Below are 72089 nucleotides of genomic sequence, written 5' to 3'. Positions count from 1 at the left end.
CAACGGTACGCGTTTGGTGGTTAGAAAACTAATGAACAATGTATTTTACGCTACGATAATGATAGGAAAATTCAAAGGTGAGGAAGTTCTCATACCGAGAATACCGATGATACCAACCGATATGCCGTTTGAATTTAAAAGAATTCAATTTCCGATACGTCTTGCATTTGCCATGACCATCAACAAATCACAAGGCCAATCCTTAAAAGTTTGTGGTTTAAATCTAGAACATCCATGTTTTTCACATGGTCAATTATACGTGGCATGTTCACGGGTCGGAAAACCATCTGCGTTGTTTGTTTTTGCGCCTGATAATAAAACAAAAAATGTCGTGTATTACAAGGCACTTAAGTGAAGAGCAACCTATGTATTTAGTAGGTTTTTAATTTTTTTTGTAATTTTTTCCTATAAAAAAAAACAATCTGCTTATTATTGCCATTAACGCGTACCGTTGCACAGTTTTGGTTGGTTTATGTTTCGAAGGATGATTGCTACGGATCCAACCTTTAGACGTAAATAATGCGGTGGTAAACCAGGCACGTCCAAAGAGTTTAAAAATTCAATTGGATAGTTGGTGGCTTCATCTTCATTTGTGACGCAGTCAATAGATTTGAATGAATGCATTGTTCCAGTGATCTTAATTTGAATTATGTAGTTCAGGTCGTCAACTTCTTTATTCTTAGCCGCTAAAATTGCTCTCTCACTCAACCATTCCTTATTTTTGTTGTTAGAAATAATGTTTGGAAATACATTGTTGATAAGTTCCTCTTTTGATGAGACAAACTTACAAAAATTATTTGGAAATGATATTAATCCGCTCGATTCATCGACAGGTACTTGACCATTGCCGATATTCAGCAATTGCTTCGAGAAATCTTCAGCAGATGTATCATTAAGAAATGAAACATGGAAGAAAAACTTGATCGACGCCTATGTACCAAAATACAGAAACAAAAATTAATTATTAATGTAGGTTTTTGATTATTTTTGTAATTTTTTCCAAAAAAGGCAGAACAAAGTTCGCCGGGTTTGCTAGTTTAATATAAGGTCAACTGTTACATACAGAGCAGCAGCAGCAGATATACACAATTACCAAAGCAATGATAATAATGATAATGATAATGATAATCATCATAATGATCAATGTGATAAAGCTTACCTTAGGCCGAAAGCGTACGAGAAGAGAAAACAAAAGAAGACAGCGGAAGCGCACGCGCTTAGATCTATTTTTAGTAGCGCTTATCTTAGTCTAATACTGAAACTTATCAGTAAGAATGACTTATTGTAGATCATTTCTATTGAGTTTCGATATGGGTCGCAAGCGAAATTTTGTTCTCCGCAATTTTTTTGATTTCCACGCGGGAAATAATGTTTCCGAGTGCAAAATTTGCAAATTAACGTTAGTTGGCGAGTACGTGTGCAACATGAAGCGGCATATGCAAACTAAGCATAAATCGGAGTATGAAGCTGAGATAGCTAACATTCAGGAAGACGAAGCTGCCGAAAGAAAAATTAAATTTGCAATAACAATGAGCAAAAATAAAGTGAAGGATGCGTGCATCGATTTGGTGACGCTGGAAAAGCTTCCGTTTGCTATTTTTGATTCGGAGTGCTTCAAAACGCTAACGTCTCAAATATTTTCTGCACTGGATATGCCGGCTGTTTCGTCCAGAAACATAATGGGCATGGTGGAGGAAAAATATAATGACATGTTACGAACTGCTTTTGGTGGGCAGTGCCGCTAGCTCAGCGATCTCATTTGGGCCAAGTTCTCCCCAATTGCCCGCAGTCCGACAACATAAAATACTAACATCGATAACGGTCGTCTCACAACACTAACTTTCTGCGATCACTAACAAAATGAAAACAAACAAAAATTTAAATTCAAACATTAACTCAGGCGGCGGAAATTTTTGGATCTTTGAGTGGCCTTTGGTGTCCTGGCCATTGCGTACCCACCCTACCTAGGATGTTTCGTAAGCATTTATTAAAACATCGCCCATAATGGGTCAGTAAGTCACTCCAGGCAACTAATTTACTTCCATCTCCCCCCACAGAAAAAGGTCTAGCAATTCATCAGCATTATAAATTGGTCTTTAATCATTCATGTGAGTACAGATATTTAACATTTCGCATCTAATTCATTTCCTCAAAATCTATTTGTTCATCTAACCTCAGAATCGCCAATCAACCGCCGTATCAGTATATTTAGCGGTCAAAGCTAAATTTAAGAACAAGGAATGGACACTCTCCGACAAAAATGTTCTGCCACCCTTGTATCGGCAGAACTCTCTGGGTTACGCGGCTTAAATTAAGGTCACCTAATCCTGAGGAGCTCCAAGGGAAAAGAAGGGACGCCGAAAGGTATGGGAGATTTACACACTCGATTCCTTCATCCTAATTAATTGCGACCCTTTTATTTTAGCAACCGTCGATCAAGGGTGAATCTTTGGAAGGACGCACAATAGACTTAACAATATAAGGTATTTAAATTCTTAAAAACTACACATTATTTTAATTGATTTTCCTCAATTTCAGGAAGTGGTGGGTTTGGGCTCGGCCCACCAGAAAATCGCACCACCAGGAACTCGGAGGCTTATGGAATTTGGCTGGCCAACCTCGTGGTACCAACCAGTTGCGCATAAGTTGGCCACTATCGGAGGCACCCCGACGCGGAACGGACTCACCGGAGATCTGGAGTCCTAGAGGGTCGACTTGGGTTTGATGCCGTGGTTCTTCAAACGGTTCCTCCAAACGCACGTTCTCCTCAGGGAACTTCGTAGTTGTGTCTCTCCGAAAAATGTTATAATTTTGTGTTGATCGAAAAACTGTGGCCTCTCCAGAATATTTATATTTCCATATGTTATATGTATATATTTGCTCCACAAAAAAATTGTATTTCCTTCGGCGAAAAAATAACCGTCGAAAAAAATGTGACTTCTTCAAAAATGTATTCCTTGCCAAAAAAAAATCCCGGGGCCCTTTATTGGGGGACCCCGGTTTCCCTAAACAAAATAAACATTTATATTTTTTAAAAGAAAACTTGCACAAAAAAAAACTCCAACTCACTTTTTCACAAAATTTGCACAACCACTACGAGGTTAAATTCCCACGTCTATCGTGTCCGTCTTTTCTTGTACTACTACCGGTGATCCGTATAATCACGCCATGTTCCCTACCATCTTTCCCCAGGCTCTCTCGAAGATGGGTCAACGGACATTCCCAAGGCCATCTAAGAGAAATCCCAATTGGAATATTCTACATAATAGATAAGTAGAGAACTTGCCCCTGGGCCAAAAGAGGGCGCTGCTCTAACCATCACTACCTGTTCTAAACTATCGATAGCGGCCCTCCCGGAATCGACTCCAACTGCAACATCAACCAAGGATTTCGAGAGGTGCTACAACGAAGTTTGCGGAACGATAAAATGCTTGGTAGCCGTGGAGGAGGCCAGAAATCCGAGCAGTTCGTACGGCGCCCTACGCGGGGCTCACGCTTGACGGGAAGTATTTTGCAATAGCTATCGTGCGCTCGTGTACTTTGTATACCCATTATAGATTACAGCCGGATGTCCTTGGCGTGGTACACTCCCAGACTGCGACCTTGCAGATCTTCCAATAAATAGGCGTTATTGCCAACGGCTTTGACCACCCTCGCCTTCAGGAATTTGCGAGCGAACTTGGCGTTGAACGCTTTGCCGAAGTCGCTTAGGACAAAGTTCCTGCGGAAGACTTCCTGTCCAGGCTTGGCGATAAGCGTTCGGGCTCGCTTGTCGTAGCGCTGACGGCTTGCTTCATACGCGCCTTCAAGCTGCTTCTGCACCTTCGCATGGATGATCTGCAACTTATCCTTTGCCTGCATTCCGGCCATCTCATGGTCACACAAAGACCTAAGTCTTCTGGCGAGTTTGTAGCAGGCGCCATTGAGAAACATGTGATGTCCAAAAACAGTGAAAAACGGCGCCTCTCCCGTAGCCGAGTGGACAGAGTTCCGGATGGCCACTTCGATCTCTGGCAGGTGTACGTCCCACTCACGATGGTCCTCGTCCAGATAGCTCCGAATCGCGGCCAGCACGTTCCGGTTCACTCTCTCCGCTGCGTTACTTTGGGGCGAGTATACCGGAGTCCGGATGTGGCGAATGCCAAAACCATCCATCAGCTCTTCGAATGCCTTCGAGGTAAACTGTTTCCCATTGTCCGAATGGATCGTTTCTGGTACTCCGAATTTATAAAAAATTTCGTTCACCAGGAAATCGATTACATTCGGCGCTGTCGCGGTTCGCATGGCTTTGAGGAAGGTGTACTTGGAAAAATGGTCTACCACGATGAATATCCAGGCGTGACCATTTTTGGACCTCGGATACTTCCCCAGGAAGTCGATGTAGAGTTTCTGGAATGGTCTCTCCGTCTCTACCATCTGCCCGATCCCGACTTGCATCCTGAAATTCGGTGCTTTTGCCTCCTTGCAAACTTCGCACCCACGGACAAACTCGCGCACCTGGATAGTCATCCCTGGCCAATAGAACTGGCGCCGCAGAAGATCTACCGTCTTGCTCATTCCACCATGGCCTGCCTTGGGATCTGAATGGGCACGCTCTATCAAGCTGTGCGTCAAGCTTTGTGGGATCCACAGCTTCCACTCAGATCCGTCCAGTTCCTCATCCAGATTCGGGGCTTTCATGAGCTTGAAAACAAGTCCATCCGCGACCTTTAGATCAGGTAAGTTCTTTTGGTTCGTCTCCACTTCCCGTACTAACTCTACGTAATCCTCCGCAGAAAACTCCGTGGTCTCGAAACCCAACAACTCTGTAGGATCTATCCGGACTTCTTCAACGCATCGGGACAGCGTATCGGCAACCACGTTCTCACTGCCCTTGCGATGCTCAATGTTGAAATTGTAGCCCTGCAGCTGCAGAGACCATCTGGCGAGCCGTCCGGATAGATCCTTCATTGTCATCAGCCATTTCAGACTTGCGTGATCAGTGATGCACGTAAACGGCATCCCTTCCACATACGGCCTGAATTTCCGAATGGCTAGGATGGCTGCTAGGCACTCCTTTTCCGTCACCGTGTAGTTGACCTGGTGTCTGTTCATTTTGGCCGAGAAGAAAGCGATCGGCTGTTCTGCCCCGTCCTGGTTCCGCTGAAACAACACTGCGCCTACTCCGACGTGGGAGGCATCGCATTGGATGAAGAAATGTTTCTTAAAATCCGCGTGAACCAGGACCGGCGCTTTCGTCAGGGCCAACTTCAGGTCTTCAAACGCCTGCTTGGCGCTAGGACTCAAAGAAAACTTAAGGTTTCCCGACTTCTTCAAGGCTTCGGTTAGAGGAGCCGCTAGCGTCGCAAAATTGTTAACAAAGCGACGATACCACCCTGCCGTGCCAAGGAAGGCTCGCACTTCCTTCATCGACGTTGGATAAGGTATTCTTTGGATTGCGGAAACTCGTCCAGGATCCATGCGCAGCGTTCCACCTCCAACTACGAAGCCCAGGTACGTCAACGACTTGAAGCAGAATTTAGACTTTTTCAACCCAATCGTTAAACCTGCTGCTTTCAGACTCTGCGCCACCCGGTCCAAGTACTTCAGATGCGTCTGGAAGTTTGGAGCCAAAATCAACAGGTCATCTAGGTAGACGAAGACGTTGGTCCTCAGCTCCGCTGGGATCACCCTGTCCATCAGCCGCACCAGACGTTGCGCCGCATTGCACAATCCGAATGGCATCATTCGAAAATGGTACAACGGCCTGCCTGGGACTGTAAAGGCGGTGTACTCCTTACTGCTGTCGTCGAGCTCGATCTGCCAAAAAGCAAACTTCAGATCCACGCTGGAGATATAATGCGTCTGGTCTATCCGTGAGAGGATGCCATCGATGCTGGGCAGAGGGTACGCATCCTTTACCGTCAGAGCATTGAGCTTCCTGGCATCCAGACAAAAACGGTCCTTTCCTGGCTTCGAAACTACAGTCGTGCGATTACTCCAGGGGCTCTTACTCTCCTCGATGACACCCAGCTCGAGCATCTTGTCGATCTCGTCCTCGACCACCTTCTGCTTCGCTGGAGACATGGGATAGGGCCGGTCCTTGAACACTCGGGCTCCCTCAACCAATTCGATGGAGTGTCGCTCCAGGCTGGTCGTGCCAAGACCGTCTCGCTCGAAGGTAAGGAATCCCTCTTTGACCTTTTCTAAAGCCTCCTTCTCCTCCACAGAAAGGCTCCAGGACTCGGGATCCTCCTTCGTCTCGTCCTCGTCTTCCTGCTCGGCGTAATGCTCCATCTGCCTGGCATGGATTTCTTCCGCTTTCTTTCCACCGTCGGGTACGGGCACTCCTACGACTGCTGGAGCAAGACCAAACGTTCGCCAAAAATCGACTCCGAAGTACGCTTCCTGTTCCAGGTATGGGCAGAGATAAAATACTATCTTCTTACTCATCCTTTTGTACTCCACAGGCAGCTCAACTCGACCGATAATCGACCGATCTTCTCCAGCAGCCGTCGTCACCTTCGACAAATAGGGTTGGACAGTCACGCCTAATGCCGCCACCAGACCTCGGCAACCTTTGCCCAGCAAACTGACGCTGGCACCTGTGTCCAGCAAGCCGGTGATTGGCTGGCCAAAAACCTTGACGTTCGCGAAAGGTCGAGGATCCAGTGAGTCCACGCGTCTTACTGCTGCCACTACTTCGCGCCGTCGGGTTCTCCTCATCTTAAAACGTTTTCTCGCCTTCTGGACTTTGCGAGAAACCAGTCGCATGCCACACAGCTGGTGCTCTGCGAAAATTCGGTTTCGAGCCTCCAGATAGCGACGCATCCTCTCCTCAGCTGGTAAGTATCTTAAATCGGTCTTACAACTACTAGGTGGGCTAACTAATTTGTTTTTCTTAGGTACTACTTCGCAGGATTCCTCTCTGGACGATTCCCTCCTGCCTTCGGATCGCCCAGTCTGCCGTTTTCCGCGCAGTCGGGACACTTTGGCAAGACTGTGTCTGGTCGGCCACATCTGTAGCAAAACAGCTTGCGATCCACGGACTCGCACTCACGGAATCCGTGATCAGCGGCACCGCAGTTCCAGCAACCCGTCCGGAACGGATTTCGAGGTCGTCCTCGCAATTCCTCCACGTCGAAGGCGTATGCATCCTCCTGAGGCTCCGGTACGCAAGCTTCGGCCACTCGGGGTCTATCCCCTGCCGGATGACGCAATGGTGGCTGGTACGAGGTGCGTCCTCGGCGACCGAAACTGCGCTCCACCTCAATGCACTCCTGCCGCAATTCATCCACGGTGAATATCTCCATTGCGTAGACAAAGCGCGCAACGCCATCCCTCAAGCCTTTTTTAACGACTTTTACCAACTGCCGCTCCGGCATTGGTTTTTTCAGCCGCGAGGCGAGCTGCTGCATGCAGTGGATAAAATCCTCCACAGTCTCTCCCGGCTGCTGTTCCCGCTGGAGGAGCTCGTGCATCCGGTCATGCTCCGTCTGATGCCCTCTAAATCTGTCGATAAGGGCTCGGCGCAGCTGCAGCCAACTGTCGACTCGGGACTGTCGCACATGGACCCAATACCATTCCTTGGCACGACCGGTGAGGAACACGTGGAAGTGCCTCAAAACCTCTTGCCATGGACACTGGTGCTGTCGCTGCAGGAATTCGATTCGGAAAACGAAATCTTCCACCGAATTTCTCTCGTCATCCCCGCCGAACGAAACGTTCCAACGGTCCACTTTTGGATACCGACTGCTGCACCCAGTGCCCACGTTGGCATACGTCCGATGGTCGTCCAAAAACTCATCCGCCCTGTGGTCCTCGACACGCCAGGCTCGCCCATGGATATCCTGCCTCCTGCGCTGCTCGACTTCCAGCGGATAATCCGGACTGCTGCTGGTCCACTCCGACGCTGCTTCGGCTCTTCTGTGTGGCTTTGGCGGCACCAGTGGAGGCGGACGACCCGGTCTGCATCCTTTAGGGATGGCACCCTGATTCTGTTGCGCTGGCTCTTCTGCTGCTGCTGGTTGCTGCTGCCGATCCACCGGAAGAGGCAGAGGATTTCCTGGCCTGATGACATCGTTGAGGAGCTTCATCATCTCGAGGAAACCACTTCGGATTTCCTCCCTCAACGATTGGCTGACCCCGGCCTCCTGCGCCTTCCGATACGTCTCTGCCGCCTGTGCTACCGCCAAGTTCGCCGCGGACTTCTCCTCCAAACCGACGTTGGCAAAATCGAGCTGCCTTGGCTCGATGGGATTCGGGAGGTTGATGCGTTCCCGAAACCGCTCCACCGGCGTCCTCGGCAATCCTCCAGCCATCGACACGCGCTCTCCCCCTGCAGCACCCTCTACGTCCGTAGACCAAATCGAGTCTTCATCGATTCCGGGAGGACCCATCGATCTTAGCTGGTGGTCGTGCCTATCATTTGTTTCTCTTGGCATGTTTTTTTTTTATTTTATATATAAATCTTTAAAACCTAATACCACAACAACACTCTTATAAATTACGCGAACTATAATCAACAAAATTTACTAATAAATAATTGTAATAAATAAATAGATGAACTTGTATGAAATAAATATACCCTCAATAAATAAATAAGTAAATAAATATCACAATAAATAATAAGCAATGGCAAAATAAATAATGAAATAAATAGCAGAACAATCAATAACAGAATAAATGAATAAATTATGAAACAAACAAAAACATAACTCCTGTAATAAATAATAATACCCAACAAACACCACTAACTTCTAAACTCTTCGAGCCACCAGATCACTAATCTCTTTTCTCCTATATATCTTCCAGGTCTACCGTAGGGAGATGGAATTTATTGTCGCCGGTGGACTTCCGACCATTGAATACTACGCATTTCCCAAAATCCTCGAAATTTCCGCCCCTCTCGCAGCCGCTCGTCAACTGGTCTAGCTATCACCTTAAGTGATAGCCGCCAGTTAAAGACATCGACTGCTACTGGACTGCTGTTGGTCTTCCTCCTCAACTGCGGTTTCCATCGCAAATCGAGGGACTCGTGCATCGCGTGGACCTCCACGGGCCACGAGTACCAATTAAGTTGGCAAACCGACAGGAAATTGAAAACCCACAGGAGGAAGAAAACCAAGGAATCCACACCTCATTACCGACAAGCAAAACACAAATATAAATAAATAAATTAATATTACACCTGTCAGACAACAAAAAAAAATATATAAATAAATAATTTTTACAAAAAATAACGGCAAAGAAAATGACTCTATTATCTGTATATCACAGTACAAATTTTCGGAGACCGAGAGCAATTTGCCAGAATAATTCCAGCCAAGCCTCTTGGCCTCCTCAGCTAATCCTTAGTTCGCCAGTCCCCCATCACGATGCAATTGCAACTTCCTTGCAAGCCACCGTTCCGGAGGACTGGCCAACTAAGCCTCGCGTTCTCCTCAGCTTCTCCTTGGTTCGCCAGTCCCTCATCCCGATGCAATTGCAATTTCCTTGCAAGCCACCGTTCCGAAGGACTGGCCAACCAAGTCAGCTCCTCGCGAGACGTCGTCGCCTCGACCATGTATATATTTTTTTTTTTTAAATTGGGCGCCACTTTATTTTACGAACTGCTTTTGGTGGGCAGTGCCGCTAGCTCAGCGATCTCATTTGGGCCAAGTTCTCCCCAATTGCCCGCAGTCCGACAACATAAAATACTAACATCGATAACGGTCGTCTCACAACACTAACTTTCTGCGATCACTAACAAAATGAAAACAAACAAAAATTTAAATTCAAACATTAACTCAGGCGGCGGAAATTTTTGGATCTTTGAGTGGCCTTTGGTGTCCTGGCCATTGCGTACCCACCCTACCTAGGATGTTTCGTAAGCATTTATTAAAACATCGCCCATAATGGGTCAGTAAGTCACTCCAGGCAACTAATTTACTTCCATCTCCCCCACAGAAAAAGGTCTAGCAATTCATCAGCATTATAAATTGGTCTTTAATCATTCATGTGAGTACAGATATTTAACATTTCGCATCTAATTCATTTCCTCAAAATCTATTTGTTCATCTAACCTCAGAATCGCCAATCAACCGCCGTATCAGTATATTTAGCGGTCAAAGCTAAATTTAAGAACAAGGAATGGACACTCTCCGACAAAAATGTTCTGCCACCCTTGTATCGGCAGAACTCTCTGGGTTACGCGGCTTAAATTAAGGTTACCTAATCCTGAGGAGCTCCAAGGGAAAAGAAGGGACGCCGAAAGGTATGGGAGATTTACACACTCGATTCCTTCATCCTAATTAATTGCGACCCTTTTATTTTAGCAACCGTCGATCAAGGGTGAATCTTTGGAAGGACGCACAATAGACTTAACAATATAAGGTATTTAAATTCTTAAAAACTACACATTATTTTAATTGATTTTCCTCAATTTCAGGAAGTGGTGGGTTTGGGCTCGGCCCACCAGAAAATCGCACCACCAGGAACTCGGAGGCTTATGGAATTTGGCTGGCCAACCTCGTGGTACCAACCAGTTGCGCATAAGTTGGCCACTATCGGAGGCACCCCGACGCGGAACGGACTCACCGGAGATCTGGAGTCCTAGAGGGTCGACTTGGGTTTGATGCCGTGGTTCTTCAAACGGTTCCTCCAAACGCACGTTCTCCTCAGGGAACTTCGTAGTTGTGTCTCTCCGAAAAATGTTATAATTTTGTGTTGATCGAAAAACTGTGGCCTCTCCAGAATATTTATATTTCCATATGTTATATGTATATATTTGCTCCACAAAAAAATTGTATTTCCTTCGGCGAAAAAATAACCGTCGAAAAAAATGTGACTTCTTCAAAAATGTATTCCTTGCCAAAAAAAAATCCCGGGGCCCTTTATTGGGGGACCCCGGTTTCCCTAAACAAAATAAACATTTATATTTTTTAAAAGAAAACTTGCACAAAAAAAAACTCCAACTCACTTTTTCACAAAATTTGCACAACCACTACGAGGTTAAATTCCCACGTCTATCGTGTCCGTCTTTTCTTGTACTACTACCGGTGATCCGTATAATCACGCCATGTTCCCTACCATCTTTCCCCAGGCTCTCTCGAAGATGGGTCAACGGACATTCCCAAGGCCATCTAAGAGAAATCCCAATTGGAATATTCTATATAATAGATAAGTAGAGAACTTGCCCCTGGGCCAAAAGAGGGCGCTGCTCTAACCATCACTACCTGTTCTAAACTATCGATAGCGGCCCTCCCGGAATCGACTCCAACTGCAACAGACATTAAAAACAGCATAATGGCCAGTCTCAAGGACAAAATGCCTAGCTTAAAAATGGACACAGCCACCCGGTGTAATCGTGGGATCTTGTGCGTAAATGTGCAATATATTCACGACACTGGTATTGCGATAAGGACCTTGGGCCTTATTGATTTAAAGATGTCGCACACGACCAGAAACATTTGCTCTGAAATTGAGTCACTGCGGAGCAAATTCGCGATTCAGAAGCAGCAAATATACACCATAACCACGGACAATGGCCGAAATATGGTGAAAGCAGTTGAGCTGCTTAATGATACGGAGAGTGCTGACATTGACGAGGACGACGAGGATGAGGAAGAGCTAATGTTTAATACTAGCATTGGTTCCATCACCTCCGTACGTTGTGCAGCACACACCCTTCAGCTAGCTGTGAAGGACTTCCTGGAAGACTTGGAAGCAGCTGATTTTATTTGTAAAGCGCGAAAGCTTGTGAAGCTGTTAAGGACGCCAACCTACAGGTCTGTTTCATAACATTTTATTTATTACCTTTTATAAATTAAATATTTTTTTTATATATACCTATTTAGGCATTTGATAACTGGGGCAGCATTACCGCAGCCTGTAATTGATGTTGCGACTCGATGGAGCTATGGATATGTTGAGTAAACTGCTGGGCTTTGAGACCTTTTGCGAGCGCCACTTCAAAAATTCAATGAAGCTGACTCTGACTGAGTGGTTGGATTTAAAACAATTGGTGGAAGCTTTGGAGCCAGCTTACTTGACAACATTGCAATTTCAAAGCAGCCAATTATTTATGAGCGACTTCTACAAGCTTTGGATGGAACTCAAGCTCACAGTCGGGGCAAAGCAGACAACTCATAGTAAAGCGTTAAGGCTTGCTATTGAGGCGCGAGAAGAAAGCCTGTTAGCAAATAAAGTCGTCATTTGCAGCCTCTTCCTGGACCCACGCTTACGTCGCATATTGCTGCAACACCCTGAAAACGTGATGCGCGCGAAAACGGAGCTTAAACAGCTCTTACGCCAACTGTGGCAGTTGAAGGAAAAGGTTAGTAAATTCATTTTATATAAATAATAAGCAATAATTAAATCAACATACATATTAAATTTTCAGATTGATACAGATGAAGCCTGCTCAACCTCTAGCTTGACAGAGACCAATTTGCTTTCGCAAAATTCTCAGTCTTCCTCGCTCTTGACCGAGCTTTTAAGTAGCATTGAGGAAGCTGACGATGATGGGCAGCAGGAATTATGAAAAGGATATGCTGAAATTGATAGTTACAGCCCGAAGTCCATCAGCCTAGGCGCTGATATAATGCAGTACTGGAGTGAGAAGCAATTTCAGTACCCAAATTTATATCAGCTTGCTAAGGTGGTGCTTGCGGTTTCAGCTACCCAAGTTAGCGTAGACCGTGCCTTTTCTGCGCTTAAAATAATGCTAACCGACCAAATGTGCAACTTGTCGAGCGAGTCGCTGTCAAAATTGTTATTCCTAAAATTAAATAAAAATTATAAAAATACATAAATGCATAATAAATTGAAAATTAATGTACCTAATTGTTCTACTGGTTGATCATTATGATGATTATCATCTTCAATATCATTATTATCATTGTTTTGGTAATTGTGTATATCTGCTGCTGCTGCTCTGTATGTAACAGTTGACCTTATATTAAATAATTGCAACAAACATAGGTAAAATACATTTCGTTGTTGTTGTTGTCAATTGTTGCTCTAGGGTCCCTTTATAAGGACATAGGACAATATTGGCAATATCCTTAAAGGATCAAAAGTTGTTGCTTGGTGAGTTTTATTTTGAGCGAAAAAAATAAAAATCACGAATAATCATTATTTTTGAGTTTTATTTTTTTTGCTCAAGCTTAATGATTATTTGTGATTTTTATTTTTTTTGCTCAAAAATAATTATTAGTCTTGATTCAAAAAATTAAAAATCGATAAGTAATCATTACAAAGTAATTTTTAAAATATTACTTATAATGATTACTTGGAATATTGTATTTATTTAAATGAACTCAAAATGTCTTTTTTTTTTTAATTACGGTATTTAGTTATCGAACCTTCTCTCAATGATACTAACGACAAGTATTCAAATATTAGCCTAATACATATAATTAATTAATTAAAATAATTTTTTTTTTTTTTTTTTTGTATAACGGCCCTAGCTATTGTTGCTGGGTGGGGAGATCTCTTCGCCGGAGTCGTGTGTGGCTAGTGTTCCACGTTAAAGACCGCGCCAGCCTGTTTGGATGAGCCTGTAGCTTGATCGTATACTTTGCTTTTACTTTGTCGATTTCCTCTTTAACAGATCCCTCGATTAAGTCCTCGTGAATATTTTCATTTCGTATGTACCACGGTGCACCCGTTATTGTTCTTAGTATTTTTGATTGGGCTCTCTGGATCACTTCTAGGTTACTAACGCATGCGTTCCCCCATAGCTCGGAGCCATACTTCCAAATTGGTTTGAGAACTACATTGTACAGAAGTACCTTGTACTCCAATTTAAGCGGAGAGCGAGCATTTATTAGCCAGTGTAGGCTTCTTGCTTTTAATTTTAGTTGCCTAAAATTGTGCCTTCTCCAGGTTAGCCGTCTATTAAGGTGGACTCCAAGATCCGTTACTTCCGTTGTTTGTGGAATATAGATGTTGTTCAGAGATGGTGGGGGCAAGTTTGTCTATTAAGGGTAAAAGTAACGTGTTTGCACTTTTACTCGTTAACCTTTATGCGCCAGTCTGCTAGCCATTTCTCCAAAAGCCCGAGATGGGCTGATAGATTTTGCGTTGCTCTCATAGGGCACTTAGATCGACTTAGAATGGCAGTATCATCAGCGAATGTTGAAGTTATTGTAAGGCCGGTTGTCGGAAGGTCTGCTGTGTAGATTATATACAGCGTTGGTCCAAGCACGCTTCCTTGAGGTACTCCAGCTTCGATTGGATGGTAATCGGAGAGAAAAACTTTACACCGTACAGCGAAACTTCTATGCACAAGATATGACTCCAGTATTTTGTGGGTGTTCTGTGGTAGCAGATTTTGAATTTTATAAATCAAGCCGTCTAACCAAACGCGGTCGAAGGCCTGGGCGACATCCAGAAAGACTGCGGAACAGTACTCTCGACTTTCAAATGTATTTCGTATCTTTGCGGTTATTCGGTTTACTTGTTGAATGGTTCCGTGTTTCTCGCGGAAACCAAATTGGTGGCTTGGGATGGCATTTTGGGACTGCAGGTGTTCTTTTATACGATTCAGCAGAAGCTTTTCAAATATCTTTGATAGGCACGGCAGAAGACTGATTGGCCTATATGATGAGGGCTGGGACTTGTCCTTTCCAGCTTTATGGATCATAGTGATAACCAGGGCTAACAGAGTTATGTTCTTTAAAACGTAAAAATATGTATGGATTTATGGACGAAAAAATAGAGAAATATGGACGAAATATGGACGAAAAAGTTGACAAATATGGAATAAAATGGATAAATATGGATAAATATAGGTAGTATAGACGAAACAAGGGATAAATATAGGTATAAAAATGGATAAACGTAGACGATAATATCGATCATCAGGGGCGTAGCTACCGCCGTATATGCCGTATCCATTATACGGGGCCCCCGGGTCACGGGGGCCCCCAAAGTGTGGAAGAGTGAATATTTAAAATTTGATTTTTATTTGTAAAATGGGTAAATAATCTGATAAATAAATATTTCTTCTCACAATATTTTTTATACCCTTGCAGAGCAAAAGGGTATTATAATTTCAGTCAGAAGTTTGCAACGCAGTGAAGGAGACACCTCAGACCCCATAAAGTATATATATTCTTGATCAGCATCACGAGTAGAATCAGAATACGTCTGTACGTCTGTCCGTTTCCGCGCAAACTAGTCTCTCAGTTTTAAAGCTATCTTGCTGAAACTTTCCCAAAAGGTGTGTAGTTATTGCACGCAGTATATAAGTCGGAACGGACCAGATCGGCCGACTATATCGGATAGCTCCCATACGAGAGAATGAAATTAAAAATTCTCACGCCGTTGTTTTTGATCAGATCCGAGTATAGCCGTCTTTTGAACAATAGTCGAAAATATAGAAAATGAATAGAAAAATCGTCTTAGCTTCGATGTTGTTTAGCCGTTATGTATTTTTTCGACATATTTGATGACTGCAAGGGTATAAAAGCTTCGGTTTGCCGAAGCTAGCTTCCTTTCTTGTTTTCTTTTGTGAAAAATCTTTACCTCCATATAAGGGCCTCCAAAAAATTTTTTATACGGGGCCCCGACAAGGCACGCTACGCCACTGGGAGAGAGAAAGAGAAACGCTCGCGGGTGACGGTCAGATATAAGAAACATTTTTTCTGATTTTTAATGGTGTCATCAAATCGTAATTTGCATCAAAAGTTTGCCCTTGATTGGGTTTTTAGAGCAATTAGTGGAACAGACGAGTCGCGGAAATAAAGCAAAGCACCCAAAGGAAAAAATATCGGGGGAATTTGCAAAATTTTCGGGACAAAAACCAAATATGACCGGGAGGAGCCAATGGCCGGGGCATGCATCGGCACCACAACCGAGAAAAACGATGGCATCAAACGGAAAAGCCACAATTCGAGATGCAGGACCACCGCCAGCGCTCCAAATTCCATGGTGCGGAAGGGGGAAGTGGCCCCTTGCCCCTGGTGGACGTGGCCGAATACTTTGAGGCCTTCTGTTACCTCTAAAAAATATTTTTTCATTCTTAAACAATCGTTTTTAGTAAGCAAATAAAACATTTCCAGTATTAATTTTGTACAGTTCTACTCACAGAAAAAGTTGTACATTTTCCTGAGTGAGGATGTAAATATGCAATTAACCAATTTCCTATGTTAATTTTTGTATGGTGTACATTTATTTTTATATATTTTATCTCTTTCTCTTTTTTCTTCTTTCTTGCTTTTCCTATATCTCTCTCACTCCTAGAAGTTTAACTACTGTTATATGCACTATGCTACACGCACAATTTTGCTTAGACTTTTTACCAAAGTAAAAGTGTGAACCGTATATATAGTGCAAAAAAAAATAAGAACAACCCTTATGACACATTGCTTATCTGCGAAGCAATGCCGCTAGCTTGACGTCAGCTTCTCAGCATATATTTGATTTTGAAAGATATGTGTGCAAATATGAATCCTGAGTATTCTATTGGTCGCAACTTGCGACAAAGAAATAAAAAAAATTGTGTTTCCAACGACGATGCAAAACACGATTTAGAAATAAATAAAAAAAAAGGCAAAAAGAAAGGGCAACATTGTGGAAGAAGCAGCGTATATGATGAATACGGAAAAATTCGGACCAGCGGACTAGACATTTGTAAGTAGAATATATTGAAATCAACAAATAAAAAAAATAATTTTTTTGTAGGTGACTGCATGAACGATAAATGTGATGGTTGCTGGTATGAATGCCAAAATTGTGGTTCTACTAAATGCGGTCCTGAATGTCGCTCAAATCGAAAATTTTTTTATGAAGGGATAACATTGTAACGAACTGCTTTTATTTCTCCGCTCGCTACGTGAACGTGCGGCTAGCTCAGAAGAGTTTGTGTGTTCGTCCCACCAAATTTATTGATGCGTAACCCCGAGACCAAAGAATAACACAGAGTTAGGTTAGATTTAAGAATACTTGTTGGGTTTATTGTACGTAGATTTGTAGCTCGATATTGGATTTGTGGTTCTGCTATCTGATGACTCGATCTCCCTCGTTGACGCCGGTAATGGCTCCCGCGTCGACTCTACAGCGGCACGCCTGTCGTGCGTCCTCTGCCTTGCCGAGTCTTTCGGGCACCGGTCGCGTACTAGGCACGCTACGAGCCTCTCACAACCTTGGAGGATGTTAGGCAGAACCTCCCTAGCGGGGCTAAGCAGTGATGCCTGCAGTCACCACTCTTCGCTCCACCCCGGAGTTCGGTCGGGACTTCGTCGGCCTGGCCCTCAGCAGGTTCTCAATCTCTCATGAGCAACCGACGCCGGGTACCTTTCGCACAACTCCGCTGGATCTTCGTCGGCCTGGCCCTCAGCAGGTCCTCAATCTTTCATGGGGTACCGACGCTGGGTACCTTTCGCACAACATCCACTGCCAAGACTCCACCAACTTCGTCGATTTCGAGACTCGTAGACGCACCCTACAACTTACCTTGTACCCTCGGGATCTCAGCTTGGCAGTCTCAGCTTATGTAGACGTGACCGTCGTTGGGCTTCTTGACTCGGCGATCTTGATTCCGGATTATTTGGCACTTGGTGTTTTACTTGGGGTTTCACTCGCGTTGGTACGATCTCGCTGCACGACTTCACTTGACTGTCTTGGCGGGTCTTGGACACGACCGTCCTCCGAGGCGGTTCCTTTCTAACTCCTCGCGTTGATACGGTCACTTGCACGACTTTCACTTGACTGTCCAGCTTCCTGCACGCGTCCTCTTTTTATATGCCACCCGGGTCCCGTTATTTCCCTCCCTCGGTGGCGTGATCGGGTCCAAAGTGCAGGACAAGTGGCGTGATCGGGTCCAAAGGGCAGCACAAGTCCCGTTAGTTCACGGTCTCTCCTCTTTGTGCTGGTCCAAAGTCCGCCAACTTCACCGTTATAACGGGTACAAAGTCCAGAACTTCACCGTTATAACGGGTACCAAGTCCAGAACGGTACCGTTAGTTCACGGTCTCTCCTCTTTGCGCGGGTCCGAAGTCCGCAGACTCACCGTTATTGGGTCCAAAGTCTGCAGACTCACCGCAGCATCGAGTCCAAAGTCCTTTGCACCGCTATTTCCCTTTTTCCTCTGCATGCCGCGCATCCCGCTGTTGCTATGCGGCTCTCCTGCACTCAAACTTGTAAGGCGTTTTTACAAACCCTTACATCTCCCCCTTCCTTCGGAAACTTTTAAAAGCTTCGGGCTCCGGAATGTCCTGGGGAAACGTTTTCAATTTGCATCCTTCCCACGTCGACCTCCACTCCTGAGTGCGGCCAAGGGCCCTCTGGATCTCAGCCGGACAGTCTCAGCTTAGTAAGGCATCTTGACTGCGGCGTCTTGACCTCCATGGCTCCTTGCGCGCACACCGATCCTTCCTTGATCCTTGTGGCCGCTGCCACTCCCTCGTCGACCTCCTCCTGCCACGGCTGAGAGCTCCTCCAACCTCAGCACCTAAGTCTCAGCTTATGTAGACTTCCCGTCGTTGGGCTTCTTGACCAGGGCATCTTGGCTGTCGAAAACTCCCAGCGCGCGACTCCTTCCGATCCTCGTTTCAAATTTGAAAAGTCTCCCGCGCAGAATTTCCCCGCGCACAATCGATAACTCGTCTATCGATCGTGGCGTTGCCACTCCTCAGGGTGCCGTCATATTCAGTGTGACCGGCCAGCGATGTTTCCAGTATTTTTTAGCTCCCATCGATCGCACTATCGATCGACCGCCGTTATCGTGGCGACCCCATTCCCAATCCAGCTGGCCTCGTTTGTTTGTTTTGGTAAGTCAGAAAATTTTTAAATTCCCATTTTCTTCGTTTTACCATTCTCCAACTCTTTCAGCCTGTCGCGCTGCCGATGCCTCCTTAATGTTCATGCGCCGGGGCGCCAACCCTGGCCCAGCGCGTCCCGGCAGGCGTCTCTCCTGGGCAGCTGACCTCCTCTTCTCCACTTCCACCGCATGCCAGGCCGGCGACGGAGACAACGGCACCAGCGGGGACGCCAGTAGCTGGAGGACCGGCGACAAGCGCCGGAGCCCCCACTTCGCCCTTGGCTGTTCCGCTGGCCGCGGCCTTCCGCCTCGGCCTGAATTGTTGCCTCTGCTGTAGTTGTGCTGCTGCTGTTGCCGTTTGTTGTTGCTGCCGCCGATCCTCATGTCGCTGCTGCTCCTGCTGAAGTCTCCTGCTGCTGCTGCTGAACACCGGCCGTTTTTTTTTTTTTTTTTCCGGCTTGTGTATATACCCTCCTCTAACCCGCTTTCGCGCTCCAATCGTGTACCCTCCTCTGACCCGCGTCTCGCGCTCCAAACGCTCGCGCTCCAAATGTGTACGTGTGTGTGGGTGGCCATTTTCTTCGATACTCCGTATCGTCCTCTCCCTTTCTCGCGAAACACACGTACAGTGCGCCCCCAGTATGACGGTCACCTCTATTTTTCCCCCTCGGTTGTGCTCGGCTTCAGCTCGCTAATGTGAGCTCTCTTTTCCTTGCCATTCTGGCTGTGCCGTAAATTACAAATTACCGGGGAAATAAAATTAGTGATTGTGAATGGCCCGTCATATCTGGGGGCCAATTTCGCCGCGAAGCCTTCCACCGCTTTGGACAGGTGGTGCTCCTTTGCCCAGACCGTATCACCAATCCTCGGCGTCCACGGTCTCCTTCGCAGGTTGTAATGCCTTGCCTGATCTTGTGCTGCCTTCTCCATATTGCGCCTGACGAGTTCGAAAATTTCCGACAGTTTTTGTGCATTTTCCTTCGGTGTTTGTGTCGCTTTTCCGGTTCCGATTGTGTGCTCGTCGAAGAGAGCTTTCGGCAGCCTAGGTTCTCGACCCTGGGTGATGAACGCTGGCGAGTACCCGGTGGACTCCGCCACACTGGTATTCACTGCCAGCTGTAGTTCCGGCCATTTGTCGTCCCAGGTCCTCTGGTCGGCCCCCGCGAACTGGGCGATCATCGTCTTAACCGTCCTGTTTGCTCTTTCTGTCGGATTTTCCTGTGGCGTGTATGGTGCAGTGAATTGGTGTCGCACCCCCAATTCTTCAAGAAATTTTTTAAACGCCCTGCTTGTGAATTGTACCCCGTTGTCCGTGATTAACACCTTAGGGACGCCGTACCGTGAGACGATCCTCTCTCTTATTGCCTTCTGTAGAGATTCCGTGGTCGCCTTCCGCATCGGCACCAACTCGGTCCACTTCGAGAACCGGTCCACCAGCACGAGCAGCATAGCATTGCCGTGTTTTGACCGCGGCAGTGGTCCGACGAAATCGGCACACACTGTCGCCCACGGCTCCTCGGGAATCTGCGTCAACATCTTGCCTGCAGCCTGCAGCTGATTCGGCTTGTACTTCATGCAGCTCTCACAGCTGCGTACGTAGGCTCTGATGTCCCGGTGCATGCCCGGCCAGTGGTACCTCGCAGCCACTCTTGCGATCGTCTTCCTGCTGCCTAAGTGACCGGCTGTTGGTGCGTCGTGGTTTTCCGCTATTACCCTCTGCCTTGATCCTCTGGGTATGCATAGCTTCCACGCGACCACGTCCTCGTTCCCCGCCCTGTGGGGTATGTGGCGATACATCTTATCGCCTTCCAGCATATAATCCGGGTATTTCTGCGGGTTTTGCTCTACCTTACTCTTCATCTCTGCTATCCAATCTCGTCCCTGTTCCGCTGTCTTCGGGTCTGCCTTCTTTGTCTTCATGCGGCGGCATTCCGCTGGCAATGGCTGTCTCGACAGGGCATCCGCCACGACGTTAAGTTGGCCTTTCCGGTAGGATATCTCAAAATCATATTGCTGGAGTTCCAGTGCCCATCTTGCAATCCTTCCCGACGGGCTCTCTATGCTGTTGAGCCACTTCAGTGCCATATGATCCGTGATTACCTTGAAGTGGTATCCCTCCAGGTATGGTCGCAACTTTCTTATGGCCCATACAATCGCCAAGCATTCCTTTTCCGTTGCGGAGTAATTCCTTTCCGCTCCATTTAGGGAGCGACTTGAATACGAGATTACTCTCTCGCCTTGGTCCGAATGCTGCGTGAGTATGGCGCCGAGCCCGTAGTCGCTGGCGTCTGTTTGCAGGATGAACGTCTTCGTGAAGTCTGGGCATGCCAGGATTGGGTCTGCGACTAGCCTGGCCTTGACCGCCTCAAACGCTTTCTGGTGGTCCTCGGTCCACTCCCATTTCACCTTCTTTCGGAGTAGGGCATTAAGCGGCTGGACTAGTGTGGCGAAGTCGGGTACAAAACGTCGGTACCATGATGCCACTCCCAGGTATTGCCTCAGCTCCTTGACGTTGGCTGGGGGTTCCAGCAGCGCTATCGCCGCCACCTTCTCCGGATCAGTTCCAATTCCTTGGTCGGTGATGCGATGTCCCAAGTACTGCAGCTCCTTTCTGAAGAACTTGCACTTCTCCACGTTTACTTTTAGGTTCGCTGCTCTCAGTCTTCGGAACACTTCCCTCAGGTTTCTTTTATGCTCCTCCAGCGTCCGTCCGATGACGATAATATCGTCTTGATACGCAAAGGCGTGCGGCATCATCTCAGGCCCTATGACCTGATCGAGCGCCCTTTGGAACGTTGCCGACGCTGAGTGCAGCCCGAATGGCATCACCTTCCATTGGAACAGTCCTTTTCCTGGGACGGTGAACGCGGTATACTGCCTGCTCTTCTCTTCCAGCGGTATCTGCCAGTATCCATCCTTCAAGTCCAGGCTGCTGATGTATCGTGCCTCCCTTAGCTGATCCAGGATGTAATTTATCATAGGCATCGGGTACGCATCCTTTACCGACTTTGCGTTGATCTGTCGGAAATCCACGCACAGTCTCCATTTTCCCGTCTTCTTCTTTACCATGACGATTGGAGAGCTGTACGGGCTTCTTGACGGCTCGATGCATCCTTTTTCCAGCAGCTCGTCTACCTTTTCGTTTATTTCCCCTTGCATTTTGGGGTTTTTCGGGTAGTACCGCTGCTTCACTGGCTGGTCGTCCTTCATCGTGATCTTGTGGACGGCTATGTTCGATGCTCCGCTTGACTCTTCCAGGGCTTTCAGCTCCTCCTTCAGGAATTTGGCGATGTCCTCTTCCGAAAACTGTTCTGGTGTTTCTACCACTGCCACCGACAGTCTCTCTTCCAGCATTCCTAGTCTGCGCTTCCTTGCTGGTATCGCCACCTCGAGTCCTGCGCACTTTACCTCCGCTCCTATTTTTGTGAGGAAATCCCAGCCCAAAACTAGGGCGTCTATCACTCTTGGGAGGATTAATAATTGCATCAACACCTTCCTCGTCCCGAGACCAACCACTATCTCCAGCTGTGCTTGGATGCTCCCGCATCTTCCGTCTGCCATGCGCACCTGCCTTCTCGTTGGTACGACCTTACCGGCGGCCTGCAGCCTGTCCGCCAACTCTTCGCTTATAAAACTTGCCGTGGCGCCAGTGTCCACCGTGGCCTTCACTTTTTGTTTGTTTATGAGCACTGTGGCGGACAGCTGCATCTCTTCCGCCTTCAGGTCGCCCATTAATTTCGAGAGGCAGCACCTTGCGATCCCTGGCCGCCCCTCGGTGGCTGAGGTCGCTTGGCGTTTCCCGCTCGCGCGCAGCATTCGCCGTTCGTGACGCCTATTTTTCCGCATCTCCAACAGAACGCTATTCTTCGGTTGCGGCATTCTTTCGCCCAGTGGTCCTGGCTTCCGCATCTCCGGCATGCCTGTGATGGATTGTTCACATATCCGGGCCGTGCGTTACGCTCGTCTGGCTCCTCCTGACAGCGCCTGCACGTTGCTGCCGGTTCCCTCCTCATGGCCGGCACATGGTATCGGGCTTTCGGGATGTTCTCCTGCTCGAACCGCTCCCTCTGCTGGTCAAGCTCCTCAAACTCGTCCGCTAATGCCATCAGGGTGTCTAGGTTCTGGCACCTGTACGGGCGTATAAACAGCCGTAATGCTGGGGTGCTATTCTCTTTAACCCGCTCCAGGATCTCGTCCTTGTTCATACCCAGGGGTCGCATCAGTGTCTGCATGTCTACCATGTAGTCTTTGAAGCTTTCACCGTAGTTCTGCTTCCTCTGCCTGACCTGATCTGCGAGTTTGTTCATGAAACCCCTGGGCAAGAAGAATTCCTGGAAGCTCTGGCTGAATCCGCCCCAGGTCTCCCAGAACCTGTTGTTCGCGATGAACCATTTTAACGCTCTGCCCTGAAGGAGCTCCGGCATCGCCCTCGGAATTTGGTTGATGTCCAGCCCGTACGTCATGGCCGACCACTCCACTTGTTCGAGGAATTCCAGTGGCTTCTCATTCCCGTCATAACGGAAACTCCACTCCCTCACTTGTTTCGCGATTTTTGCATAATCCTGTCCGGATTTGCCGTTCTCCGCTCGTTGTTCGCGGGTGTCGCTCTTCCTTTCCCTGCTGTTCTCCCGTCGGTCGCGGCTGCTGCTCCTGCCGGCGTTCTGCATGCTGCTCACGTCCAGGCTGCGCACCAGGCCCTCGGCTCCGGTGACTTTCAGGCCGACCGACGGGTATTTGGCGTAATCCCTTTCCAGGGCCGCCAGAATTGCCAGCGCTTCATGGTCATGTTCGGAGTGGTCGATGAATTCGGCCAGTGTCCGCCTCATTTCATCTACAAGGCCCTCTAGCTCGATGCCTAGGGCGCTTGCGATCGCCGGGAAATCGTCCTTTTTAAGGTTGTACAACCAGGACTTCCCCATTCTAAATCTATTTTCTGGTTACTTTGGTCTGAGTATTACGCTTGGGCGCCAGATGTAACGAACTGCTTTTATTTCTCCGCTCGCTACGTGAACGTGCGGCTAGCTCAGAAGAGTTTGTGTGTTCTTCCCACCAAATTTATTGATGCGTAACCCCGAGACCAAAGAATAACAGCGAGTTAGGTTAGATTTAAGAATACTTGTTGGGTTTATTGTACGTAGATTTGTAGCTCGATATTGGATTTGTGGTTCTGCTATCTGATGACTCGATCTCCCTCGTTGACGCCGGTAATGGCTCCCGCGTCGACTCTACAGCGGCACGCCTGTCGTGCGTCCTCTGCCTTGCCGAGTCTTTCGGGCACCGGTCGCGTACTAGGCACGCTACGAGCCTCTCACAACCTTGGAGGATGTTAGGCAGAACCTCCCTAGCGGGGCTAAGCAGTGATGCCTGCAGTCACCACTCTTCGCTCCACCCCGGAGTTCGGTCGGGACTTCGTCGGCCTGGCCCTCAGCAGGTTCTCAATCTCTCATGAGCAACCGACGCCGGGTACCTTTCGCACAACTCCGCTGGATCTTCGTCGGCCTGGCCCTCAGCAGGTCCTCAATCTTTCATGGGGTACCGACGCTGGGTACCTTTCGCACAACATCCACTGCCAAGACTCCACCAACTTCGTCGATTTCGAGACTCGTAGACGCACCCTACAACTTACCTTGTACCCTCGGGATCTCAGCTTGGCAGTCTCAGCTTATGTAGACGTGACCGTCGTTGGGCTTCTTGACTCGGCGATCTTGATTCCGGATTATTTGGCACTTGGTGTTTTACTTGGGGTTTCACTCGCGTTGGTACGATCTCGCTGCACGACTTCACTTGACTGTCTTGGCGGGTCTTGGACACGACCGTCCTCCGAGGCGGTTCCTTTCTAACTCCTCGCGTTGATACGGTCACTTGCACGACTTTCACTTGACTGTCCAGCTTCCTGCACGCGTCCTCTTTTTATATGCCACCCGGGTCCCGTTATTTCCCTCCCTCGGTGGCGTGATCGGGTCCAAAGTGCAGGACAAGTGGCGTGATCGGGTCCAAAGGGCAGCACAAGTCCCGTTAGTTCACGGTCTCTCCTCTTTGTGCTGGTCCAAAGTCCGCCAACTTCACCGTTATAACGGGTACAAAGTCCAGAACTTCACCGTTATAACGGGTACCAAGTCCAGAACGGTACCGTTAGTTCACGGTCTCTCCTCTTTGCGCGGGTCCGAAGTCCGCAGACTCACCGTTATTGGGTCCAAAGTCTGCAGACTCACCGCAGCATCGAGTCCAAAGTCCTTTGCACCGCTATTTCCCTTTTTCCTCTGCATGCCGCGCATCCCGCTGTTGCTATGCGGCTCTCCTGCACTCAAACTTGTAAGGCGTTTTTACAAACCCTTACAACATATGACGGAAAGGACTTATCTATACATAATAAGTATATTTCCAAATAAAATATAAACTAATTGAACATTAGCACTTAAATAAAATAAGATCTCTAAATTCTTGTTCCCAAGTTGTAGCATTCTATTTATTTGAACCCGATGCTTCATTACCAAAAAAATTTGAAACTTCATGAACATGTCATACAAATGGTCAGAAAAATATTCGATTTAGAGTTCAGCAGTGTTATTAAAATTCAATTTAAATCTACGACCCATAGCTTAGGGAATAAGTACGCAAACTTCCTTTTTTTTTAATCTACATACATACGACAGGTATACAAAATTGGTAAAAAGTGTTTAGCTGTCGTTTCTTCTACGTACATATGTAGTTGTGTTTCCAAGTTATGTACACTTGTGTCTTTCCTTGTACAAGTTAACTGAAGTTAACCAGACAGAGTCGGCGACCGACCAGCAACGGCCAAATCGCTGACACAGCATTTGGATGCTCGTGCAAGTTAACTCTACTGAGGGATAACAAACAGTCGGTAGAAATCTTGGGTGATTCTTGGATCCTCAGTTCTTTTTTATAATTATTTGAATAAAGAGCACTTAGCTCCATAAACTTTACTCCGGCTATCGCCGTCATTCGCCCACTGTGCTGAAGGTCAGGGGAATATGGGGGCAGTCATCACGCATCATCAAGCACCCTACCGGTGCCACACCATCAGTGGACACCTAGGAGCAGCAGCCCGGTCGCCAATTCTCATATATCTACCTGGACAGCCGCTACTACTCAGCAAGTACGGTGCCAACTCATCATCGGCCTGATTTGGAGCAGCACCAGGGGCGTAGCTACCGCCGTATTTGCCGTATCAATTATACGGGGCCACGGGGGCCCCCAAAGTGTGTAAGAGTGAATATTTAAAATTTGATTTTTATTTTTAAAATGGGTAAATAATGTGATAAATAAATATTTCTTCTCACAATATTTTTTTCTTTTGTGAAAAATCTTTACCTCCATATAAGGGCCTCCAAAAATTTTTATACGGGGCCCCGATCGTTTTTCTCGGTTGTGGTGCCGATGCATGCCCCGGCCATTGGCTCCTCCCGGTCATATTTGGTTTTTGTCCCGAAAATTTTGCAAATTCCCCCGATATTTTTTCCTTTGGGTGCTTTGCTTTATTTCCTCGACTCGTCTGTTCCACTAATTGCTCTAAAAACCCAATCAAGGGCAAACTTTTGATGCAAATTAAGATTTGATGACACCTTTAAAAATCAGAAAAAATGTTTCTTATATCTGATCGTCACCCTCGAGCGTTTCTCTCTCTCTCCCAGTGGCGTAGCGTGCCTTGTCGGGGCCCCGTATAAAAAATTTTTTGGAGGCCCTTATATGGAGGTAAAGATTTTTCACAAAAGAAAACAAGAAAGGAAGCTAGCTTCGGCAAACCGAAGCTTTTATACCCTTGCAGTCATCAAATATGTCGAAAAAATACATAACGGCTAAACAACATCGAAGCTAAGACGATTTTTCTATTCATTTTCTATATTTTCGACTATTGTTCAAAAGACGGCTATACTCGGATCTGATCAAAAACAACGGCGTGAGAATTTTTAATTTCATTCTCTCGTATGGGAGCTATCCGATATAGTCGGCCGATCTGGTCCGTTCCGACTTATATACTGCGTGCAATAACTACACACCTTTTGGGAAAGTTTCAGCAAGATAGCTTTAAAACTGAGAGACTAGTTTGCGCGGAAACGGACAGACGTACAGACGTATTCTGATTCTACTCGTGATGCTGATCAAGAATATATATACTTTATGGGGTCTGAGGTGTCTCCTTCACTGCGTTGCAAACTTCTGACTGAAATTATAATACCCTTTTGCTCTGCAAGGGTATAAAAAATATTGTGAGAAGAAATATTTATTTATCAGATTATTTACCCATTTTACAAATAAAAATCAAATTTTAAATATTCACTCTTCCACACTTTGGGGCCCCCGGGCCACGTCTACGTCTGTCCGTTTCCGCTCAAACTAGTCTCTCAGTTTTAAAGCTATCTTGCTGAAACTTTCCCAAAAGGTGTGTAGTTATGTATTTTTTTCGACATATTTGATGACTGCAAGGGTATAAAAGCTTCGGTTTGCCGAAGCTAGCTTCCTTTCTTGTTTTCTTTTGTGAAAAATCTTTACCTCCATATAAGGGCCTCCAAAAAAATTTTTATACGGGGCCCCGACAAGGCACACTACGCCACTGGGAGAGAGAGAGAGAAACGCTCGCGGGTGACGGTCAGATATAAGAAACATTTTTTCTGATTTTTAAAGGTGTCATCAAATCGTAATTTGCATCAAAAGTTTGCCCTTGATTGGGTTTTTAGAGCAATTAGTGGAACAGACGAGTCGCGGAAATAAAGCAAAGCACCCAAAGGAAAAAATATCAGGGGAATTTGCAAAATTTTCGGGACAAAAACCAAATATGACCGGGAGGAGCCAATGGCCGGGGCATGCATCGGCACCACAACCGAGAAAAACGATGGCATCAAACGGAAAAGCCACAATTCGAGATGCAGGACCACCGCCAGCGCTCCAAATTCCATGGTGCGGAAGGGGGAAGTGGCCCCTTGCCCCTGGTGGACGTGGCCGAATACTTTGAGGCCTTCTGTTACCTCTAAAAAATATTTTTTCATTCTTAAACAATCGTTTTTAGTAAGCAAATAAAACATTTCCAGTATTAATTTTGTACAGTTCTACTCACAGAAAATGTTGTACATTTTCCTGAGTGAGGATGTAAATATGCAATTAACCAATTTCCTATGTTAATTTTTGTATGGTGTACATTTATTTTTATATATTTTATCTCTTTCTCTTTTTTCTTCTTTCTTGCTTTTCCTATATCTCTCTCACTCCTAGAAGTTTAACTACTGTTATATGCACTATGCTACACGCACAATTTTGCTTAGACTTTTTACCAAAGTAAAAGTGTGAACCGTATATATAGTGCAAAAAAAAAAAGAACAACCCTTATGACACATTGCTTATCTGCGAAGCAATGCCGCTAGCTTGACGTCAGCTTCTCAGCATATATTTGATTTTGAAAGATATGTGTGCAAATATGAATCCTGAGTATTCTATTGGTCGCAACTTGCGACAAAGAAATAAAAAAAATTGTGTTTCCAACGACGATGCAAAACACGATTTAGAAATAAATAAAAAAAAGGCAAAAAGAAAGGGCAACATTGTGGAAGAAGCAGCGTATATGATGAATACGGAAAAATTCGGACCAGCGGACTAGACATTTGTAAGTAGAATATATTGAAATCAACAAATAAAAAAAATAATTTTTTTGTAGGTGACTGCATGAACGATAAATGTGATGGTTGCTGGTATGAATGCCAAAATTGTGGTTCTACTAAATGCGGTCCTGAATGTCGCTCAAATCGAAAATTTTTTTATGAAGGGATAACATATGACGGAAAGGACTTATCTATACATAATAAGTATATTTCCAAATAAAATATAAACTAATTGAACATTAGCACTTAAATAAAATAAGATCTCTAAATTCTTGTTCCCAAGTTGTAGCATTCTATTTATTTGAACCCGATGCTTCATTACCAAAAAAATTTGAAACTTCATGAACATGTCATACAAATGGTCAGAAAAATATTCGATTTAGAGTTCAGCAGTGTTATTAAAATTCAATTTAAATCTACGACCCATAGCTTAGGGAATAAGTACGCAAACTTCCTTTTTTTTAATCTACATACATACGACAGGTATACAAAATTGGTAAAAAGTGTTTAGCTGTCGTTTCTTCTACGTACATATGTAGTTGTGTTTCCAAGTTATGTACACTTGTGTCTTTCCTTGTACAAGTTAACTGAAGTTAACCAGACAGAGTCGGCGACCGACCAGCAACGGCCAAATCGCTGACACAGCATTTGGATGCTCGTGCAAGTTAACTCTACTGAGGGATAACAAACAGTCGGTAGAAATCTTGGGTGATTCTTGGATCCTCAGTTCTTTTTATAATTATTTGAATAAAGAGCACTTAGCTCCATAAACTTTACTCCGGCTATCGCCGTCATTCGCCCACTGTGCTGAAGGTCAGGGGAATATGGGGGCAGTCATCACGCATCATCAAGCACCCTACCGGTGCCACACCATCAGTGGACACCTAGGAGCAGCAGCCCGGTCGCCAATTCTCATATATCTACCTGGACAGCCGCTACTACTCAGCAAGTACGGTGCCAACTCATCATCGGCCTGATTTGGAGCAGCACCAGGGGCGTAGCTACCGCCGTATTTGCCGTATCAATTATACGGGGCCACGGGGGCCCCCAAAGTGTGTAAGAGTGAATATTTAAAATTTGATTTTTATTTTTAAAATGGGTAAATAATGTGATAAATAAATATTTCTTCTCACAATATTTTTTTCTTTTGTGAAAAATCTTTACCTCCATATAAGGGCCTCCAAAAAATTTTTATACGGGGCCCCGATCGTTTTTCTCGGTTGTGGTGCCGATGCATGCCCCGGCCATTGGCTCCTCCCGGTCATATTTGGTTTTTGTCCCGAAAATTTTGCAAATTCCCCCGATATTTTTTCCTTTGGGTGCTTTGCTTTATTTCCTCGACTCGTCTGTTCCACTAATTGCTCTAAAAACCCAATCAAGGGCAAACTTTTGATGCAAATTAAGATTTGATGACACCTTTAAAAATCTGAAAAAATGTTTCTTATATCTGACCGTCACCCTCGAGCGTTTCTCTCTCTCCCAGTGGCGTAGCGTGCCTTGTCGGGGCCCCGTATAAAAAATTTTTTGGAGGCCCTTATATGGAGGTAAAGATTTTTCACAAAAGAAAACAAGAAAGGAAGCTAGCTTCGGCAAACCGAAGCTTTTATACCCTTGCAGTCATCAAATATGTCGAAAAAATACATAACGGCTAAACAACATCGAAGCTAAGACGATTTTTCTATTCATTTTCTATATTTTCGACTATTGTTCAAAAGACGGCTATACTCGGATCTGATCAAAAACAACGGCGTGAGAATTTTTAATTTCATTCTCTCGTATGGGAGCTATCCGATATAGTCGGCCGATCTGGTCCGTTCCGACTTATATACTGCGTGCAATAACTACACACCTTTTGGGAAAGTTTCAGCAAGATAGCTTTAAAACTGAGAGACTAGTTTGCGCGGAAACGGACAGACGTACAGACGTATTCTGATTCTACTCGTGATGCTGATCAAGAATATATATACTTTATGGGGTCTGAGGTGTCTCCTTCACTGCGTTGCAAACTTCTGACTGAAATTATAATACCCTTTTGCTCTGCAAGGGTATAAAAAATATTGTGAGAAGAAATATTTATTTATCAGATTATTTACCCATTTTACAAATAAAAATCAAATTTTAAATATTCACTCTTCCACACTTTGGGGGCCCCCGGGCCACGTCTACGTCTGTCCGTTTCCGCACAAACTAGTCTCTCAGTTTTAAAGCTATCTTGCTGAAACTTTCCCAAAAGGTGTGTAGTTATGTATTTTTTTCGACATATTTGATGACTGCAAGGGTATAAAAGCTTCGGTTTGCCGAAGCTAGCTTCCTTTCTTGTTTTCTTTTGTGAAAAATCTTTACCTCCATATAAGGGCCTCCAAAAAAATTTTTATACGGGGCCCCGACAAGGCACACTACGCCACTGGGAGAGAGAGAGAGAAACGCTCGCGGGTGACGGTCAGATATAAGAAACATTTTTTCTGATTTTTAATGGTGTCATCAAATCGTAATTTGCATCAAAAGTTTGCCCTTGATTGGGTTTTTAGAGCAATTAGTGGAACAGACGAGTCGCGGAAATAAAGCAAAGCACCCAAAGGAAAAAATATCAGGGGAATTTGCAAAATTTTCGGGACAAAAACCAAATATGACCGGGAGGAGCCAATGGCCGGGGCATGCATCGGCACCACAACCGAGAAAAACGATGGCATCAAACGGAAAAGCCACAATTCGAGATGCAGGACCACCGCCAGCGCTCCAAATTCCATGGTGCGGAAGGGGGAAGTGGCCCCTTGCCCCTGGTGGACGTGGCCGAATACTTTGAGGCCTTCTGTTACCTCTAAAAAATATTTTTTCATTCTTAAACAATCGTTTTTAGTAAGCAAATAAAACATTTCCAGTATTAATTTTGTACAGTTCTACTCACAGAAAATGTTGTACATTTTCCTGAGTGAGGATGTAAATATGCAATTAACCAATTTCCTATGTTAATTTTTGTATGGTGTACATTTATTTTTATATATTTTATCTCTTTCTCTTTTTTCTTCTTTCTTGCTTTTCCTATATCTCTCTCACTCCTAGAAGTTTAACTACTGTTATATGCACTATGCTACACGCACAATTTTGCTTAGACTTTTTACCAAAGTAAAAGTGTGAACCGTATATATAGTGCAAAAAAAATAAGAACAACCCTTATGACACATTGCTTATCTGCGAAGCAATGCCGCTAGCTTGACGTCAGCTTCTCAGCATATATTTGATTTTGAAAGATATGTGTGCAAATATGAATCCTGAGTATTCTATTGGTCGCAACTTGCGACAAAGAAATAAAAAAAATTGTGTTTCCAACGACGATGCAAAACACGATTTAGAAATAAATAAAAAAAAGGCAAAAAGAAAGGGCAACATTGTGGAAGAAGCAGCGTATATGATGAATACGGAAAAATTCGGACCAGCGGACTAGACATTTGTAAGTAGAATATATTGAAATCAACAAATAAAAAAAATAATTTTTTTGTAGGTGACTGCATGAACGATAAATGTGATGGTTGCTGGTATGAATGCCAAAATTGTGGTTCTACTAAATGCGGTCCTGAATGTCGCTCAAATCGAAAATTTTTTTATGAAGGGATAACATATGACGGAAAGGACTTATCTATACATAATAAGTATATTTCCAAATAAAATATAAACTAATTGAACATTAGCACTTAAATAAAATAAGATCTCTAAATTCTTGTTCCCAAGTTGTAGCATTCTATTTATTTGAACCCGATGCTTCATTACCAAAAAAATTTGAAACTTCATGAACATGTCATACAAATGGTCAGAAAAATATTCGATTTAGAGTTCAGCAGTGTTATTAAAATTCAATTTAAATCTACGACCCATAGCTTAGGGAATAAGTACGCAAACTTCCTTTTTTTAAATCTACATACATACGACAGGTATACAAAATTGGTAAAAAGTGTTTAGCTGTCGTTTCTTCTACGTACATATGTAGTTGTGTTTCCAAGTTATGTACACTTGTGTCTTTCCTTGTACAAGTTAACTGAAGTTAACCAGACAGAGTCGGCGACCGACCAGCAACGGCCAAATCGCTGACACAGCATTTGGATGCTCGTGCCAGTTAACTCTACTGAGGGATAACAAACAGTCGGTAGAAATCTTGGGTGATTCTTGGATCCTCAGTTCTTTTTTATAATTATTTGAATAAAGAGCACTTAGCTCCATAAACTTTACTCCGGCTATCGCCGTCATTCGCCCACTGTGCTGAAGGTCAGGGGAATATGGGGGCAGTCATCACGCATCATCAAGCACCCTACCGGTGCCACACCATCAGTGGACACCTAGGAGCAGCAGCCCGGTCGCCAATTCTCATATATCTACCTGGACAGCCGCTACTACTCAGCAAGTACGGTGCCAACTCATCATCGGCCTGATTTGGAGCAGCACCAGGGGCGTAGCTACCGCCGTATTTGCCGTATCAATTATACGGGGCCACGGGGGCCCCCAAAGTGTGTAAGAGTGAATATTTAAAACTTGATTTTTATTTTTAAAATGGGTAAATAATGTGATAAATAAATATTTCTTCTCACAATATTTTTTTCTTTTGTGAAAAATCTTTACCTCCATATAAGGGCCTCCAAAAAAATTTTTATACGGGGCCCCGATCGTTTTTCTCGGTTGTGGTGCCGATGCATGCCCCGGCCATTGGCTCCTCCCGGTCATATTTGGTTTTTGTCCCGAAAATTTTGCAAATTCCCCTGATATTTTTTCCTTTGGGTGCTTTGCTTTATTTCCGCGACTCGTCTGTTCCACTAATTGCTCTAAAAACCCAATCAAGGGCAAACTTTTGATGCAAATTACGATTTAATGACACCTTTAAAAATCAGAAAAAATGTTTCTTATATCTGACCGTCACCCGCGAGCGTTTCTCTCTCTCTCTCCCAGTGGCGTAGCGTGCCTTGTCGGGGCCCCGTATAAAAAATTTTTTGGAGGCCCTTATATGGAGGTAAAGATTTTTCACAAAAGAAAACAAGAAAGGAAGCTAGCTTCGGCAAACCGAAGCTTTTATACCCTTGCAGTCATCAAATATGTCGAAAAAATACATAACGGCTAAACAACATCGAAGCTAAGACGATTTTTCTATTCATTTTCTATATTTTCGACTATTGTTCAAAAGACGGCTATACTCGGATCTGATCAAAAACAACGGCGTGAGAATTTTTAATTTCATTCTCTCGTATGGGAGCTATCCGATATAGTCGGCCGATCTGGTCCGTTCCGACTTATATACTGCGTGCAATAACTACACACCTTTTGGGAAAGTTTCAGCAAGATAGCTTTAAAACTGAGAGACTAGTTTGCGCGGAAACGGACAGACGTACAGACGTATTCTAATTCTACTCGTGATGCTGATCAAGAATATATATACTTTATGGGGTCTGAGGTGTCTCCTTCACTGCGTTGCAAACTTCTGACTGAAATTATAATACCCTTTTGCTCTGCAAGGGTATAAAAAATATTGTGAGAAGAAATATTTATTTATCAGATTATTTACCCATTTTACAAATAAAAATCAAATTTTAAATATTCACTCTTCCACACTTTGGGGGCCCCCGGGCCACGTCTACGTCTGTCCGTTTCCGCTCAAACTAGTCTCTCAGTTTTAAAGCTATCTTGCTGAAACTTTCCCAAAAGGTGTGTAGTTATGTATTTTTTTCGACATATTTGATGACTGCAAGGGTATAAAAGCTTCGGTTTGCCGAAGCTAGCTTCCTTTCTTGTTTTCTTTTGTGAAAAATCTTTACCTCCATATAAGGGCCTCCAAAAAAATTTTTATACGGGGCCCCGACAAGGCACGCTACGCCACTGGGAGAGAGAGAGAGAAACGCTCGCGGGTGACGGTCAGATATAAGAAACATTTTTTAAAGGTGTCATCAAATCGTAATTTGCATCAAAAGTTTGCCCTTGATTGGGTTTTTAGAGCAATTAGTGGAACAGACGAGTCGCGGAAATAAAGCAAAGCACCCAAAGGAAAAAATATCAGGGGAATTTGCAAAATTTTCGGGACAAAAACCAAATATGACCGGGAGGAGCCAATGGCCGGGGCATGCATCGGCACCACAACCGAGAAAAACGATGGCATCAAACGGAAAAGCCACAATTCGAGATGCAGGACCACCGCCAGCGCTCCAAATTCCATGGTGCGGAAGGGGGAAGTGGCCCCTTGCCCCTGGTGGACGTGGCCGAATACTTTGAGGCCTTCTGTTACCTCTAAAAAATATTTTTTCATTCTTAAACAATCGGTTTTAGTAAGCAAATAAAACATTTCCAGTATTAATTTTGTACAGTTCTACTCACAGAAAATGTTGTACATTTTCCTGAGTGAGGATGTAAATATGCAATTAACCAATTTCCTATTTTAATTTTTGTATGGTGTACATTTATTTTTATATATTTTCTCTCTTTCTCTTTTTTCTTCTTTCTTGCTTTTCCTATATCTCTCTCACTCCTAGAAGTTTAACTACTGTTATATGCACTATGCTACACGCACAATTTTGCTTAGACTTGTTGCAGTTGGAGTCGATTCCAGGAGGAGCTATCGATAGATCAGATCAAATAGCGATGGTTAGGGCAGCGCCACCTTTTGGGCCTTGGGCAGATCATGTAAAATGTAAACATGTAACCTGGGCTTAGGATTTCTCTTAGATGGCCTTGGGGATGTCCGTTGACCATCTTCGAGAGAGCCTGGGTGAGATGGTAGGGCACATGGCGTGATATTACGGATCAGAGTTTAGTGGTATCGGAAAAGACAAGCGTGGTGGACGGGGATTTGTACTCGTAGTGGCATTGTGAAACTTTTGTGAAAAGTGAGTTAGTTTTTTTTTGTAATTTTCTTTAGTAAAAATAAAATGTTTATTTTTGTTTAGGGAACCCGGGGTCCCATAATAAAGGGCTCCGGGATTCTTTTTCTTGAGGAATGCATATTTTTCGTGAAGACGATATAACCTGTTTTGAAGATTGCCTTATTCTGGAGAAGCCTCATTTTTTCTTGAGCAACACGTTCTTTTTGAAGAAACCCAATAAATATTTCTGGAGAAACCACATTGTTCAAAGAACACCATATTTTTGGAGGAGCTACATATTATTGCGAGTACCACGTTCATTTTGGAGGAGCCTCAGTATAATTTATTTTGGAGGAGATCCACATTTTCCCTGGTTGGAGATAATCAATTTTGGAAGATACGCCGTTTTCGTACAAATAATTTTTTTGGAGGAAACGAAGTCGGCTTACGCAAGAGTGAGGGAATCATCAGCGACCCAGTCACCATTCTCGGACTCCAGATCTCCGGTGAGTCCGTTCCGTGTCGTGGTGCCTCCGATAGTGGCCAGTTTTCCTCGCGAGCGGTTGGTACCACGAGGTTGGCCAGCCAAACTCCATAAGCCTCCGAGTTCCTGGTGGTGCGATTTCCTGGTGGGCCGAGCCCAAACCCACCACTTCCTGAAATTGAGGAAAATCAATTAATATAATGTGTAGTTTTTAAGAATTCAAATACCTTATATTGTTAAGTCTATTGGGCGTCCTTCCAAAGATTCACCCTTGATCGACGGTTGCTAAAATAAAAGGGTCGCAATTAATTAGGATGAAGGAATCGAGTGTGTAAATCTCCCATACCTTTCGGCGTCCCTCCTTTTCCCTTGGAGCTCTTCAGGATTAGGTGACCCTAATTTTAAGCTGCGTTAACAAAAGAATTCTGCCGATATAAGGGTGGCAGAACATTTCCGGTCCTTTTCTTAACAATTAGCTTTGACCGCTAAATTTTAAGACGGCGGTCGATTAGCGATCCTGCGGCCTGTATGTGATTAAATTTTTGATTAGATAAATATTAGAAACTATGTCGATCATACTCACCTGAATAATTAAAGCCAGTTTGTAATGATGATGAATTGCTAGACCTTTTTCTGTGGGGGAGATGGAGTTAAGTTAGTCGCCTGGAGTGACTTGTTGACCATTATGGGGGATGCGGTGATAACACTTACCAGGCATCCTAGGTTGGGTGGGTACGCAGTGGCCAAGAACACCGATGGCCACCAAAGATCCAAATTTCCGCCGCCTTGTATTTGAATGTTTATGTTTTGGTTTGTTTACATTTTTGTTAGAGATCGCAGAGAGTTTAGTGTTGTGAGACGACCGTTATCGATGTTGTTTGTTTATGTTGACGGACTGCGGGCATTGGGGAGAACCTGGCCCAAAGAGATCGCTGAGCTAGCGGCACTGCCCATCCAAAAAGCAGTTCGTAACATAATGGCGCCCAATTTAAAAAAAAATAGATACATGGTCGAGGCGACGACGTCTCGCGAGGAGCTGACTTAGTTGGTCAGTCCCTCAGAACGGTGGCTTGCAGACGTATGCAATTGCATCGTGATGGGGGACTGGCGAACTAAGGAGAAGCTAAGGAAGTGGGAGGCTTTTCCAGAGTACTGGTCAATTGCTCCCTGGTCGCACAATTAAATTTTGAAAATGGTTGAGGCGACGAGCTGGCCTAGTTTCCGGTCACTCTGAACGGTGGCTTGTAGACGTATGCAATTGCATCGGGAAGGGTGACTCGGGAACTAGAGATCAGCTAAGGAGGGTGGGAGGCTTGTCCAGTAACATGCTGGCCAATAAACAGTCTCATTTTCTTTGTAATTTTTTTTTTGTAACATTAATTTATTTATTTCGTTTTTTTTTGTTGACTGTAAATGGGTTCCTGGGTTTTTCTTCCGTCTGTAGGTTTCCAATTTCCTGTCGGTTTTAACAACTTAATTGGTACTCGTGGCCCGTTGAAAGTACACGCGATGCACGAGTCCCTCGATTTGCGATGGGAACCGCAGATGAGGAAGAAAACCAACAGCAGTCCAGGAGCGGCTGGAGTCCTTAACTGGCAGCTATCACTTAAAGTGATAGCTAGACCAGTTGACGAGCGGCTGCGAGAGGGGCGGAAATTAGGAAGATTTTTGGCGATGCGTAGGTGTACTATGGTCGGAAGTCCACCGGCGACATTGATTTCATCTCCCCACAGTAGGAGCTGAAAGATTGAAAGAGATTAGTTATCTGGTGGCTCGAAGAGTTTTATAGTTAGTGGTGATTTCTAGTTATTTATTAATATTTATTTCAGGCGTTTTTTTTTTTGGCTGTTTCATAATTTATTTATTTATTCTGTTATTTATTATTCTGTTATTTATTGCATTATTTATTTTGCCATTGATTTATTTATTTATTCCATTATTTATTCCATTATTTGTTTCATTATTTGTTTCATTATTTATTCTCATTATTTATTTAGTCATACGTAATATTAATTTTTGTAGTGGCGATATTTCTTGTTATTTATATATTTTTTGTGGTATTAGGATAAGAAATATTTGTTGTAGTGAAGAATGCCGAAAGATAGGGATTTTGGGAACAGGCACGACCACCAGCTGAGGTCGATGGGTCCTCCTGGAAGAGACGAAGATGCTCCTCGGCCAACGGACGTAGAGGGTGCTGCTCGAGTAGAGCGTGAGCAACTGCTCGAGCTAGGCGACGGGAACTCGGCAAAATCACGGATCGCTTCGGAGGAGAAGTCGGCAGTGAATGTGGCGATCGCGCAGGCGGCTGAGACGTACCGAAAGGCACAGGAGGCGGGAGTGAGTCAGTCGATACGGGATGAAATCCGTGAAGGATTCCTGGAGTTGATGAAGCTCCTGAACGACGCTCTCAGGCCAGCAGATCCAAGGCCTTCTCCCGCGGCCGGAGAACAGACGGATCGGCAGCAACAGCCAGCAGCAGCGGAATCAGAGTCGTCGTCGCGTCACAGGCAGGACGCCATTCCCAAAAGAGGTAGACCGTGTCCACCACCTCCATTGGTCCCGCCGAAGCCAAAGCGTAGAGTGGACATATCGGCGGATTGGGCCAGCACCAGGCCAAGTTATCCTCCGGAGGCCGAGGGGTACAGGGGTCCGGATGGAAATGGCCAAACCTGGCGCATCGAGGACCACCGGGCTGGCGACTTTCCAAGCGAGGATCACCAGCGTCCACGGCAGAAATAGCGAGACACTTCCATCTTTTCCTCACCGGTCGAACCAAGGAGTGGTGCCACGTTCGTCAGTCCAGAGTCGCAGTCTGGTGGTGTACCACGGCACAGACATCCAGTTGTGAGCTGAAATGGGTACACAAATTAAACGAGAGCCCGAAAATCGATCGCAAAACTTCCAGGCAAGCGTGGGCCCCGCGTTAGGCGCCGTACGAACTGCCTGTATTCCTGGTCTCCTCCAAAGCTACCAAGTATTTCGTCGTTCCGCAAACTTCGTTGTAGCACCTCTCGAAATCCTTGGTTGATGTTGCAGTTGGAGTCGATTCCAGGAGGAGCTATCGATAGATTAGATCAAATAGCGATGGTTAGGGCAGCGCCACCTTTTTGGGCCTTGGGCAGATCATGTAAAATGTAAACATGTAACCTGGGCTTAGGATTTCTCTTAGATGGCCTTGGGGATGTCCGTTGACCATCTTCGAGAGAGCCTGGGTGAGATGGTAGGGCACATGGCGTGATATTACGGATCAGAGTTTAGTGGTATCGGAAAAGACAAGCGTGGTGGACGGGGATTTGTACTCGTAGTGGCATTGTGAAACTTTTGTGAAAAGTGAGTTAGTTTTTTTTGTAATTTTCTTTAGTAAAAATAAAATGTTTATTTTTGTTTAGGGAACCCGGGGTCCCATAATAAAGGGCTCCGGGATTCTTTTTCTTGAGGAATGCATATTTTTCGTGAAGACGATATAACCTGTTTTGAAGATCGCCTTATTCTGGAGAAGCCTCATTTTTTCTTGAGCAACACGTTCTTTTTGAAGAAACCCAATAAATATTTCTGGAGAAACCACATTGTTCAAAGAACACCATATTTTTGGAGGAGCTACATATTATTGCGAGTACCACGTTCATTTTGGAGGAGCCTCAGTATAATTTATTTTGGAGGAGATCCACATTTTCCCTGGTTGGAGATAATCAATTTTGGAAGATACGCCGTTTTCGTACAAATAATTTTTTTGGAGGAAACGAAGTCGGCTTACGCAAGAGTGAGGGAATCATCAGCGACCCAGTCACCATTCTCGGACTCCAGATCTCCGGTGAGTCCGTTCCGTGTCGTGGTGCCTCCGATAGTGGCCAGTTTACCTCGCGAGCGGTTGGTACCACGAGGTTGGCCAGCCAAACTCCATAAGCCTCCGAGTTCCTGGTGGTGCGATTTCCTGGTGGGCCGAGCCCAAACCCACCACTTCCTGAAATTGAGGAAAATCAATTAATATAATGTGTAGTTTTTAAGAATTCAAATACCTTATATTGTTAAGTCTATTGGGCGTCCTTCCAAAGATTCACCCTTGATCGACGGTTGCTAAAATAAAAGGGTCGCAATTAATTAGGATGAAGGAATCGAGTGTGTAAATCTCCCATACCTTTCGGCGTCCCTCCTTTTCCCTTGGAGCTCTTCAGGATTAGGTGACCCTAATTTTAAGCCGCGTTAACAAAAGAATTCTGCCGATATAAGGGTGGCAGAACATTTCCGGTCCTTTTCTTAACAATTAGCTTTGACCGCTAAATTTTAAGACGGCGGTCGATTAGCGATCCTGCGGCCTGTATGTGATTAAATTTTTGATTAGATAAATATTAGAAACTATGTCGATCATACTCACCTGAATAATTAAAGCCAGTTTGTAATGATGATGAATTGCTAGACCTTTTTCTGTGGGGGAGATGGAGTTAAGTTAGTCGCCTGGAGTGACTTGTTGACCATTATGGGGGATGCGGTGATAACACTTACCAGGCATCCTAGGTTGGGTGGGTACGCAGTGGCCAAGAACACCGATGGCCACCAAAGATCCAAATTTCCGCCGCCTTGTATTTGAATGTTTATGTGTTGGTTTGTTTACATTTTTGTTAGAGATCGCAGAGAGTTTAGTGTTGTGAGACGACCGTTATCGATGTTGTTTGTTTATGTTGACGGACTGCGGGCATTGGGGAGAACTTGGCCCAAACGAGAACGCTGAGCTAGCGGCACTGCCCACCCAATAGCAGTTCGTAACAGACTTTTTACCAAAGTAAAAGTGTGGACCGTATATATAGTGCAAAAAAAATAAGAACAACCCTTATGACACATTGCTTATCTGCGAAGCAATGCCGCTAGCTTGACGTCAGCTTCTCAGCATATATTTGATTTTGAAAGATATGTGTGCAAATATGAATCCTGAGTATTCTATTGGTCGCAACTTGCGACAAAGAAATAAAAAAAATTGTGTTTCCAACGACGATGCAAAACACGATTTAGAAATAAATAAAAAAAAGGCAAAAAGAAAGGGCAATATTGTGGAAGAAGCAGCGTATATGATGAATACGGAAATATTCGGACCAGCGGACTAGACATTTGTAAGTAGAATATATTGAAATCAACAAATAAAAAAAATAATTTTTTTGTAGGTGACTGCATGAACGATAAATGTGATGGTTGCTGGTATGAATGCCAAAATTGTGGTTCTACTAAATGCGGTCCTCAATGTCGCTCAAATCGAAAATTTTTTTATGAAGGGATAACATATGACGGAAAGGACTTATCTATACATAATAAGAATATTTCCAAATAAAATATAAACTAATTGAACATTAGCACTTAAATAAAATAAGATCTCTAAATTCTTGTTCCCAAGTTGTAGCATTCTATTTATTTGAACCCGATGCTTCATTACCAAAAAAATTTGAAACTTCATGAACATGTCATACAAATGGTCAGAAAAATATTCGATTTAGAGTTCAGCAGTGTTATTAAAATTCAATTTAAATCTACGACCCATAGCTTAGGGAATAAGTACGCAAACTTCCTTTTTTTTAAATCTACATACATACGACAGGTATACAAAATTGGTAAAAAGTGTTTAGCTGTCGTTTCTTCTACTTACATATGTAGTTGTGTTTCCAAGTTATGTACACTTGTGTTTTTCCTTGTACAAGTTAACTGAAGTTAACCAGACAGAGTCGGCGACCGACCAGCAACGGCCAAATCGCTGACACAGCATTTGGATGCTCGTGCAAGTTAACTCTACTGAGGGATAACAAACAGTCGGTAGAAATCTTGGGTGATTCTTGGATCCTCAGTTCTTTTTTATAATTATTTGAATAAAGAGCACTTAGCTCCATAAACTTTACTCCGGCTATCGCCGTCATTCGCCCACTGTGCTGAAGGTCAGGGGAATATGGGGGCAGTCATCACGCATCATCAAGCACCCTACCGGTGCCACACCATCAGTGGACACCTAGGAGCAGCAGCCCGGTCGCCAATTCTCATATATCTACCTGGACAGCCACTACTACTCAGCAAGTACGGTGCCAACTCATCATCGGCCTGATTTGGAGCAGCACCAGGGGCGTAGCTACCGCCGTATTTGCCGTATCAATTATACGGGGCCACGGGGGCCCCCAAAGTGTGTAAGAGTGAATATTTAAAATTTGATTTTTATTTTTAAAATGGGTAAATAATGTGATAAATAAATATTTCTTCTCACAATATTTTTTTCTTTTGTGAAAAATCTTTACCTCCATATAAGGGCCTCCAAAAAAATTTTTATACGGGGCCCCGACAAGGCACGCTACGCCACTGTCGATCATATTAACTTTTTATGACAATGAACAATTAGAAATCGCTACAAACAAAAGTGCGCCGTTTGTCTCAAAGATCATTGCAGAACAATATGACATGCTGTGTCAGATTAGTAAAAACAAAACTTCGGCGTTTGTCACTCAATATGTGTTTATATGATGAAAATGAATGCTCAACATCGCAAGATGTAACAGGAGCATTTGCATATGCATTCAGTTCAGCAGGTGATAAATTTAGGATGAGATCGTCACCTTCTGTAGAACTATCAATGAGATTTCCTGCTAACATTCGCGATATGTCCTGAAGAATTCGCAGATTCATAATTGTTACATTCGATGATACATATTTTGATTGATTAACGACGCAACGATGTTTTGTTTACATTATTTATTATCGAGTATAAGGCAAACGACAGAAATTTCATAATATTTGAGCCAAACATATCTTTCTATAGGTTTTCAGACACTTTAATGCTCAAAATATGGATTTATTCAAGTCATTGCGTAAAATATGGATTTATAGGAAAAAAAGGCGAAAATATGGAAATAAATATTTTTTCATTTAAAAACATAACTCTGTTAGCCCTGGTGATAACGGAATTTTTCCATTGTTGTGGATAATAGCCTCATTTCATCATGCTGTTGAATATCGTGGTGAGAAGATTTACTGCACAGCTCGTCAATTCCATAATCATTTTTGGGGAGATTAGATCGTGTCCTGGCGCTTTCTTTTTTTCCTGAGCCTCTATCACTCTTGTCACTTCTCTTGATTCGAATGCGATAGGCAGGGTAGCCTCTGGAGTGTTGATTGTTGGGAGCACAAAGCTGTTTGTTGATGGAAGCGGTTTGAAGACGTTTTCGAGATGCGCAGCAAATACATTCGCCCCTAATCTTTCGATTGGTGGACATATACCGGATTTTGCTTTCCACAATGGATATCGTCTGCTGTTAGGGGAGAGATTCTGCAAATAGAATAATTGAGATCGATTACTTTCATTTTCTAGGGCTGTGCGTAGAAGATAGTTGGCTGTTTTAAGCCTCTCCTTCGAAGCAGGCTATCTGTGGGCTTGCCACTCCCTCCGAAGCCTTCTCTTATTGCGTAGCAATTCGTTGATATGCCCAGTAGCTCGACTGTTGCTAAAATTAGAATTAAAATGACAAGCCGATATCGTAGGTGTGGAGTGTTGAGCAGCTAGTGACATAACAGACACTAGTGCTTCAACTGAGCTGTCAATCTCTTCTTTTTGGTGCATGTTTGGGAAGCCATCAATAAGTTTTACTGGAAGTTAGAGGATGTGTTTGTTTAGAAAGCTGTGGATGGTCATAGAGAAGAATTAAAATGGGCGAGTGATCCGATGAAAGATCTGATAAGTGTTCCACATGAACATGACCTCTAGGCACTCTTCTTGTGACGGCAAAATCCATCAGGTCAGGCTTCTTGTTAGGATCGGTTGGCCAATATGTAGGCTTACCTGGAGAGATAAGATCAAGCTTGTTTCTTGGTGTTATTATAGCGTTGTACAGCTGTCTTCCTTTCGGATTGGTGAGTCGAGAGCCCCAATGGGGGTGTTTCGCATTGTAATCACCAGCCGCTATAAAACGGTCACCTAATAGGTTAAAGAAATGTACAATTGGAGAAGCGTGGTGGGCAGTATACAGCGGATAGGTTTAAGAAACCGCTTTGGGTATCGATGTGTATTGATGTAGCTTGTAAAAAGGTTGTTGCGAATGATGGAAACTCATAATGCCTGATGCGTTTCTTGATCAGTATGCCAGTGCCGCCATGAGCCTTGCCATCAGGATGGTTTGTTTTATAAAATGAGTAGCCATTTAGGTGAAAGTAGTTTTTGTTAGTTAGGTGAGTCTCTCATACAAGCATGGCGTCAATGTCATACTGATCTAAGAACTGCAAGAGCTCATATTTGTACTGAGAAATGTCATTCGCATTCCAGAAACATATTTTTAGGGTAACCATCTAAACCGATTTTTGTTTAATTAATAGCTCCAAAAGGAGATTTTGAGAGCGCATAAGTTCCTGCAGCGTTTGCTGTATTGCTACCATCTTGTTGGTTATAGTTACCAACATTGCTTCTACGCCACTAGGCAATTGTGTATTTGCATTCGCATGTTGGCCAGTAGTTTCTGGAGTCTGGTTCAATAATTGTTGCCGCACTGGATCAGCAGTGGTTTGCTGAACTGTCACCTTAGATACTGTGGCGTTCGCCACGTTGTTGTTAGTTAAAGCCTGTGCAAAAGAGACTCCCGGGATCGTGGTCGTTGATATATTATAAATGAAGAACTCTTCCGGGTTACAGGATTTCGAGCTGCAGTTATGTGTTGGCCTAGTCGACTTTTCAACTCTTTATAGACAGGACAACCTCTGTAATTTGCAGTGTGGTTTCCCCCACAATTACTACATATTATTGCAGAATGGTTATCCTTATTTATTGGGCAGGACTCAGTTGAGTGTGCATCTCCGCAGCCAACGCAGACTGCACGTAGAGTGCAGTAAGTCTTCGTATGACGGTATTCCTGCCAATTCATACATTGCACGGGCCCATTCCGCGGGCTCATCAACGGTGATCCTACGGTGCAGCAGATATTGAAGCTTATAAATTGGGTGGACTTTATTATTTTTTAGTTTCAAAGTTTCCGGCTCCAACTCTACCTTGAACATTGGCTGCGGAACTTTGTTTTTATTTAATATGTTCATAGCCTGTTTGACATTAAAGCCCTTTTCTTTAAGTCCAGCTATGATCTCAGAAATAGGGACTGTTGCTTCGATGCCTTTTATTACTACTTGTAGTCCTTTGCAACTTTTAAGTTGGTAGGTGTAATAATTTATTTTTCCATTGTCAAGGTGTTTGGCAACAGATCGATAGTCTTGTTCGTTGTTCACTTGTATTTTTGTTTCATTTATGTTACCCCTTTTTAAGGATTTAACATAGAAATCCCATTTGACCAATTCAGAACAATTTGCCCGACGTACAAAGATTGGTGGTTGCCTTGGTTGCTTGGTCTGAGGTTTTTGAGCGGTATCATCTTCTTTTGGGTCACTCAAAATAGAAATTCTATTTCTTGATAGCGCATTGTTCTTCGTACCGATCGATTCCGGTTTGAATTAACGATCCATTAACATTTTTGATATTTTTGGGTTGGGTATTGGCTAGCTTGTCAGTAAGGGCTGACGAAACCGAAACTGCAGTTGATGTGGTTGTTGTAGTGGTTGTCGCCGCTAGTGTCGAGTCACCGTCTTAAACGATGGCATTGTGCTGGTCGTTGTTGTTATCAGCAGATCGTTGGTAATGTTGTAGGGGTCGGGGGACGGGCATTTGGCACTCCACGGCTGTTTTTGTGATACGCCGCATGGACATAATAAGGCGGGAGAGAGCGAGCTTGCTCTCTCCGTACTCACTTTTAGTGTTGCAGTTGTTGTCGGTTCTAACTCTTCCGCTCTTATGGAGAAGTAAGTGTTGTTTCTAATTGACGAGAGCCGACGTTCGTCTTGTTGTTGTTGCCGAGCCTTGCTCATTATCGCTCTTCGTTACAGAGCTGGTGCTCTTAAACGTTGGCTTTGTTTATGATCAGCTGTATTATTGTTTATTTTCGAAATTTGAACACAACTTAAAATAATTCCATAGGCAACACGACTACATGTACCCATGCGTTACTTCAGCGTCTTTTCGCGAAATAGAATTCGGCTATTTACAATGTATTTTTAATTACACGGCGGAGCGATATAAAGACACGTCTGTTCTCATTGACAGTAGCAGGAGAAACTCAAAATGTCTGACAAAGAAAAGGAAGTATCGTCGAAGCCTAATTCTAAACTAATATTGGCTATGCAAAAACACAACAGGGTCATGAGTGATATTCAACGTATGAGAACGTCATTTGAGGAAAAAACTATTTCATTCGATAGGTTTCAAATGGAATACCGAATGCAACTTCTCAAAGCATATTGCGAAAAATTGATGGATATCCAAGGAGACATCGATGTGCTAAGTCCAATGAATGATTTAAGAGAGTCAGTTGAGGAGATGTGCATAATTACAAAAGCGTTATATTGGTCTGCAATGAGAGAAGTCGAGCCTCAGAGACTTAGTCAAGGTGATATAAGTGGTAATCGTCATTCGTCTCAGTTACCAAAAATGAATTTACCCAAATTTAGTGAAAAACATTCCGACTAGAAAAATCTCATAAGTCTTTTTGAGAGTTTAGTTCATAACGACCCATCTTTAACGAACATAGATAAATTTAACCATTTGCTAACATGTCTAACAGATGATGCATTAGGAACTGTGAAAGCTTTTTAAATTTCGGATCTAAATTATGAGAAGGCATTGGCTAGTCTAAAAAACGTGTACGATAATAAATGTTTGATCTTTTTTGACACGATTTCTCAGCTGTTTGACCTGCTAACATGACCTCCCGCAAGTATCGAAACCCTCTGCATTAGGCTTGAGGTCTCTTATAGATGAAATATCGGCCCTTTATGCATCGTTGCAGTCCTTGGGTAGTGAAAAGGAAATAAATAACGCAATTTTTATTCACATAGCAATGTCCAAAGTAGATCACACAACAAAATCCCGATTTGAGGAACAGCTAGATTATAATACGTTGCCAACATGGTCTGATTGTGCGACTCAGTTGAATCGGCGATATCAACATTTAGCTGCTGAGGAGTCAACTAAAAGTAAAGGGAAGCCTAACCAAGGTGCCAATAGAGGGTATTCCAAATCGTCCTTCGCACGCACACAAACAGATCGCAAACCTGAAGCAAAATGTCGATATTGCTCAGCGACAAACCATAGTTTAGGCAGTTGTCAACCTTTCATGGCTTTGTCAGTGATCCAACGGTTCGATTTCACGAAGCACAATCGGTTTTGCATTAATTGTCTGAATCCAGGTCATCCAGTTAAAAAGTGCAAAGCGCCAAAGTGTCGCGTTTGCTCCAAGCCCCATAACACACTTTTTCACAGATGCGCAGTAGAGCAGAAACCAATTTCTTCGGGATCACTTCCTCAAGTGCAAGCGCAGGCACCTTCAGTAGCATTTGATCATACCAATCAAGCCCATTCTTGTAATGTTGCAAGAAGTGACCAAGTTATTCTAGCTACGGCTGTCGGTACGGAATAGATTTGGACAGTTTCAATTAGCACGAGCTCTGTTAGACTCAGGGTCTCAAATAAACTTTATGGCCGAAGACTTAGCACAGCGTTTGCGGTTACACAGGAAAGAATCATATTTGAATATCACCACTGTAGGGAAGAACGACTCCGTATTACGGCACAAAGTCCACACGTCAATTCATTCTCGCGTCAATGCTCATAGTTTCACTACTGATTTTTGGGTGTTAAGCTCCATATCATCATATCAACTATATTACGAATCAATTGTGCACTGAGGACAATTCCCGCCCACATTGAATTGGCAGACCCTCGGTTTCACAAGCCCGCAAAAGTAGACTTACTAATTGGGGAAGAATCCTTTTTCGAACTTCTTAGCGTAGGAAAAATAAAATTGGGTTCAGAACATCCTTCAATCCAAAAAACTTTATTAGGATGGATTGTTTCGGGAAAGTACACTCAACGCGCATCGAATAATGCTCAAGTCTATAGCGTCACTGGTAGTGAAAATATAAGTTCTCTCGACTCTCTAGTAGAACGTTTTTGGGAATTGGAACACGTCCCAGAGAAATCGAAGGCTTTTTATACAGCTGAACAAGTTGCTTGCGAGTAGCACTTTGAGCAAACAGTACACAGGCTTTCGTCAGGTCGTTTTGAGGTAAAGTTGCCATTTAAGACAAATCCAAGTGCTTTAGGCTTATCCTTCGAAACGGCAAGCTCAAGCTTGCAAATAATCGCGAGTGACACAGTCTAAGTCGAGCTTTTGCAAGAATAAGACGTGTTTTTGATGCATTCATCAAGTGTATTTAAATATATAACCCCAAGGCTTTCGGGAAGTTCTTTCACTGTAGGACTACAGTTGTCCTACCTATTTTCACGTAAGCAATCGCCAAGTGAATCAGCTATAGGTGATTCCAGAGTTTTTTCACAAGTACTGAGCCCCGGCAAATGCTGGTGGTCCACTGATCTCCACGAGGCGATCTACTGTTCAAGCTTTAAGCTTTCAACCGGTTTGTGTCTGAGCTAAGCAACAGCGACACACATTAGAGGATATTTATCCTGCATAAATTTAGGCGGTCGTAAGACCGGCTTAGCATTTGTCTCCCATTTTAGTTAATTACTCAACTTTATTTGGTCAAGTTTCTGCTAATTGCTAAAAATGGAAAATCTCATCAACAACAATCCATCGATTTTAAATCAATGAGGAATACTGCTGGAGCAATTCCTGCCGAACTAAGAGCCAGTTTGCGAGACAGTTTAACGGACAGCTGCTTAAATTCTGGCAGTACAACCAGATGGGCTCCCACAAGCTGCATCACAACTTGTACTGTTACATCCTCGACCTCATCTCCAATGACATTCACAACAAGCTCGAATGGCAGTTTGTGTTCCGCTGCAGCCAGTTCTAGGCATGATCCTAAATCTTCTAGCACTTCATTATGCAACCCCACCCCAGGCTGGCAGCAAGCACAGCAAAGCCAATCAAAAGAGCAGCAAAGAAGAGAGCAGGTGCTGTTCTCTCTCCTAAGGTCAAATACCGCCAAATCCGAAAACCGCTTCATAATCCTAAGCGACGAGGAAGAAATGGACGTGGGGCCCTCCACTTCGCAAGCCGCGAAAAACCGCGCCTCAGGTGACTGTGCCGTTCAGTGCAACTCCTCCGACGCCTACAGGATCGAGGCCAGACACTTCCGCGAAAAAGGAACTGTTTTCCACCACCACCAGCTGCCAGAAGACCGACCCTTTCGCATGGTAATGGAAAACATTCACCATGACGTCCCATCGGAGGACATCATTGAATGCCTGCAGGAAGAGGGTCACTGCGTTCTGCGCATCTACACCCCTCGAAACAAGGCAACACAGCTTCCGCTTAACATGAGGTTTGTGGACATTAAGAAGGCTGACAACAACAAGTTCCTCAAAAACATCTCTGCTGTTTGCAAACACATTGTGACCTGGGAGAAGCCACGCAAACAATCACTGCTTTCACTGCGGCAACTCTCACGCGGCAAACTTCAGAGGATGCCGAAAATATCTGCAAGTCGCATTTAAGCAAAACCACCATTCAAAGCTCACAGCAGCCACAGAATCGAACACGATTCCTCCAACCTATCTCTCTCCTAACGTTGGTAAGGAATCATTTGCAAGTGTAGCCAGAAGGAACCTACACATCGCACAACGCAGCCACCCTCGCAACGAGATGGAAAATACTCCCCCTACAACACATTCTACCGAAAACGCCGTCTCCATCGAGATATCTTCCAGAAGAGGGAGGTTTAACGTGGCTTCGGTGTACTGCCCTCCTGCTTTTAGGTGGACGGAAGCAGATTTCACGTCTTTCCTCTCTAATCTTGGAGATAAGTTTCTTGCTGCAAGCGATTGGAATGCCAAGCACAGATGGTGGGGCAATCACAGAATGTGTGCCAGAGGCCGGACCCTCAGCTCTGTCCTGGCCAATGTCAATGTCAATATTGTTGCAACTGGAGAAACCACCTGCTATCCCTATCGCGCAAACGCCACCCCCAGTGCAATTGACTTTGGCATCTCTAAAGGGTTCAGACAGCAGCAGGTCTCCGTCAGAGTACTTACCGAGCTATCTTCTGACCACCTCCCGTTGCTCTTCCTGTTAAATGAAGAAGCTCAATTCCACAAAGGAGTCCCTAAAATGCTACCTGCACATGCAAACGTTGCCACCTTCAAGTCATACATCGGTGCTCACACCGTGCTCAACACAGCAATAACAACCTGCAGCGATCTGGATGCATATGTCGATAGCTTCACTTCCACTATTATTGAAGCCGCCCAAAGAGCTACGCCACCTCAGCGCCAATCTGGTCTACCACCTACCAGGAGGGCGCCTCTACTAACTCCGGAGGCAAGGGCACTGCTGGACCAAAAAGGCACCTCAGAAGGCATTTCATTGTGTCAGGCGATCCTGCAACTAAGCAGCTTCTATCTAGCATTACAAATAGACTGCGCAGGCTGCTAGCGAAAACCCGTCAAAAAAACATTGATACCCTGCTGGAGGGAGCTGGTCCGGACAATTGCAGCGATTTTTCAATATGGAAGCTAACGAGAGGAATCAAAAGACAGCCGCTTGTCCAATCCCCAATACAAAACCACAGTGGCCGCTGGCTTAAGAGCGACTCCGACATAGCTAACACTTTTGCAGAACATCTGTCTGCCATTTTCACTCCTTTCGATCTTCCAGACGCTTCACACCGCGACGAAGTTGCAAGCTTCTTACGCGCTCCCTTTTAGCCAGCGCGCCATATTAAACACACCACGCCGCAAGAAGTCATGCTGCAGTTAAAGGCGCTTAATTTAAAAAAGACTCCTGGACCCGATGGCATTGACACTCGAGCGGCAAAGGCTCTCCCACCCAAAGGAGTGCTAGCGCTGGTGAAAACTTTTAACGCCATGCTAAGCCTGGGACATTTTCCAAGACTGTAGAAGCAAGCCCGAATTATCATGATCCCAAAGCCAAGCAAGCCACTTTCTAAAATTGATTCCTACTGCCCAATCAGCCTGCTATCCACTCAGTCGACTGTTGGAACTACCACAAGTAGAAGGCCATATTCCTCAACACCAATTCGGCTTTAGAAAGTCCCATGGCTGCCCAGAACAAGTCCATCGCCTGGTCAACCACATCACCCACGGACTCGAGCATAAGCTGTAACTGTAGGCGTCTTCCTTGACGTAAAACAAGCCTTTGACAAGGTGTGGCATGAGGGCCTCCTTTACAAAATTAAGGAACTTCTCCCTGCATCCTATTTTGCCATTCTGAGGTCTTTCATTGCCGATCGAACCTTCGTTGTAGCAGTAAAGGACTCACGATCCAGCTTGGCACATATTTACGCAGGAGTGCCCCAAGGAAGTGTACTTGGTCCATTTCTATACACGATGTACACAAGCGATATGCCAGTTCCGTCGCCCACCACAGACGCTCGTATGCTTCTGGCTACTTACGCCGACGACACGGCCCTGCTTGCATCCCACTCGTCTCAGCTGACAGCTTCGGCTGCTGTTCAGGACTGGCTAAGTGCGATGGAGCGCTGGACCAAGCAATGGAACATTGCTATAAACTGCAGCAAGTCGGCATGCGTCACTTTTTCTCTAAGAGTTGTGATCGACATCGTGCATACATTCAATGGTGACACCATTAAAAACGTCACCTCTCACTGCTACTTGGGTGTACACTTAGATCACTGTCCTCCTCGATTCATGATATCCGAAGCCCAGTTTACTGACTACTTCAACTCACTAGGCAAATACTTCATAGCAGCAGGAGACTACAACGCCAAGCATACGCACTGGGGATCTCGCCTCGTGACGCCGAAAGGTAGACAACTGTATTATGCAATTATAAATCCTGGCAACAAACTTGACTGCGTTTCCCCTGGATCACCTACACACTGGCCTAGCGACCCCAGAAAACTGCCAGACTTGATAGACTTCGCAGTTACAAAAAACATCCCACGAAATCTAATTAGCGCCAGTTCTCTCTCGGATCTATCATCAGATCACTCGCCTGTACTTTTTAGCCTAAACCAACAGCCAGTTAGTAATGACAACCCCGTCATGCTAACTTCTAGAAGCACAGACTGGCTCAAATTCAAAAAATACGTAAGTTCGCACATCGAACTTACACCACAGCTAACCGGCGAAGACGACATCAACAGAACCGTATGCATGCTAGAGTCAGTTTTGGCCTCAGCGGCACGAATCGCAACACCACCAAGGCAAAACACAACACATAACATAAAGAATACAAACGCAGAAATAGAGCAGCTAGTCCTAGCAAAGCGTCGTTCCCGACGTGTATGGCAATCTCTTCGATCGCCATCTGCAAAGCAACAGTTAAAAGAAGCTTCACGCAGACTCACCAAGGCACTACGACAAGAAGAAGACAGGTCCCAACATCGCTATATAGAACAACTATCTCCATTCAGCTCAAAATTCCCACTATGGAAAGCCCACTCAACACTGAGCCCTCCAACAGTAACGGTTACGCCAATAAGGACTCCTGCAGGCTGCTGGGCCAGAAGCGACAAAGACAGAGCCGACACATTCGCTGCCCACCTTGAAAATGTGTTCCAGCCAAATCCAGTAACAAACGTGCGTAATATAAGATCGCAAACTGAAGACGACCTTCCTATTGCCGAACCAATTGTATTTCGACCATGCGAAGTCATAAAAATTATAAAAGAGCAGCTACAACCGAGAAAATCTCCAGGCTGCGATCTAATAACTCCAAAAATGCTTATAGAACTCCCACTATGCGCCGTTGGTACCATATGCCAGCTGTTCAACGCGATGACAAGACTGGGCTGCTTCCCAAAGAGGTGGAAAAAGTCAATCATCATAATGATACCAAAACCAGGAAAAGACCACACCCTCGCCTCCTCATACAGACCGATAAGTTTACTTTCCTGTCTATCAAAACTCTTTGAAAAATGCCTTCTGACCCGTATCATACCATACTTCAGAAGACATAATATTATCCCAGCACATCAATTCGGCTTTCGCGAAGAACATGGAACTATCGAACAGGTGAACCGCATAACTTCAGAAATTCGAAGTGCATTTGAAAATAGGGAATACTGCACTGCGGTATTTTTGGACGTCTCCCAAGCATTCGACAGAGTATGGCTTGACGGCCTAATGCATAAAATCAAAATTATGCTCCCTAATAGCACGCATAAACTCTTGAAGTCATATCTTTACAACAGAATATTTGTGGTGAGATGCAATACTTCCATATCAGCTGAACGTAACATCGAAGCAGGAGTTCCTCAAGGGAGCGTTCTCGGGCCAACTTTATACCTACTCTACACTTCTGATATTCCTACGAGCAGTCAACTGACTATGTCCACGTTTGCCGACGACACCGCGATCCTCAGCCGATCTAGATGTCCACAACAAGCCTCAGCGCAACTTGCGGCACATCTAGAAGTAGTGGAGAAATGGCTCTCAGACTGGCGAATAAAAGTAAATGAGCAAAAATGTAAACAAGTAACATTTACCTTAAATAGACGAAACTGCCCAAACCTTACACTAAACAACATCGTGCTCCCCCAGTCAGATGATGTAACATATCTTGGCGTACATCTCGACAGACGGCTTACCTGGCGCACGCATATTGAAGCTAAACGAACTCATCTAAGGCTGAAGGCAAATAGTTTGCATTGGCTGATCAACTCCCGCTCCCCACTCAGTCTGGACTACAAGGTCCTTATCTACAAAACAGTTTTGAAACCAATCTGGACTTATGGCTCCCAGTTGTGGGGCAGCGCCAGCAACAGCAACGTAGAAATCGTGCAGAGAGCCCAAGCAAAGATCATAAGAATTATCACTGGGGCACCGTGGTACGTTCGGAGTGTAAATATTCAGAGAGACTTGAATGTACTCCCCGTCCGAGATGTAATAGCGCAGCACATGCAAAATTACTACACAAAGCTGTCAACTCATCCAAACCACCTCGCCAGAGCATTGACGTTGGTATGTAGCCGCTCCCGCCTTCGTCGTAACGACCTTCCCATCCAGCGATAATTATTAGGACCGTTTAACATAAATACAGTTTAACAAATTGTTAGAATAATGTAGTACTTTAAGATTTTAACACATTTTGTTAGTCTCGTAAGAGAAGATTCAAAATAAACAAGCAAAGTCTAAAAAAAAAAAAAAAATATGGAACACCCACATCACGGCGATCAGAGCTAAGTGCGTTCGCAAACTCCAGAAGCTCGATTGGCTCCTGAGATCCAAAAGCCTCCAGCTTTCGACTAAAGTTTTGCTCATCAAAGCAATCCTTACGCCAACATGGGCACCGCTTCCAAGCACCAGCTAAACAGACTGAGAATAGTGCAGGCACGTGCTGCTCGACGGGCATCCGGACTTCCCTGGTATGTGACTAACCAGGCCATCCAAAACGACCTACGCCTTGTTCTTGTGGGCGTCCTACTAAATCAACACAGCCGACGGTACTCGGATAGGCTAACGAGTCACCCAAATCCACTGGCTAGCAGGCTGGTCGACCCGCAAACTCTTAGGCGTTTAAAGAGATTTCATCCCAGCGATTTGTCTTCCCGTGTTGTACACTAATTTTTGTAAACATATGTAAATAATTGTAAATTATTGTATTGTATATAGTCTAGGCCCATATTTCATATGTACCATACACACCCCATCTCCTAAACGCCCGGTTATGTTCAGATGGTCCTGAACGATTCCGGCGACAATAATAATAATCATAATTTAAAAAAAAAAAAAAAGTTACATGACATGTATGAAGAGTTTATGAAAGAATATCTTAACCTTGGGCATATGTCGCTGCTTCCAACACCTCCTCCAGGACAACACTATTACATTCCACATAAATGTGTCCTGAGACCTGATAGTAGCACCACAAAGTTGCGAGTTGTTTTTGACGCTTCAAGTAAAACGTCAACCTCGGTCTCACTAAATGAGACTCTAATGGTGGGTGCAACTATTCAGAGGGAGCTTTACGCTATTTTGGCAAGATTTCGATTACACAAATATGCCTTGACTGCTGATATCTCGAAGATGTATAGTGTGACGAAGTCACAAAATCACAACCTACCCCACGTTAAAACAGGTTGCCACCCTCGACCCACATAGCCCAAAACAAACAATAGCCCTGCCACCCCGCCGAAACTAGAACCCAAGTAAACAATAGTCCACCGACACTGCAACGACCACCCTCCCGATCACTACGATCTGGCAACCGAGAAAACAACGATCGGCATGCGACGTCAACCGAAGGGCCGGCGCAAGCAAGTCGGCCGAGCAGCGCAGCCTGCCCGAGGCTTGCGAAAAGGGCATGGAGAAACGATCGGGAAGTCGATTTCCAAAGTTCAGAGTGAGCAGGTCGCGAAGAGTAAACGAGCCAAAAACATAGCGCCAATGACAAGTGGAAAATTGCCAGCGATGAGGAACAACGGCACCGGCAGCGACGCAGTGGACGCATTGTTACGCATTATAAGATACAAACATACAAATCACCGAAACACAAAACTTACAATAACCCGGCACTTACCATAATAAATACACACATACCTACACAAAACCCACCCTACGCATCTGTCTATTTTATGGGGTAAGCCACAAACTCTCGCACACACCCACACACACACTTTCCGGCCCTCTTCCGCCGAGCCATGCGGCCAAAGGCTCGAAGGAGGGGGCGGAAAAATGGTCGACGGTTACCAGAAAACCGAAGAAGCAGCAGCCAAAAAAGCAGCAGCAGCAGAGAAAACTCCCTCCACGCACAGACGCACTAGTCGTCAAGTGTGGCGAGGGCATGCAGTATGCCGAAGTGTTAAAGTTGGTGAAAAATAACCCAACTTTACAGCAACATAAAGATTGCGTTAAAAGCATACGGATGACAGGTAGGGGCGAGCTTCTCATCAAAATGATGAAAACGGCCGACCTAGCCACATCCAAATTACAGAAGGCAATGCAGGAGACTCTGTCTGATAAGGCAGAGGTTAAAGAATTGAAGGAGCTAGTCCAGGTTGAGATTATGGACATAGCAGAGTACTCGTCGAAGGACGATATCATCCAGGCGGTTTTCGCCAACTATGAGGGCGATATCCCACCAGCGGCCATTCCTTCCCTAAGGAAGGCATACGGGGGCACACTAGTAGCCAGGTTGAGCATCCCGCCCGTTCTTGCGGAGAAGATCCTAGTGGACGGAAAAATCCGCATCGACTGGGCGCACGGTAGGGTCCGTAAAACCATAGAGCCTAAGCGATGCTATAAATGCCTCGCATTTGGTCACATGGCCTTGCACTGCCGTAGCAAGGTCGATTTGTCCAAAGCGTGCTTTAACTGCGGTGAGCTCGATCACGAGTCCAAAAGCTGCAGCAAAGAGGCACGCTGCCTACTATGCGCAAAAACCCATGGCGTAAACTGCAAGCACCACACGCTTAGCAGAAGCTGCCCAGCTTATCAGCAGGCTCTTAAAGCAAAGGGGAAATGAAAATTCTCCAATTGAATTTGAACCATTGCAGAGCGGCTCAGGACTTGCTTGCACAAACGGTGCGAGCCTTAAAAATAGACCTGGCCATTTTGAGCAAGCCATACGCAAGCAAGCACGATGGGATTTGGTTTCAAAACACCCAAGGTGGTGCAGCAATTTGGAGCTGCAGCCCGAGACCACTACAGATCCAATGCCGGCATTCAGGCAGAGGTTTTGTCAGGGCGAAGGTGGGTAGCCTTATCATCTTTTTTTTTTTTTTTTTTTTTTTTTTTGTAATTACGGTATTTAATTATCGAACCTTCTCACAATGAGACTAACGACAAGTATTCAAATCTTAGCCTAATACATGTAATTAATTAATTAAAATTAAGTTTTTGGTATAACGGGTGGGAGATCTCTTCGCCGAAGTCGTGTGTGGCTAGTGTTCCACGTTAAAGACCGCGCCAGCCTGTTTGGATGAGCCTGTAGCTTGATCGTATACTTTGCTTTTACTTTGTCTATTTCCTCTTTAACAGATCCCACGTTTAAATCCTTGTGAATATTTTCATTTCGTATGTACCACGGTGCACCCGTTATTGTTCTTAGTATTTTTGATTGGGCTCTCTGGATCACTTCTAGGTTACTAACGCATGCGTTCCCCCATAGCTCGGAGCCATACTTCCAAATTGGTTTGAGAACTACATTGTACAGAAGTACCTTGTACTCCAATTTAAGCGGAGAGCGAGCATTTATTAGCCAGTGTAGGCTTCTTGCTTTTAATTTTAGTTGTGTTCTCTTGGCTTCGATGTGCCTTCTCCAGGTTAGCCGTCTATTAAGGTGGACTCCAAGATCCGTTACTTCCGTTGTTTGTGGAATATAGATGTTGTTCAGAGATGGTGGGGGCAAGTTTGTCTATTAAGGGTAAAAGTAACGTGTTTGCACTTTTACTCGTTAACCTTTATGCGCCAATCTGCTAGCCATTTCTCCAAAAGCCCGAGATGGGCTGATAGATTTTGCGTTGCTCTCATAGGGCACTTAGATCGACTTAGAATGGCAGTATCATCAGCGAATGTTGAAGTTATTGTAAGGCCGGTTGTCGGAAGGTCTGCTGTGTAGATTATATACAGCGTTGGTCCAAGCACGCTTCCTTGAGGTACTCCAGCTTCGATTGGATGGTAATCGGAGAGGAAATCTTTACACCGTACTGCGAAACTTCTATGCACAAGATATGACTCCAGTATTTTGTGGGTGTTTGAATTTTATAAATCAAGCCGTCTAACCAAACGCGGTCGAAGGCCTGGGCGACATCCAGAAAGACTGCGGAACAGTACTCTCGACTTTCAAATGTATTTCGTATTTCTGCGGTTATTCGGTTCACTTGTTCAATGGTTCCGTGTTTCTCGCGGAAACCAAATTGGTGGCTTGGGATGGCATTATGGGACTGCAGGTGTTCTTTTATACGATTCAGCAGAAGCTTTTCAAATATTTTTGATAGGCACGGCAGAAGACTGATTGGCCTATATGATGAAGGCTGGGACTTGTCCTTTCCAGCTTTATGGATCATAGTGATAACGGACTTTTTCCATTGTTGTGGATAATAGCCCCATTTCATCATGCTGTTAAATATGGTGGTGAGAAGATTTACTGCACACCTTGGCAATTCCATAATCATTTTCGGGGAGATTAGATCGTGTCCTGGCGCTTTCTTTTTTTCCTGAGCCTCGATCACTCTTGTCACTTCTCTTGAGTCGAATGCGATAGGCAGGGTAGCCTCTGGAGTGATGATTGTTGGGAGCACAAAGCTGTTTGTTGATGGAAGCGGTTTGAAGACGTTTTCCAGATGCGCAGCAAATACATCCGCCCTCTCTTCGTTGCTGCGAGCCCACTCTCCTGTTTGTGTGTGTAATGGCGATTCACTTTCGATTGGTGGACATATACCCGATTTAGCTTTCCACAGTGGATAGAATATTGAGAATAATTGAGATCGATTACTTTCATCTTCTAGGGCTGTGCGTAGAAGAAAGTTGGCTGTTTTGAGCCACTCTTTCGAGGCAGGCGATCTGTGGGCTTGCCACTCCCTCCGAAGCCTTCTCTTATTGCGTAGCAGTTCGTTGATATGCCCAGAAGCTCGACTGTTGCTAAAATTAGAATTAAACTTACAAGCCGATATAGTAGGTGTGGAGTGTTGAGCAGCTAGTGACATAACAGACACTAGTGCTTCAACTGAGCTATCAATCTCTTCTTTTTGGTACATGTTTGGGAAGCCATCAATATGGGTACTTACATACTTTCTGTATTTAAGCCAATCTGTTTTACTGGAAGTTAGGAGATGTGTTTGTTTAGAAAGCTGTGGATGGTCGTGGAGAAGAATTAAAATGGGCGAGTGATCCGATGAAAGATCTGATAAGTGTTCCACATGAACATGACCTCTAGGCACTCTTCTTGTGACGGCAAAATCCATCAGGTCAGGCTTCTTGTTAGGATCTGCTGGCCAATATGTAGGCTTACCTGGAGAGATAAGGTCAAGCTTGTTTCTTGGTGTGATTATGGCGTTGTACAGCTGTCTTCCTTTCGGATTGGTGAGTCGAGAGCCCCAATGGGGGTGTTTCGCATTGTAATCACCAGCCGCTATAAAACGGTCACCTAATAGGTTAAAGAACTGTACAAATTCATCTTCGGAAATGGAGAAGCGTGGTGGGCAGTATACAGCAGATAGGTTTGTAGTAGGCGTAATGCTTGAATGACTTTATTCGAGCTCAAGGCCCGTCTTTTATACGTTTCGGTTTACATTGGTTCTTATGCGTAAGCTTAATCCTAACGGCTCTTATCGTAATCTTACATTAGTTGATATGAAACATATGGTAATTAAAGGAGCTTTGAAGTTTAGTTACATTGATCGGTCAAAGGAGAGCTTTGAAGCTTTTGAGCGTGGTTTATGTCTGTTATACAAAGGTTGTTATATTTGATGTTTATATATGAATGTTATACGAATGTTTTATATATGAATGTTATACGAATGTTACACCTCCCTTTTTTTTGAAAAAAAATATAATATATAAATTGTTAAAGTTATTATTATGTTTTTTTTTTTTTTCATTATTAACCTATTAACTTAATTCTATTTAAGTGTACAGTTTGTTTTTTCTTTGTTTTTTCATGTTCTATTACGACATTGTTATTTTCGCCTATGTTTACAATCGTGTATTTTCCTATGTATTGGTTATCTAGCTTATGTCCTATTTCGTTTCTTAGCAAAATTTTTTGGCCTATTTTTATTTTAACATTATTTGTGTGTTTATCATAGTTCATTTTTTGTTTTAATTTGTATTTTTCTATCATTTGGTTTGCTTTGTTTTGGGCTAATTGTAGTTTATATTTGAGTTCTTTATTGTAGTCTTCTATATTGTAAACTGTGTCAATGGAGTTTGAAGAAAAGGGTATGTTTGGAGCTATTTTTACCAAAAACGAATTCAAATGGGCAATAGCCGTGTACTATTGAGGGTGTTATATTAAAACAATAAGTAAAGTATTGTAGGTATTCGTCCCAATTAGTTTTATTTATTGAAATATATGATCTTATGTATTCGTTAAAGGTTCTATGGCTTTTTTCTATGGTACCAAGAGTTTGATGGTGATGTGCTGTAGAGTTTAATTTGTTGATTCTAAAATTTTTACAAAGTTCTAGTAAAACAGAATTCATGTATTCTGTTCCCATATCAGTTATAAAAGTCTTCATCGGCCCATATATTAGGATACATTTTTCGAAAATTGCTTTTGCGATTGTGTCAGCGCTTTTATTTGGGACCGGTATAGTAACTAGGTATTTTGTTAGATCGCATATTATGGTTACTGCATATTCGTTCCTGTTTTCAGTTTTTGGCAATGGTCCTATTGTATCTATTAGGACTCTTTCGAAGGCTTTAACTGGTGTGGGTGTTAATATCATTGGTGTTTTGATATGAGTTGTTGTTTTTGCCAACTTGCATTTTTCACATTGTTTAATGTAGTTTGTGATATCTTTTGTCATATTTTTCCACTTATATTCTCTTTTTATTTTGTTTAATGTTCTTGTGACCCCACTGTGACCTCCCGTTATTGGGTTATCATGAAATTGTTCTAATATAGTGGTTAGTTGATCTTTTTCTTTTCTATTTACCTTTTTTATGGGTGGTAATATTATTATTTTTATTTTTTTCAAAAGTTTATTACCAATTTCTTTAAATTTGTTTATGCTCGTTAAGTGGAAAAGTTCATTATTTATTTCAATGAGTAAAATATGAATTTTTGAATCATTGGCTTCTTTTTCAAGCCTTGGAAAGAATCTTTCTAAGTTGATTTTTCCTTTAATGACAAAATCCTTTATATTGAATGATACAATTTTTGTTTTTCCCTGAAATATTTTGCAGCTGTGCTTGTGTATTGTTAATTTAATTGCTCCCTTCTTATGGCTGTGATTTATTGATTCGAATACTTGTAATTCTGTGATTTGTTCTAATTTTTGGTTGTTTTCTTTCTTATTACTACTTTCAGTTTGTTTTTTCGTTTCTAACCTAGTTGTCATTTTTCTGACATTATTTGTATTCTTAATATCCTCAAAATTAATTCTTGATAGAGCATCACCCCTAATATTGTGGGGTGTTGTAAACAATTTTTTAGATAATTAAATGCTGTTTGACATTCTGTAGACCAGTCAAAAGTAATGTTTTTTCTAGATAATTTTGTGATGTGGCGTGCTGACTTTGCGAAATTTGGTATAAATCGGCGATAGTAATTGCAGAAGGCTATGAATCGTTTCGCTTCTTCCCCGTTTTTAGGAATTGGGTAGTTTTTTATTGTTTCAAATTTACTATCATCTGGCATATCCCTTTATTTGTACATTTATGCCCTAAAAATGCTACTTCATGTTTAAAAAATATGCATTTTTCTGGATGTAGCTTTAAGTTATACCGTCGGCATGTTTTAAAAACGTCTTCTAGATTATCAAGCATGTGTTTTTCTGAGCACCCTATAACTATTAGATCGTCCATATAAAGAAACGCTTGAGAGGGTTTTAGCCCTGCAAATGCTAACGTCATCATTCTTTGGAAAGAGTTTGGGGCTATTTTTAATCCGTATGGTAGCCTTTTAAATCTGTAGAATCCTCTGTCTGTGGAGAATGACGTGATGTCACGAGATGTTTCTTCTAGTTCTATTTGGTGGAATCCTGACATCAGATCTAAACAGGAAAAATATTTTGCTCGTCCTAATTGGTCTAAAATGTCGTCCATTCTAGGTAGTGGGAATTTGTCGGCTATTAATTGTTTATTTATTTTTCTGTAGTCTATTACTAGGCGCCACCTTTTTTCAGTGCTGCCAGGTAACAATTTTTTTGGAACTAATAAAATTGGGCTGTTGAATTCAGACATTGATGGTTCTATTATTTTGTCATTTATAAGTTTGTCTATGTGTTTATTTATTTCTCCTTTTTGATTATGTGGAATTCTGTAGTTCTTTGTGTATACTGGTGTATTGTCTTTCAAGGTTAGTCTCTGTTTGTAAAAGTTATTACATGTAATTTTATCGTCTTGTTTAGCAAATATGTCTGTATATTCATTGCACAAATTGTATATTTCTGTTTTCACGAATAATGGAAAGTTCTTTTCTAGAGTTGACATAATGTCCTTATGATGTTGTTTTGTTTGTGTGTGTGTAAGATTGTATAGTTCGTAGTCAGATAGTTTTTCATTCTTAAGTTTTGTCTTCTGTATTTGGGCTTCTTTAGAGTTAGTGTTAATAATGCGGACGAAAGGGCTGTTTTTTGAAATTATTGTATTAGCTATGAATACACCTGGATGGATTTCTTGGTTTGGGATTAATATTTCGTTTTCTTTGTTGTTTATTCTAATTTTTTCTATTATTTCTGTTCTGGCTGGGATTACTAAAATATTATTTTGAGGTTTTATTAGTATTGGGATTAATAATTCTTGATTTTCATAAGGTTGGTTAAGGATAAGTATGTTGTTTTTGTAGTCAAGAAGGCAGTTATAATTTTTTATAAAATTTAGGCCTATTAATCCATCGTACGGGATTGGGAAGTCATCTTTTACTATATGAAAGGTATGTGGTAATGTTGTGTTATGGGTAGTCAGTTTTAGTTGAATTTCTCCTAATGTGTTTACCGTGCTTTCCCCTATTCCATGTAAACTTGTGCGTTTGTTTCTGTTAATTTGGCTTGAGTTTGGTAGTATGATTTTTTGTTTTATTAAAGAGATGTCAGCACCGGTATCTAGTAATAGTGTAATGTTTATTCTGTTTATTCTTAATCTAATACAGCTATTGAGGTTTTGACTTAGTGTATAAATCTTATGTGTACCTAATTTGAACTCAAGGGACGTAGAGAGTTTTCCTGCTGCTCTTCTTCGTTTATGAATCTATTATTATTGTTAGTGTTTTCATTTTCTTCATTTATAAATCTAATGTTATTATTGTTCTCATGGCTTCTACTATTGTAGTTATTTCTGCTATTTCTTCTGTAACCTGTGTTGTTATATCTATTACTACTATAGTTATTGTTGCGATAGCTACCATTATTATTGTAGCTGTTGTAATTTCTATAATTTCTATTAAAATTTTTTGATCTGTCATTTTGGTTTGTAGGACTTCGTTTTGAAAAGAGTATTGTGTTATCTGTTATATTAGTAGAGCTACTAACAAACTTCGCTATTACTTCGTTCATGTTGGTAAATTGACCAGCCTCCATTATTGTTTTTAATTTTTCGTTTGTACAATTTAGTACAATGGCTCTGACAGCTACCTTATACGCGTATTCATTTGCTGTTTCAGGCTTTAACTTATCTATGATATATGCACGTTTTAGTGCCTTTGTAATTGTTTCAATTTCGGATGTATATGCGTTAGCTGTTTTCCCGTGTTGTTGCAGATTCATTAATCGGGCTTCTAGTACCTGTACTGATTCTCCCTTTATATTTCTTTTTAGAGTCTCTATAATTTCTACAATAGTTTTTTCTTCTGTAACAAGTAATCGTACATCACCTTTTAGCTTTGTTTTGATTATTCGGATTGCTGTTGACTCATGTGTACCCTTAATGTCGTCCAAAAGTTCGAGTGAGTCTATAAAACTTTGAAGGTTTTCAGCCTTCCCATCAAACTCTTGGATCAATTTTGATGCTGAATTAAGGAATTCTATATTTGTTTGTGCCATTTTGTCCTTTGCTATGAGAGTTTTCTTAACGTCTGTTATTATTTCGAATCTAAATTCAGCTTGTTTTTCTAGAGCAATTGGGATTGAAGCTGTTATTTGATGTTTACTGCAGATATTAACTAAAAAGTTTTTGAGTGTTTCTATTATTTCAGTGACTTGAGGCTTTTCATCGGGTGTTCCTAATTCTGAGTTCTCTCTTATTATTTCCTTTATGTTATTAAAGCTATCGAATAGGGTATCTAAATGTTTTTTAAATGTAGATGGTTGAATATATATGTTTTTGTTGAGACACTTGTAGGCTTTATCAAAATTTTCTTTATGTGATTCTATTTTGTCCCTTATGTCTTCCCACTCCATTGACATTTATAATTTAATTATAATGTTGGCAAAAATTTTAAATCACTATAAGCTTAATAATTTCTCAAAATTAAATTATTTAAATTCCCTTTTTTTTTTTTTTTTTTAAGTGTACATTAATTTCTTTAAATTTAAATTTATTTTATTTATCTATTTTATTTTTAATTTTAGCCTTATAAATAACAATTTTAATTTTGTTTGTTTTTAAATTTTAACTTCATTCATTTCTTTTATTTACATTTTAATCTTGTATATATACATAGGTAATAATTTTAATTTGGTTTGTTTCAAATTTTAAATTCATTCATAATAATTTTAATTTTAGCCTTATAAATAACAATTTTAATTTTGTTTGTTTTTAAATTTTAACTTCATTCATTTCTTTTATTTACATTTTAATCTTCTATATATACATAGGTAATAATTTTTATGTCCTACAACCCCAAAAATTGGCATTTTTCGTGCCTCTATTCCGTGCCGTAGGTCGCTGTTTTCAGCTGTCTTTCAGTGATACATGCGTAAGAAACTTTACCAAAGCATAACCCGTGCGTAATCGGTTTTACAGGCAGTTTTGCGCAAGATTTTTGGCAGATACGGTACTTCCCGAATGAAAAGGCAACAAAAAAAGCTAGAGAGTAAAGCAACGGTGCTTTTTGTAGATGCTCTGTGCTTATGGGTAGTTCGCGAATAAGAACCGTGCATATGGGCTTCGATTTGCATGCGAAACAAAAACAATTTTGCTTGTTTCTTCATTACATCTCTATCCGTCGGCACTTTTCGCTGAACGCAATGTATTTTGTTTTTGTTTTTTCCTCGAGCACATGCACTGAAACTTATTTTTCTGTCTGCGTTGGCTTTTGATTTATTTCGTGGTGGACCATCGTAAGTGTTATGTTAAATTTTTTGGCGGATCAAAATGAGTGATGAATTAGAGAGCAGTTTTTTTTAGCATAAACTTTAAATGCGAAGTACAATGCGTAATAAATAAAAAAAAAAACCAAAAATAAATATTTAAAACTTTTTTTTCCCCTCAGTGCACAGCTGCGCGCCAACACAAACGCGCGGCTACATATGTACACGTTTTCTTGTGGGTGTGTTAGTAAACGCACTGCCATACACGGTTGCCAATTTAGCTTGTTTATAAGCTAGGTTTTTAATAAAATAAACTAGAATAAGCTAAAATTTTCACGTTTCAAAGTGCATAACCGCAGATTTAACATAACATAACATCAAAATAGCATTTAAAACTAGAAAATTTTAGCTTATTCTAGTTTATTTTATTAAAAATCTAAAACGGTGAACAGTGAAGTAAAAAGAGTACTGTTAGAATAGTAAAGAATAATAAAGAAAATATATAATAACAAGCTGAAAGTTATTTGTGAAAATCGGGGGGCTTTGCCCCCCGATACCCCCCTTCCACCCCCTTTACCCTCGCACTCCTCGTTTCCCTCGGAAAAAAAAATGTATTGTTAAATAGTGCTCTACAAGCACTCAAAGTGCCAAATTTTTAGGAGTTTACGGACATAAAGCACCGTGTGTGCCACGTGCGGTAAATACGAGACCACACTCGTGTGTAGCTGCCCTCGCTGCGCTCGGGCAGCTAACTTCACACGAGCGTAATCTCGTTCTTACCGCACTAGATACACAAGGTACTATAATTTGGTTTGTTTCAAATTTTAAATTCATTCATAATAATAATTCAATATTTATTTATTTAATAATCATAATAATTTTAATATATATTTTTTTTTTTTTTTTTTTTTTTTTTTTTTTTAATTTTATAACAACGGCGTTTCGCCAAGTTGTTTTTTATTTTTTTGTTATTGTTGTTGTTATTGGTGTCGTCTTTGGGTTGATTATTAGCGCCTCCTTGATGGCCTCCAGGTGTTCGCTTTTTTCGCCTTTTCACTTGAAGTAACGTTGTTGGGCCCACTGTATGGTTTTCTCCAACCTTTCGTCCTGCAGGTGCGGCTCTGATGTGGATGTAGCCTGTATATTGTTTACGGCTTTTTTATTCTGAATATTGAGCATGCCGTATAGTATTGGCTTGGGCTCTTATATATATATTTTTTTTTTCTTTGCCGATAATAGGAAGGATCGCCATGTAGTAGGCGTAATGCTTGAATGACTTTATTCGAGCTCAAGGCCCGTCTTTTATACGTTTCGGTTTACATTGGTTCTTATGCGTAAGCTTAATCCTAACGGTTCTTATCGTAATCTTAAATTAGTTGATATGAAACATATGGTAATTAAAGGAGCTTTGAAGTTTAGTTACATTGATCGGTCAAAGGAGAGCTTTGAAGCTTTTGAGCGTGGTTTATGTCTGTTATACAAAGGTTGTTATATTTGATGTTTATATATGAATGTTATACGAATGTTTTATATATGAATGTTATACGAATGTTACAGGTTTAAGAAACCGCTTTGGGTATCGATGTGTATTGATGTAGCTTGTAAAAAGGTTGTTGCGAATGATGGCAACTCATAATGCCTGATGCGTTTCTTGATCAGTATGCCAGTGCCGCCATGAGCCTTGCCATCAGGATGGTTTGTTTTATAAAATGAGTAGCCATTTAGGTGAAAGTAGTTTTTGTTAGTTAGGTGAGTCTCTGATATAAGCATGGTGTCAATGTCATACTGATCTAGGAACTGCAAGAGCTCATATTTGTGCTGAGAAATGCCATTCGCATTCCAGAAACATATTTTTAAGGTAACCATCTAAACCGATTTTTGTTTAATTAATAGCTCCAAAAGGAGATTTTGAGAGCGCATAAGTTCCTGCATTGCTGCCATTGTGTTGGTTATAGTTACCAACATTGCTTCTACGCCATTAGGCAATTGAGTATTTGCATTCGCATGTTGGACAGTAGTTTCTGGAGTCTGGTTCAATAGTTGTTGCCGCACTGCATCAGCAGTGGTTTGCCGAACTGTCACCTTAGATACTGGGGCGTTCGCCCCGTTGTTGTTACTTAAAGCCTGTGCAAAAGAGACTCCCGGGATCGTGGTCGTTGATATAAATGGAGAACTGTTTCGGGTTACAGGATTTCGAGCTGCAGTTATGTGTTGGCCTAGTCGACTTTTCAACTCTTTATAGACAGGACAACCTCTGTAATTTGCAGTGTGGTTTCCCCCACAATTACTACATATTATTGCAGAATGGTTATCCTTATTTATTGGGCAGGACTCAGTTGAGTGTGCATCTCCGCAGCCAACGCAGACTGCACGTAGAGTGCAGTAAGTCTTCGTATGACGGTATTCCTGCCAATTCATACATTGCACGGGCCCATTCCGCTTGTGGGGCTCATCAACAGTGATCCTACGGTGCAGCAGATATTGAAGCTTATAAATTGGGTGGACTTCATTATTTTTTAGTTTCAAAGTTTCCGGCTCCAACTCTACCTTGAACATTGGCTGCGGAACTTTGTTTTTATTTAATATGTTCATAGCCTGTTTGACATTAAAGCCCTTTTCTTTAAGTCCAGCTATGATCTCAGAAATAGGGACTGTTGCTTCGATGCCTTTTATTACTACTTGTAGTCCTTTGCAACTTTTAAGTTGGTAGGTGTAATAATTTATTTTTCCATTGTCAAGGTGTTTGACAACAGATCGATAGTCTTGTTCGTTGTTCACTTGTATTTTTGTTTCATTTATGTTTCCCCTTTTTAAGGATTTAACATAGAAGTTGTTTGCTCCTATTTGATCAGTTATTTTGTTGACCAATTCAGAACAATTTGCCTGACGTACAAAGATTGGTGGTGGCCTTAGTTGCTTGGTCTGAGGTTTTTGAGCGGTATCATCTTCTTTTGGGTCACTCAAGATAGCAAATCTATTTCTTGATAGCGCATTGTTTGATACAGTGGCTTCAGCTTTCTTCGTGACTTTTGATGCATTTGTTTTTTTAGCTGCTTGTGGGCTTAATTTTCTTTTAATTTGCACATAACGATCGATTCCGGTTTGAATTAACGATCCGTTAACATTTTTGTTATTTTTGGGTTGGGTATTGGCTAGTTTGTCAGTAAGGGCTGACGAAACAGAAACTGCAGTTGATGTGGTTGTTGTAGTGGTTGTTGTCGCCGCTAGTGTCGATGTCACCGTCTTAAACGATGGCATTGTGCTGGTCGTTGTTGTTATCAGCAGATCGTTGGTAATGTTGTAGGGGTCGGGGGACGGGCATTGGGCACTCCACGGCTGTTTTTGTGATGCGCCGCATGGACATAATAAGGCGGGAGAGAGCGAGCGTGCTCTCTCCGTACTCACTTTTAGTGTTGCAGATGTTGTCGGTTCTAACTCTTCCGCTCTTATGGAGAAGTAAGCGTTGTTCCTAAATGACGAGAGCCGACGTTCGTCTTGTTGTTGTTGCCGAGCCTTGCTCATTATCGCTCTTCGTTACAGAGCTGGTGCTCTTAAACGTTGGCTTTGTTTATGATCAGCTGTATTATTGTTTATTTTCGTAATTTGAACACAACTTGAAATATTTCCATAGGCAACACGAGTACATGTACCCATGCGTTACCTCAGCGTCTTTTCGCGAAATGGAATTCGGATATTTACGATGTATTTTTAATTACACGGCGGAGCGATATAAAACACGTCTGTTCTCATTTACAGTGGCAAGAGAAAGAGCCTTATCATCTATACGTGCTACATTGCACCCAGCGTCGACTCCCAGACATTTGGCAGCATTGTCGACGACATTCTGGAGGACGCCACCCCATCATCATTGCCGGCGATTTCAACGCCTGGGCAACGGAGTGGGGCAGTCGCCTCACAAACCATAGAGACCACATATTGTTGGACGCTGTTGTCAGGCCTCACGCTGGCTAACACAGGGTCAGCCAACACTTACGAGAAGGCGGCCCAACCCTAACCAGGACGTCAGCATGGCAAGTCTCAGAGATATATACCGGAAGCGACCACCGGGCCATCACCATGGAAATAAGAGACGGGCGATTCAAGCGCAAAAACACCAATGCGTCCACTGGGTTCCGAGATTCTACCCTCGACCCGCAAGCCCTGATCTTAATGGCGGAAGATTTCGTGTATGACGAGCGTTAGAACCCCAATGAAAATGCTGTATGCATAAAAAAAGGCGACTTGGTCAGCATGCGAAGCTTCCATGCAAAGGAGACGTGCTGGCGGAAATGGGTGTCCTCCGGTGTATTGGTGGACCGATGCCATAGCGGAGGCGCGCAGGAAGTGCCACCAGGCACGAAGGCAATATATGCGCTCTCGAAGTAGGCCAAACTTCGCCTCACTCCAACGCCTCTACAAATCCTTGCGGTCGGCTCTTAAAGTGAGAATATTCCCACGTTCACAAATGCTGCGGAAGTCTTGGCTGAAGTTAGGAGAATCAAAGTCGAAAAGGCCCCTGGCCCAGATATGATTCCTAACAAGGCATTAAAGATCATAATGACGGAGAGACTAGAGATCTTCGTCAAGCTCTTCAATGCCTGTTTCGCTCAGAGAACGTTTCCTGAAGCCTGGAAAATGCAGAGACTGGTACTTTTACCCAAGGGCAGTCAAAATGATAACCTTGCGGCCTATGGACCACTCTGCATGCTGGATACAGTGGGAAAGGTATATGAAAGGCTCATCTGCAACTGCATCGAAGTTGCACTGTCCGAGGGTCCGGGCTTATCCAATAATCAATTTGCTTTTAGGAAGAAGCGCTCCACAGTGGACGCGATCGGGCTGGTGCACAAACTGGCCTCTGAGGCAATCCAGGGAGCACGTTGGCGAGGCGGTAGCAAAAAATACTGCCTTGTGACTACTCTGGACGTAAAGAACGCATTTAATACTGCAAACTTGGTGCGGATACTTTCGGCCCTGAGACGTTTACAGGTCCCCAGCTATCTGGTGGACATAGTCTCAGAGTACCTTAGCAACAGACAGCTTCTATATGATACTGAGGAGGGCCGTCGTAGCTATGCAGTTTCAGCAGGAGTACCCCAGGGCTCGGTGCTGAGCCCTACCCTCTGGAACTGCATGTACGATGGAATACTTAACCTACAGCTTCCTGAAGGAGCTACCATCATTGGCTTCGCAGACGATATTGCTGTCGTCGCGATAGCGAAGCACCTAAATGCAGTAACTTCGCCTTCTTGTCAGTGTGCTAAAATCCACTATTATGTATGCGGCACCAATCTGGGCTCCGGCCATGACCTCGCCTACTTATAGCCGCTCGTGCAGGGCGGCATACAGACGCGCCGCACTCCGAGTCATTTGTGGCTTTCGGACCGTATCCGAGGATAGTGTGCTGTTCCTATCCGCCATGACGCCCCTGGACCTGCTCGCAAATCAGGTCCAGGAACTGACCGGCGGAGAAGCATCGATGGAGGAGACCAGCGCCCGCGTGGTCTCAGCGTGGCAAAGTCGATGGAGTAGCAGCTCGACTTCTGCCCGATGTGAAGCGTTGGACAGAAAGAAAGCACGGACAAGTTGACTTCTACATGACGCAACTATTGACAGGACATGGGTGCTTCAAATCCTATCTCCATAGGTTTGGGCACGAGACAGACCCCTTTTGCACACACTGTGCGGGGGCAATTGAAAACGCAGAACATGTATTCTTTGTCTGTCCGAGATTCGAAGCTTTAAGGCATGAGCTCAGCTTAGCGATTGGGAAGCCGTTCACGGTCTCTGATATGATGGATACGCTACTAGGCTCACAAAACAATTGGGATGCCGTAAGCAAAATGACAGTCTTTGTCATGAAATCCATGCGTCGCGCTGAACGTCAGCGCAATCGACTTCAAAACCTAGTTTAATTACTAGTTGCTGCTTTCAGGCCATCTCCCTCCTAATGAAGTAATACCCAAGGTTAACCCCCTGAGGTTGTGACGTCAGAGGAAAACGGAGAGTAGTTTCAGTGTTTTAGTGGGTGAAAGACCCACACTTCGGCTCTTCAAGCTTTCGCCCCTATACAAAAAAAAAAAATAAAACCCCACACACATACACTCATACACACTCTCATACACTGAGAGAGTTTCCCAGTGGAAAGTGACCGGTCGTGTTTTTCATCCCGCTCCGGCTTGTTGGCCTAGTATCGGCTTCCTCTTGGCTTTCTTTTGTCCACGCGTGCCTACAATAGAGGTTGGACCCTTTATTTGCTGTTCTTGAGTCTGGGGTGTGCTTACCGGCTCGTTGAGCTGCTCCAGCAGGGCGTTGATCCAGTGTCCCTCACTGCCCTCTTCTTAACCGGAGGGGGGTCGCAGAGCAGGCGGTGGTTGGACCCGCAAAACTAGCAGTTGTTTTCCAACAGTAAGTTTCTTCGGAAAAGCGCAAGCTTGCCCCAGAAACAGCTGCTGGTGGAGTTGCCAGACTCGTGGACTGGGACCTTCCCCAACGCCAGCTGGATCCCGGCGTTTTGCTGCATACCTCTTTGCTGCCTTGACAGTGCCAGCCATATTTAGCGTGCTTTTAGGCCCTTTCCTTACACTTGGAAATATTGCCTAGAAGCGCACACTGAGCCCCGACAGCTTGCTGTCGTGGGAGACGGCGAGGGGCGCATCCTAACCCCAAGGATGGAGCGCGAAATAGCTTCCTTCCAGCGGTCTTCCTGGAACCCACCGGCAGTACCACCCAGCAGTGCTGGCCAATCTGGCCACCAGGCCATTCCGAGACAATCGGCCCCACCAAGAACTCCCCCCAAGAACTTGGTAGCACAAGGCCAGATATTGGCATCCCCGGTTCCTGATGAGGAGCATCGTCGCCGGAGAGCGCTGTTACAGCAATTGGTGCAGCCCTTGAAAGGCTCTCGGCCTTATTTAGTGGCCAGCGCCACATCAACCAACTTATGAGAGACGAGCTCACCACTTCGATCAAGCTGCAGAAGACGGCCGCTCTAGCCCTAGCTAAACCAGCAGGCGCTGCCGGCGTCTCAACACCCAGTCGTGAGACCCAAGTGGTCCCAACCACCGTGTACAAACATACACAAACCGACATCCTGCCCATGGAGCCCTATGCTGAGGGTAAAAGCACCCCTAAGCGCCTGAGAGACCCACAGACTCTCGAACGCTCTACACCCCCCAAAAAGAGCCGTACCAAGACGGAAGGTAATCGGAAAGTGGCGAACGCTAGCCAGAAGGTTGTGAACCCGGAACTAAGAGTGGTGAGAGCGTCAAGCCCCAGAGCCGTGGTGATACCGGCGAAGACCACACCACAGACCTCGGATGCTGACCCAGTCGGCACTGCCAAGCCTGAAGCCTGGACTAAGGTGTCCAAGAAGCCAAAGCGAGCGACACGGCCTCGGCCCGATGCAGTAATAGTCTCGGGAGCAGGGCTTTCTTACGCTGATATGCTTCGCGCAGTCAAGGGGGAGCCCTCGCTGAACCACCTAAAAGAGAGCGTCCAAAGCATCAGGAAATCCACGAGCGGTAGCCTGGTACTATGTCTTAGCAGGTCCTCGGCCAAAACAGCCGCTGAAGTTCAGATGG

At 43.6% G+C, this 72089-nt stretch overlaps 2 protein-coding genes, 3 long non-coding RNA genes and 1 pseudogene across 7 annotated transcripts; 4 read left to right on the top strand and 2 right to left on the bottom strand.

Annotated features, from left to right (window-relative positions):
- The first annotated feature begins 10005 nt into the window (after window positions 1–10005).
- LOC108094552 lies at window positions 10006–10757 on the top strand. Its single transcript, XR_001771560.2, has 3 exons — window positions 10006–10234; window positions 10296–10353; window positions 10409–10757. It is a non-coding gene; the product is annotated as an uncharacterized LOC108094552 (long non-coding RNA).
- Window positions 10758–28096: 17339 nt separating this feature from the next.
- On the top strand, window positions 28097–28623 carry LOC122319906 (ARL14 effector protein-like). The gene is given in 3 exon segments (XM_043207782.1): window positions 28097–28283; window positions 28286–28346; window positions 28398–28623. Coding segments are annotated over 3 exon segments (360 nt in total). The 5' UTR covers window positions 28097–28148; the 3' UTR covers window positions 28562–28623.
- Window positions 28624–31537: 2914 nt separating this feature from the next.
- LOC108094553 (ARL14 effector protein-like) lies at window positions 31538–32066 on the top strand. The gene is given in 3 exon segments (XM_043207703.1): window positions 31538–31726; window positions 31729–31789; window positions 31841–32066. Coding segments are annotated over 3 exon segments (360 nt in total). The 5' UTR covers window positions 31538–31591; the 3' UTR covers window positions 32005–32066.
- Window positions 32067–35173: 3107 nt separating this feature from the next.
- LOC122320734 lies at window positions 35174–36648 on the bottom strand. Of its 3 annotated transcripts, XR_006245788.1 has the most exons (5): window positions 36367–36648; window positions 36239–36288; window positions 36002–36179; window positions 35883–35940; window positions 35174–35827 (listed from the first exon to the last, which is right to left on the bottom strand). It is a non-coding gene; the product is annotated as an uncharacterized LOC122320734 (long non-coding RNA). The 3 variants fall into 3 exon arrangements; XR_006245789.1 differs by having other exon boundaries at window positions 35174–35541; window positions 35621–36179; XR_006245787.1 differs by having other exon boundaries at window positions 35174–36179.
- A 2379-nt stretch (window positions 36649–39027) lies between these two features.
- LOC108091128 lies at window positions 39028–40250 on the bottom strand. Its single transcript, XR_006245790.1, has 5 exons — window positions 40159–40250; window positions 40031–40080; window positions 39794–39971; window positions 39675–39732; window positions 39028–39619 (listed from the first exon to the last, which is right to left on the bottom strand). It is a non-coding gene; the product is annotated as an uncharacterized LOC108091128 (long non-coding RNA).
- A 250-nt stretch (window positions 40251–40500) lies between these two features.
- Window positions 40501–41037, top strand: LOC108091127 (annotated as a pseudogene).
- Window positions 41038–72089: the final 31052 nt, after the last annotated feature.

This window comes from Drosophila ficusphila, unplaced genomic scaffold (genome assembly GCF_018152265.1).
Source record: "Drosophila ficusphila isolate 14025-0441.05 unplaced genomic scaffold, ASM1815226v1 contig_106, whole genome shotgun sequence".
In the NCBI taxonomy this organism is placed as follows: Eukaryota; Metazoa; Arthropoda; class Insecta; order Diptera; family Drosophilidae; genus Drosophila; species Drosophila ficusphila.
The sequence above is the reverse complement of the archived record's forward strand: the minus strand, read 5'-3'. Positions and strand labels throughout refer to the sequence as shown.